This window comes from Anolis sagrei, chromosome X, assembly GCF_037176765.1.
Source record: "Anolis sagrei isolate rAnoSag1 chromosome X, rAnoSag1.mat, whole genome shotgun sequence".
Taxonomy (NCBI): domain Eukaryota; kingdom Metazoa; phylum Chordata; class Lepidosauria; order Squamata; family Dactyloidae; genus Anolis; species Anolis sagrei.
The window spans coordinates 1,733,363-1,805,451 of NC_090034.1; positions in this window are offsets into that span (position 1 = coordinate 1,733,363).

Genomic DNA, 72,089 nt, shown 5'->3' on the forward strand with positions numbered 1-72,089 from the left:
ACTGTATTTATTCTCAAAATCTTGCAAATTGCCTTTTGAGTATAACTTGCTAGAAGTGTGGTTTTAAAGCCCCTATTCATGCAGTTAATTTATTTAAACAGCAGGTCTTTCCTTTCTGGTTTCTTAGAAATAACTCAAATAGTCAAGTTTCCCAGCAAGCCAGGCGGCCATCTTACGTATTTCCGAAATGGATGGAAATACAAATTTTTTTGGCGCCTGGTGTTTCGATATTTAAAAACACTTCCAGGTTTAAAAATAAGTTTTGTAATCGTTTCGTAATTCAAAAATTAACGGATTTTTTAACGAATTACGAATTAACGAAACGAATTGACCAGCCCTACTGTTCTCCTGTGTTCAACAACAAGCCAAGTCTCTTGCATGCTTCTGAGAAGGTACCCAGAGTGGCCTATAGGTCCTCCCCTGAATGTGTACAGATGACGCCGTCATCAGCACAGGGCTTTTTAGGCTAAAGCCAGCACTTAGAATTGTGCTCGATAGCAGATTGGCAGCCAGTAGAGCTGATGCAACAGGGGAGTGATCAACCTGGCTCGTTGGACTAGCTGGAGCTTCCAAACAGTCTTCAAAGGCAACCCCTCATAGAGCACATTGCAGTAATCCATACGGGATCTTTAGCATTGCAAAGCAAACCTCATCTTTGTGGGGAAGGGAAGAGAAATCAGCCACAAACAAGAGGAGATGACGCCAGAATATTCAGCAGGACCGATGAAGCCAAAGTTCAATAGGATTCCCCCAAACTTAGTGACATATGGAGAGGGATTTGTCCCTATAAGAGTTGGTCATTTCTACCCAAAGCAATAAAAGCTGGGAAAGAATCACCATAGCTACACACTCGGTTGAAGTAGGATGCATATAGTCTTTCTGTCCCTGGATCAGATTTGAATCCAGCCCTTCGGCAGATGGAGAGCAGCTTGTTGCATTAACATATTAAGACCATGGGTCTGGTAATGACTTCAGTGAAAGTTCTGTGCTTTTTTGGCGCTGCTCAAGAGCTAGGCTCGCTGCATTCATGGATGCTGTTGTCTTGTCGGTTGCCAAAAAAGGAGCGCTGTGTGTCCGTATGGGCTGGTTCCCTTTCCCAGCAGGAGCCTGTGTAGCCAATACATCTGCACACAGATCCACGAGATGAAAGGCGTTCTCCATCAAATGGCATCCCAACAGACACGTTTATTAATGAGCAGGTGTGCACTCACCAACACAATAGGGCATTGGAATATGTCTGTGTGTGCGTATCCAGTTCACTTTCCTTACAACCAAGCCATCTGTTTCAAATAGGCATCCACAAAGAGAAAAATATATGCATGTTAGAAAGCGAATGCAATTAACACAAGAGAGGTTCTCACAACACTGGAGAATGGAGGTAACCGATCAACCAATGGGTTGAATTTAGTCCTTTCTGAAGCCATTTCCTTCCTTTCTGAAGCCATTTCCTTCCCCAACTCCATCTCCTCAAGGATCATAAAATCCTAGAATCCTAGAGTTGGAAGAGACCTCCTGGGCCATCCAGTCCAACCCCATTCTGCCAAGAAGCAGGAATATTGCATTCAAAGCACCCCTGACAGATGGCCATCCAGCCTCTGCTTAAAAGCTTCCAAAGAAGGAGCCTCCACCACACTCCGCGGCAGAGAGTTCCACTGCTGAACGGCTCTCACAGTCAGGAAGTTCTTCCTCATGTTCAGATGGAATCTCCTCTCTTGTAGTTTGAAGCCATTGTTCCGCGTCCTAGTCTCCAAGGAAGCAGAAAACAAGCTTGCTCCCTTCTCCTCCTCCCTGTGGCTTCCTCTCACATATTCATACATGGCTATCATATCTCCTCTCAACTTTCTCTTCTTCAGGCTAAACATGCCCAGTTCCCTAAGCCGCTCCTCATAGGGCTTGTTCTCCAGAATCTCCTTGAAGTTCCCAATTTTAGGACCTTTCACCTGATGTCTACTAGGCGTAGAGCATTCACGGTGGTGGCTCCTAACTGTGGAATGAGCCATGAGCCAACAATGTGATGTGGCGGCAAAAAAAGCCAATGGGATTTTGGCCTGCATCAATAGGAGCCTAGTGTCTAGATCTCCCCATGCTCTATTCCCCATTGATGCTCCCCAATGCTTCCTTTTCATCCTGGAAAGAAGTGACCAGTGGAGTGCCATCCTCAGGGTTCCGTCCTGGGCCCAGTCCTGTTCAACATCTTTATTAATGAGTTGGATGAAGGGCTAGAAGGCAGGAACATCAAGTTTGCAGATGGGACCAAATGGGGAGGGAGAGCCAAGACTCCAGAGGACAGGAGCAGGATTCAAAACGAACTTGACAGATGAGAGAGATGAACGGCCAAAACTTACAAAATGAAGTTCAACAGGGACAAATGCAAGATACTCCACTTAGGCAGAAAAAACAAAATGCAAAGATACAGAATGGGGGGTGGCATTTTTCTGCCTGGCTCGAGAGCAGGACATGTGGAAAATATCTTGGAGTCTTCGTGGACAGCAAGTTAAACATGAGCCAGGAATGTGATGTGGCGGCAAAAAAAGCCAATGGGATGTTGGCCTGCATCAATAGGAGCCTAGTGTCTAGATCTAGGGAAGTCATGCTCCCCATGCTCTATTCTGCTTTAGTTAGACCACACCTGGAATATTGTGTCCCATTCTGGGCACCACAATTCCAGAGAGATATTGACAAGCTGGAATGTGTCCAGAGGAGGGCGACTAAAATGATCAAGGGTCTGGAGAACAAGCCCTATGAGGAGCGGCTTAAGGAGCTGGGCATGTTTAGCCTGAAGAAGAGAAGGCTGAGAGGAGATATGTTAGCCATGTATAAATATGTGAGAGGAAGCCACAGGGAGGAGGAGGAAGCAAGCTTCCTTTCTGCTTCCCTGGAGACTAGGATGCAATGGAACAATGGCTTCAAACTACAAGAGAGGAGATTCCATCTGAACATGAGGAAGAACTTCCTGACTGTGAGAGCCGTTCAGCATTGGAACTCTCTGCCCCGGAGTGTGGTGGAGGCTCCTTCTTTGGAAGCTTTTAAGCAGAGGCTGGGTGGCCATCTGTCAGGGGTGATTTGAATGCAATATTCCTGCTTCTTGGCAGAATGGGGTTGGACTGGATGGCCCAGGAGGTCTCTTCCAACTCTTTGATTCTATGATTCTATGATTCTATGATTCTGATCATTTGAACGGAGTGATCTCGGAGGTTGGTAGGGGGTGAGGCGGTCCCCCAGGTCCTCCAGCCCCAGGCCATATGAGGCCTTAAAGTTAAAATCAGCACTTTGAAGGTAATCTGGTGCTCAATCGGCAACCAGTGCAGTTGCCACCAGATTGGAGTGATATGACACCTCGCTGGGACCCCTGCAAGAAGCCGGACAGCAGCATTTTGCACTAGTTTAAGTTTCCGGATCACCGATAAAGGCAGGCCTATGTAGAGGGCATTACAGTAGTCCAACCTTGAGATGGCCGTAGCCTGGATCACCGTAGCCAGGTCGTCCCTGGACATAAGGAACCAGATGCCTAGCCTGATACAGATGGAAAAATGCGACTGTGCTCGTGGCGGAGGGCTGGGCCTCCACCATCAGCAGAGGGTCTAAAAGGACTCCCAAACTATTTACCAAAGATGACGGGCATAATGTCACGCCATCCAGGATAGGCATTGAGAACATGAAAACATGGAAAACATGGGTTTATTTATTTGTCGTGTCAGAACAACCAGTCTAACAGAACAAAGCAAACAAACAAAAAAATACACAACTTGTGGGTTTGGTAGCTGGTTAAATGTCCTTTGACCAGTATCTGGCCACTTGGAGTGCTTCCGGTGTTGCTGCAAGAAGGTCCTCCCTTGTGCATGTGGCAGGGCTCAGGTTGCATTGCTGCAGGTGGTCAGTGGTTTGCTCTTCTCCACACTCGCATGTCGAGGATTCCACCTTGTAGCCCCATTTCTGAAGGTTGGCTCTGCATCTCGTGGTGCCAGAGCGCAGTCTGTTCAATGCCTTCCAAGTCGCCCAGTCCTCTGTGTGCCCAGGAGGGAGTCTCTCATTTGGTATCAGCCATTGGTTGAGGTTCTGGGTTTGAGCCTGCCACTTTTGGACTCTCGCTTGCTGAGGTGTTCCAGCGAGTGTCTCTGTAGATCTTAGAAAACTATGTCTGGGTGTAAGTCGTTGACGTGCTGGCTGATACCCAAACAGGGGATGAGCTGGAGATGTCTCTGCCTTGGTCCTTTAACTATTGGCTGCTACTTCCCGGCGGATGTCAGGTGGTGCAATACCGGCTAAGCAGTGTAATTTCTCCAGTGGTGTCGGGCGCAGACACCCCGTGATAATGCGGCATGTCTCATTAAGAGCCACATCCACTGTTTTAGTGTGGTGAGATGTGTTCCACACTGGGCATGCGTACTCAGCAGCAGAGTAGCACAGCGCAAGGGCAGATGTCTTCACTGTGTCTGGTTGTGATCCCCAGGTTGTGCCAGTCAGCTTTCGTATGATATTGTTTCTAGCACCCACTTTTTGCTTGATGTTCAGGCAGTGCTTCTTGTAGGTCAGAGCACGGTCCAGGTGACTCCCAGGTATGTGGCTGCCATGCTCCAGTGGGATTCCTTCCTTCCCAGGTAATAATCCTCAGAGCTCGGGATGCTTCTCTGTTCTTGAGATGAAAGGAACATGTCTGTGTTTTAGATGGATTAGGGATCAGCTGGTTTTCCCTGTCATAGGCAGTAAGAGCACCTAGAGCTTCGGAGAGCCTCTGTTCAACCATCTCAAAGCTCCCTGCTTGAGCGGTAATGGCACGATTATCAGCATAGATGAAACTCTCTGTCCCTTCTGGCAGATACATATACACAATGCCAACACTAGTAGAGGAAACATTGAAAACATGGGTGCAAACAGGCAAGGTGGATCCTTGCAAACGGTGCATGTGCCTTCTTCCCTTTCTGCCAAAATATGCAAGATAATAAGTTTGAAAGCCGCATCTCCTGCCAATGAGCCACTGAATGATAATATGACGGTGCTAATAAGATCCTCAAGTGGTTTTCTTATTAGTCACTCGTTGCTCAACTCAAGTGTGATGGTGGGGAGGGGGAGGCGAGGAAGGCTGGATTCATTATTTTTCAACAGCAACGCAGCTGTCTCCAGGTCCCCATGAATTCGAAACTGTGATCAAAACCATCATGTGTGTAGGACTGCCATCCTTGAGTACTTCCTGCTGGCTCTGAAAAGGCTAGATGCAAGAAATGATGGCTCTAAAGCAGCCATGGGAAAACTTCGCCACTCCAGGTGTTTTGGACTTCAACTTCAACTTGGGCTGTTCGTGCAATGCTTGCCAGGCACGGACCCTCCTTCTCCGCGGTCCTAGTCTAAATTCACCCTTCTATTAAACCAACACGTAGTACATATCTCAGGAAACTGAGATATGCCTATAGTGCAGGCATGGGCAAACTTGGGCCCTCTGGGTGTTTTGGACTTCAACTCCCATAATTCCTAAAAGCTGATAGGCTGTTGGAAATTGTGGGAATTGAAGTCCAAAAGACTTGGAGGGCCCAAGTTTCCCATGCCTGCTCTAAATCTTCTGGTGGAAATGTATTTTCAATTACTCTTTGGGTTTCCCAAAACTCTACTAATGGTTTCAGATTTGGGACAGAAAGAACTTGAGGCTAAGGGAGGAAGCAACCAAAACGCCACATAAATATGGTTTTCCATGCAGAAAATATGGTTTTCTGCTGTAATAATGCTTTTTTTTAGTGCAAAACCACCATGTGCAGACCTCACAACCTCTGAGGATGCCTGCCATAGATCTGTCAGGAAAGAATACTTCTGGAACATGGCCAGGCAGCCATGAAAGATAATAAGTTTGAAATCCGCACCTCCTGCCAATAAGCAACTCACAACAATCCAGTGATTCTGGCCATGAATTATTATTATTATTATTATTATTATTATTATTATTATTATTATTAGAAACACAACAAGATGAGTCCACAGAAGAGAAGATCACTCTTCTGGCTGTTATATTGGATCCCATGTCGGACCCTTCCCAAGTGTCTAGGACTGTGTGATGTATCGGCAAATAATGCGTGCAGATCCTACTAGGGTGGCCTTTTGCAGCTGGCAGATAGAATCATAGAATCCTAGAGTTGGAAGAGACCTCATGGGCCATCCAGTCCAACCCCCTGCAAAGAAAGCAGGAATATTGCATTCAAATCACCCCTGACAAATGGCCATCCAGCCTCTGTTTAAAAGCTTCCAAAGAAGGAGCCTCCACCACACTCTGAGGCAGAGAGTTCCACTGCTGAACGGCTCTCACAGTCAGGAAGTTCTTCCTCATGTTCAGGTGGAATCTCCTCTCTTGTTTTTTGAAGCCATTGTTTCGCATCCTAGTCTCCAAGGAACAAGCTTGTTCCCTCCTCCCTGTGGCTTCCTCTCACGTATTTATACATGTCCCTCATCATATCTCCTCTCAGCCTTCTCTTCTTCAGGCTAAACATGCCCAGCTCCTTAAGCCACTCCTCATAGGGCTTGTTCTCCAGATCCTTGATCATTTGAGTCGTCCTCCTCTGGACACATTCCAGCTTGTCAGTATCTCCCTTCAATTGTGGTGCCCAGAATTAGACACGAGATAATAATAATAATAATAATAATAATAATAATACCTTTATTTATACCCCACTACCATCTCCCAGAAGACTCGGTGCGGCTTACAAGAGGCGGAGCCCAAATACATCAGTAAAAACAACAACAACAACAACAACAACAGCAACAATGCAACAAAATGAACTCAAAACAAAGCAATTAACATTAACAACACACCACAACGCATTAAAATCTATGGCAGGGCCAAATGTAATGATTAAAATTAAAAATATGCTGGGCATGACCAGGTGACAAGGGTAGGTATTTGGAGGGGATGGGGCATGCAGATATCCTGGGTCTCTACTAAAGTGCATTTGAGGACATATTGCTGGGAGTTTCCTTATTCTGGGAAGGCAAACTGGAACAACCACGTTTTCAAGCTCCTCCTAAAAATTGCCAACATTGGGGCATGCCTGATGTCCTTAGGGAGAGAGTTCCAGAGTCAAGGGGCCGCCACTAAGAAGGCCCTGTCCCTCGTCCCCACCAATCACTCCTGTGATGCAGGTGGTATCACGAGCAAGGCCTCTCCAAATGGTAATCTTGTCAGCGCCGATTGTGTTTAAGTGCAGGCCAAGGTCTTGAGGCATTGCACCCAGTGTACCGATCCCTACTGGGACCACCTTGACTGTCTTGTGCTATTATTATAATATCCCTTTTGGAGGTGATGTTCCCATTCTCCACATACACTCTCCGTAACTGCCCCTCTACCCTTCCCATAGCTACAACCTGTCAAACTTCGGCACGTTTCAATCAATCAATCCAAACGTGATTTGCTGAAATTCGTAAAACTCAAGCTTTCCACTATAAGGCGTGATTCGAGGGGGAAAAAAAATTAAATGCTGATTCAAACACCTCGTGGAAAACCTGCTCTGTGGGCCAAACGGGGAGGAGGATCAATAAAGAGCCTTTGTCCTGAATATCAAGTGGTCCCCGCAGGGCCATCACGGCTTAAGCATCGTGAAGCATGAGCGCCGGCGAGTTCCGTCCCCATTTATTATGCTGATGGCGTATTATTTATTCCTCCGAGCAGCCTTCTCCTCAATGGACTCCCCTTTGAAACACAAATGGAGCTCTCCTTCGCCAACACAACTCCGAGCCAATCAAAGACAGATTTTTCTGAAATGAGACGCAACGGCATAATTGTTTTCCCCCCCTCTCAGCTTTTATCCTCCTTGCCCTGTAAATAAAAATTCATATAATTCCATCCAGATTCTATTTCCTCCTGATCAAAATATGATTATGGCTAATGCTAGCCTGTCTGGCATGTCGAAGAGAGCGGCTTATTGATGTATTCAATTACGAGATGCTGCTCCATTGTCTGGTGAGCACGCAACCTCGGCCATCCGTTCTTCCGCGCGGTACGTTTCGGGCTAACGAAGTCATAACTCCCACAATTACCTACTTGATGGATGGGGAACGGGGGGGGGGGGGGAGGAGAGATAGAAATCTCATGAGGCCAATGTTGTTATCAGCTCATCTCCATCTTGCAAAATTGCCGTTTATTTAATGAGATGATGACTGGAGGGGCCGGAGCGATAGAACGAGAGAGAGAGAGAAAAGAAGGGGGGAAATCACCCTAAAGTAATATTGAAATTATAGGTTTCCCTGTTCTCTCAGCTTTGCAAGCACAGCTGTGCTTTTGATCCAGCGCAAGGTTCTTCTGGGGCAAAATAATAATAATAAGATGCAGCATCGAGAAGAAAAGGCCCAGTTAAATCACGCTTCTAATGCGATTGCCAGCTGGGGAGTGAGTCCAAATAGATGTCATTGAAGTTCAGAAGAGCCTTTGAAGAACCAACATGTTCTGTCAATGTTCTGTCAATTCAACTATTGGGAAAACCAGCTGATCCCTAACCCATCTAAAACACAGACATGCGCCTTTCACCTTAAGAACAGACAAGCATCCCGAGCTCTGAGGAGGATTATCTGGGAAGGAATCCCACTGGAGCATTGCAGCACACCCAAATCCCTGGGAATCACTCTGGACCGTGCTCTGACCTACAAGAAGCACTGCCTGAACATCAAGCACAAAATGGGCGCTGGAAACAATATCATACGAAAGCTGACTGGCACAACCTGGGGATCACAACCAGACACAGTGAAGATATCTGCCCTTGCGCTGTGCTACTCTGCTGCTGAGTATGCATGCCCAGAGTGGAACACATCTCACCACACTAAAACAGTTGACGTGGCTCTTAATGAGACATGCCGCATTATCACGGGGTGTCTGCGCACCACAACACTGGAGAAATGACACTGCTTAGCCGGTATTGCACCACCTGACATCCGCCGGGAAGTAGCAGCCAATAGTGAAAGGACCAAGGCAGAGACATCTCCAGCTCCAGACATCTCCCTGTTTGGGTACCAGCCAGCATGTCAACGACTTAAATCAAGACATAGTTTTCTTAGATCTACAGAGACACTCGCTGGAACACCCCAGCAAGTGAGAGTCCAAAAGTGGCAGGCCCAAACCCAGCACCTCAATCCATGGGTGATACCAGATGAGAGACTCCCCCCTGGGCACACAGAAGACTGGGCGACTTGGAAGGCGCTGAACAGACTGCGCTCTGGCACCACGAGATGCAGAGCCAACCTTCAGAAATGGGGCCACAAAGTGGAATCCTCGACATGAGAGTGTGGAGAAGAGCCAACCACAGATCACCTGCTGCAATGCACCCTGAGCCCTGCCACATGCACAAGGGAGGACCTTCTTGCGGCCACACCAGAGGCACTCCAAGGGGCCAGAGACTGCTCAAAGGACATTTAACCAACTACCAAATTGGCAAAATCTGTGTGTGTTTTTTTCTTTCTCTTTTTAATCTGTGTGTTTGTTTTGCTCTGTTAGAACTGTAATACAATGGTATGGTTGCTGATGACATGATAAATAAACAAATAACTATTAATGGGAAGATATTGGAAATATAGATATTTATTTATGCTTATATTGTATGTACTTTACCTGTGCCATCGCGCTTGGGGGCTATTAGTCTTAATGAAGAAGTGATGGACGTGGCATCTTTCCCCCAAGGGATTGCTTCTTGCCCTCCTATAGGAAACTGGAACTCCCAAAAACCCAAAACGCTGTAAATAGCTCAAAATAAGTTTTATTTATCACAAAGTCATTTCTTCAAAGCAATGAGCTGGAAAACTTTAGAGGGGAGAAGGAAAACATACGTTACAGTCTCAATCAGTCCTGGGTCCAAGGGGTTTGAAGCTGAGAAGACTCATCAAGTTTCCTCTTTCCTCAATGGCTGTGAATGCCGGAGCAAACCACAACCCCAGTTCAGATGGCCTATTTTGAAGATTCAGGATCTTCCTTTGGTGCCAAAAGAACCAGCTTGAAGGCACCTGGGTCTCTTCGATAATTGTCCAGGACGATCTGGACATAAAGCACGAGTCCCAGAGGTAAAAAACCTCAGAACTGGTGCTAAGAGGTAACTTAAATCAGGGTCCTTTAGAATCAAGTCTTTTACTCACGTCCATCTGGTATGAACTCTGATGGCAGAATGAAGAGAAAAATGAAGTTCTCCCCTCTTGCAGGAAGAGGTGGATCCAAACAGTACTGATCGACAGCTACAAGCAACCAATCCATACAACTATACATAAGCAGTGTAAAAGGGGGCAGGATTAAGCATGATACAACAGTTTAAATCTTACAACTAACAGTTCTATACATAGGTGGCACCACTCGCGCCGTCACATTACCAGCACTGAAATGTAAGAAAAATCAGGTTCTCTCTGTGTTAGAAAGCCAGCAGGACAGATGTGCCGTCGCGCCTGGGGGCTATAACTCTTAGTGAAAGAGGCATGGACGTGATATCTTTCCCCAGGGGATTGTTTCTTGCCCTCCTTTAGGGAAACTGGAACTCCCAAGGACCAAAACAATGTAGATAACTCAAAATAGGTTTTATTGTTCACAAAGAGTTATCCCTTTAAGGCAATAAGCTGGAAGTTTCAAAAGGGTAAAGGAAAATATACATTACAGTCTCTGGTTGTCTTGGGTCCAAGGAGTTTTGCAGCTGAGAAGCTTTTCCAGGTCCCTCTTTCTCAATGGCTGTGAATGCCGGAGCAATCCACAACCCCAGTCCAAATGGCCTATGTTTGAAGACACAAAGTCTTCCTCTGGTGCCAAAGGACTGGTTTGAAGGTGCTTGAGACTTCCCAATGTCATCCAGGTTGATCTGAACATGAAGCATAAGTCTCAAGGGTAAGAACCTCAGAATTGGTGCTGAGAGGTAACTTAATCAAGGGCTTCAGAGCCAAGTCTCTCTCTCACGCCCATCTTGTTGAGATTAACTTCACAATTCAGCAGCAGATCAGTTGCACAACTTCAGCGCTTTCCAGTAGCTTCTTCCTGCATCGTATTTTCAGTCAACTGCTTCCACAGCCTGCAGTCACTCTGGAACCTTTTACATACACTTGAGCACATGCCCGGCCATTGTCAGTTTTACCATTGTCTTTCCCCCAGTCTAGATGATATTACAAACTTACCACAGCATACATTTATATCTTGTCTTAGCAGACAGGTTCTTTTAATTACATAGAGCCTTCGACAAACAACATCACAGCACAAGGAGAAATATACACTGTACATGACTTCCTTATATACAATTCTATACAATTACACATCGCAATCTCTGATTGGTTCCCAACTCATTAAATTAACTCAGACCCAGGATTACATCATTCACAATCACCTGGACTAGGCCACAACACATTCCCAAAATGATTCCCTATATATAGTTAATGCATTACTCAGCATTTCTAATAGAAGCCCATTAGCAGTGCATGACTCAGCTATATTACATTGCAATACATTGTAAAACCTGACACATCTGATAGAAAGTTTGATGGTGGAGTGGAAAAGGAAACACTGTCCTGCTCCAGAAAGAGGTGGAGCCAAACAATTGAGCTGAGGAAGCAATATAACTGGTGCAAACAACATTGATTGACAGCTATAAATAACCAATCAATCCAACTATACATTTACAGGGTAAAAAGGCAAAATCAGGCATGATACAACAGTTCAAATCTTGCAAGTTACAGTTCTACATATAGTTGGCGCCACTCGCGCCGTCACAACAGAGAAGGAATGTTGAAAGGGGGAAGAGAAGGGGGACCTGTTATCTATACATTCCAGAGAGACTAGTACAACATAGTCCAGTGTCTTCCTTCTAAGTAAGGAGCCTATCCCCCTCCCTCCTGACAGGTCAAAGTAGGCCCCTTGATTGATGAATGTAAGCTATAAGCTGTATGCTACTCTCAGAAAAAATATAGAGACATGCCTTTGTATGTTGGAAGATAGAATTTGATATTTCCATGATGCTAAAGTGACGTAGTGAATAATGTCAATGTATGTAGAAGCATGTTTCTTTGTTTGCCTGCATTTGTAGAGTTATAAAAGGCACAGACAACGCCTTTATTGGGCACTCTGTTTGCTTTTGGACACAGCTCCACTCCAGGGGCCCAGCTGGAAATAAAGCTGTACTTTTCTTTCTCCAAAAAGGATCTCTCTTGATATTATCTCTCCTATCATGCTGCTACACTAGGTTTTTGAGAATTGCAAATATTAAAAATGTAAAAGTTTTTTTTTAAAAAAAAAACTATTAAACTATGTTGTCCATGTGTTGAATGTATTACGTCATGTTCATTTAAGTTGCCATTTTAATAATTTTTATGGTGTTTGTTTTTGAAGGCGAAAGATCATCTTCACCCCCACCACCACCACCACTGAAACCAGAATCCTGCTTTTCTGATTCTTTTAGCACAAGATTTCTGTTGTTTTGCAATTAACGGGTGCTTGACACATCGTGTGCTTTGCAGCCTGACCTTTCTTGTGTAATGAACACTTGAAATTTGACTCAATATGAAAGCAGCGAGCAGCACCTGTAACCATCAGCAACAACTGTAACTGCCACCAAAAAAAAAAATTCCTAGCCTGAATATTTTTTGGTGAAGGATCTAAAAGACGTTATGGCTGTCTGCTTGCTCAGACTGAACGAAATCTGTCCCCAACGGTTCCGTTTCTCCACCTTCATGTTTAATCATAGGAGATCTTGACTTGGTCTACTAAGACACCAATGACCTGCTGGGAGCAATTAATTTTTTTTAACAATTTGTAGTTTTTTTTTTCTCAGCATTTCTCCCCTCTGCAGCCTCCATGCCTAGTGACATTTAGCTCATCACACTTCGCTCCCAGAGAGTAGCATGACAGAGTGCCGCAAGATGCAACGGGTGGACTAAAGAGTTATAGAATCCTAGAGTTTGAATAGACCTCGTTGACCATCCAGTCCAACCCCATTCTGCCAAGAAGCAGGAATATCACATTCAAAGCACCCCTGACAGATGGCCATCCAGCCTCTGTTTCAAAGCCTCCAAAGAAGGAGCTTCCACCACACTCCGAAGCAGAGAGTTCCACTGCTGAACATCTCTTACAGTCAGGGAGTTCTTCCTCATGTTCAAGTGGATTCTCCTTTCTTGTAGAATTATAGAATCCTAGAATTGGAATAGACCTTGTTGACCATCCAGTCCAACTCTATTCTGCCAAGACACAGGAATATGACATTCAAAGCACCCCTGACAGGTGGCCACCCAGCCTGTTTCAAAGCCTCCAAAGAAGGAGCCTCCACCACACTACGGGGCAGAGAGTTCCACTGCTGAACGGCTCTCATAGTCAGGGAGTTCTTCCTCATGTTCAGGTGGAATCTCCTTTCTTGTAGAATCCTCGAGTTGGAAGAGACCTCCTGGGCCATCCAGTCCAACCCCATTCTGCCAAGAAGCAGGAATATTGCATTCAAATTACCCCTGACAGATGGCCATCCAGCCTCTGTTTAAAAACTCCCAAATAAGGAGCCTCCACCACACTCTGGGGCAGAGAGTTCCACTGCTGAACGGCTCTCACAGTCAGGAAGTTCTTCCTCATGTTCAGGTGGGATCTCCTTTCTTGTAGTTTGAAGCCATTGTTCCATTGTGTCCTAGTCTCCAGGAAGCAGAAAAGAAGCCTTCTCACTCCTCCCTATGAGTTCCCCTCACATATTTATATATGGCTATCATGTCTCCTCTCAGCCTTCTCTTTCTCAGGCTAAATATGCCCAGCTCCATAAGCCACTCCTCATAGGGCTTGTTCTCCAGACCCTTGATCATTTGAGTCGCCCTCCTAGACACAGTATTCCAGCTTGTCACTATCTCTCTTCAATTGTGGTGCCCAGAATTGGACACAATATTCCACATGTTGTGGAATAGTTTGAAGCCATGGCTCCATTGCATCCAAGTCTCCAAGGCAGGAGGAAACTCCTCCTTAGGAGTTCCCCTCACCTCTTGATCCTTGGCCCTCAACCTGTCTCCTCTCTGCTTTCTCTTCTTCAGGTTCAACATGCCCAGCTCTTTGAGCCGCTCCTCATAGGGCTTGTTCTCCACACCCTTGATCCTTTGAGTCTCCCTCTTCCTCTGGACACATTCCACCTTAGAGTCAACCTCTCCCTTCAACTGCAGTCCCCAGGATTGGACACAGTATTCCAAGTGTGGTCTGACCAAGACAGAATATAGCATGGGGAGTATAATTTCCTTGGATCTAGGCACTAGACTCATATGACTCACCAGAGATGATCGTAATATTTGGTAAAATCAAGGCCAATAGGAAAAGAAGACAAGTGCAGGCCCCTTGGGGACGGGGTGACTTGGGTCCCATCTTCACTCACACACTTATTATATGATCAGTGAAGATCCACATCATGTAGTTCTTCTCCTTCTGGACACCTTCCTCTGGACACCTTCAGCTTAGAGTCAACCTCTCCCTTCCATTGCGATGCCCAGAATTGGACACAGAAGTGGCCTGACCAAAAGAATACTTACTTACTTACTTAGGCGATTCCTCGTAGTCCGAGTAGGATAAGCTTCCAGGATCAGTGTCCTGCCAGTGGGTCCATAGGTGACTGTGGACCCCTCTTCTTGACCCGCATGTTTTCCCACAGTGAGGACATCGGTTTCCAGGTGGAAAGCGGTCCCAGTTGAGGTTGGCTTGACACGCCTTCCTCTTGGCACATTTCTCTCTTTTGCCCTCCATTCGTGCCTCTTCAAATTCTACAGCACTGCTGGTCACAGCTGACCTCCAGCTGGAGTGCTCAAGGACCAGGGCTTCCCAGTTCTCCGTGTCTATGCCAGAGTTTTTGAGGTTGGCTTTGAGCCCATCTTTAAATCCTTTTTCCTGCCCACCAACATTCCGTTTTCTGTTCTTGAGTTCGGAGTAGAGCAACTGCTTTGAGAGACGGTGGTCGGGCATCTGGACAACATGGCCAGTCCAGTGGAGTTGATGGTGGAGGACCATCGCTTCAGTGCTGGTGGTCTTTGCTTCTTCTTCCAGCACGCTGATGTTTGTCCGCTTGTCTTCCCAAGAGATTTGCAGGATTTTTCAGAGGCAGTACTGATGGAATCGTTCCAGGAGTTGCGTGTGACATCTGTAGACAGTCCACATCTCGTGGACATAGAGCAGGGTTGGGAGGGGAATACCTTTATAAACAAGCCCCTTGGTCTCCCTACGGATGTCCCAGTGCTCAAACACTGTCTGCTTCATTCAGAAAAAAGCTGCACTCGCAGAGCTCAGGCGATGTTGAATTTCAGTGTTGATGTTGACTTTTGTGGAGAGGGGGCTGCCAAGGGAGTGGAAATGGTCAACATTTTCTAATATTACTCCATTAATCTGTGTCTCTGGCAGTGGAGAGGGGTTGGCTGGTCACTGCTGGAAGAGCACTTTGGTTTTCTCGATGTTCAATGACAGGCTCCGCTTCTCGTATGCTTCTGCGAAGGTGTTTAGAGTGGCTTGTAGATCTTCTCAATGCACACAGACAACGTTGTCATCAGCATATTACCTAGAAAAGAGAATAGAGAATAGATCCAGGCCCTGAAGTCGATAGGAACTTTAGAAGGGTCTACCCAAGGAGGAGAAACCCTGCGGCCCCACCAAAGAGGGATCATTACGTTGGTGAGCAAAGAGAAGCCTAATTTTAAGCAATTTATTTTCCCTAAGTTCCCAAAAGGAATCTCACCAAAGCTGAAGAAAGTGGCACCAAGATGATTTATTAGCGATTCAGCTGAAAAGGATGCAGAGCGGCAATCATTTGCCAAGCTAAGCATACATGTACACAAATAAATGCCATTTTTATAGAAAAAACAGAGTGTGTGGTTTGAATCTCCCACTCTCCCCCCCCCACCCCCCAGCCTGGCTTGAAGGTGATTGGCTGGTGCCTCAACAGCAGGGAGGAGTCTCATCTGCCCCTCAAGCGCCTGGGCCAATCACAGGGCTTCTGCCGCCTTGGTGCGTCAAGGAATCAGGAGGGAGGGAGGTGGGACAAGGGAATACAATGCATTCTTGAATGGATTATGGAACTCAGGAAATGTCCATGTGGCTCAGCGAGTCCTAAATGGCCTTCAAGCGAAACCTGTCTATTGTATCGTGGTTGATCTGACATAAGCATTGATTACTTAATCTGGGTTTTCCTCTTGCTGTCAATCAGGGGTACAAAGGGGGAAACTTTGGTAAATGTCTTCAATTGAAAGGCTTGAAAGGAAACAGGTCAGGGAGGGGGGAGGACTTTCCGAAGGCCCTCTTTCCTCCTATTGTAATGTGATTAAAAAGTCTGCCAAGCGATTACCCCCTTGATGGCCAGCCTCCGAAGTCAAGGAGATGTTTCTTTGTTATTTTTCCATGCAAGGGATGCTCTGAGATAAGGGTTTCCACAATCGCTAATTGCTTTTTTTCAGAGGCAAAGCAACTTCCTTATACATTTTTCCAACAAAGGGAATGGGTCAGGAGAAGGTTGCATACAGAGGAGAAAACATGAAAATATAGATATCATAATACAGAGAGTAAACCCAAGTACCCTCCCCCAGTGTCCATAGTTCATATTATTCATAGGAAGATCCATAAAGGGAAATATATCCATGAGGGGGAAAGTGAGTGCCTTGTTTGTGAGGTGGGGGACCCTCAGGAGCCCAGGTGTGCCTCAGGTGGGAAAAGTCAATGACTTTTGTGGCATGATTTTCATAGAATCATAGAATCATAGAATCATAGAATCACAGAATCATAGAATCATAGAATCATAGAATCAAAGAGTTGGAAGAGACCTCATGGGCCATCCAGTCCAACCCCATTCTGCCAAGAAGCAGGATATATTGCATTCAAATCACCCCTGACAAATGGCCATCCAGCCTCTGCTTCAAAGCTTCCAAAGAAGGAGCCTCCACCACGCTCTCGGGCAGAGAGTTCCACTGCTGATCGGCTCGCACAGTCAGGAAGTTCTTCCTAATGTTCAGATGGAATCTCCTCTCTTGTAGTTTGAAGCCATTGTTCCATTGCGTCCTAGTCTCCAAGGAAGCAGAAAACAAGCTTGCTCCCTCCTCCTCCCTGTGGCTTCCTCTCACATATTTATACATGGCTATCATATCTCCTCTCAGCCTTCTCTTCTTCAGGCTAAACATGCCCAGTTCCCTAAGCCGCTCCTCATAGGGCTTGTTCTCCAGACCCTTGATTATTTTAGTCGCCCTCCTCTGGACACATTCCAGCTTGTCAATATCTCTCTTGAATTGTGGTGCCCAGAATTGGACACAATATTCCATATGTGGTCTAACCAAAGCAGAATAGAGCATGGGGAGCATTACTTCCCTGGATCTAGACACTAGGCTCCTATTGATGCAGGCCAAAATCCCATTGGCTTTTTTTGCCGCCACAAGTAATAAATTGTCAGTAATAAATTGTTTACCTTCTGCTATAAACATGTACTGGTCCATTTAGTTCACTGGAGGGAAAGATACTAGAGACAAAGTTGAAGTACTTTGGCCACATCATGAGGAGACAGGAAAGCCTAGAGAAGACAATTATGCTGGGGAAAGTGGAAGGCAAAAGGAAGAGGGGCCGACCAAGGGCAAGATGGATGGATGGCATCCTTGAAGTGACTGGACTGACCTTGAGGGAGCTGGGGGTGGTGACGGCCGACAGGGAGCTCTGGCGTGGGCTGGTCCACGAGGTCACGAAGAGTCGGAGACGACTGAACGAATGAACAACAATAAACATGTAAAAATAGGGCATAAAGCCTTGATTAAATGATACACACCAAACTGACCAAGGCTTAACCCTTATTATCCAGCCAGGTGTCCTTGCCCTTAGCAAAACTATGAGTTACTATCTCTAATTGGGGGGGGGGGGGGTGGTTCATGTTCGACTTCAGCACTAGGCTCCTCTTGATACAGGCCAACCTCCAATTGTCTCTCCATGGAGAGAGTCAACCCTGTCCATGGTGAGACAATACATCTGAAGTCCTTTTGATGTCTCCTAACTCTCCAGTCTCATTGAAAACACTCTCCGTTCTTCCACTTCTATGTGTATTTTTCTCTCTCTGGAAAGCAAACCATTTCTGATTACCATAATGAACGTATCAGAGCTAAATCCCTAGATAGCATCGTGGGATTTCTGCATCCCCTGCCTTGTTCTTTTGCTGAAGAAAGGAAAAGTATATTTTAAAAAATTCTCAGTGTAACAACTATTAATCTCTCTTGACTTGCGCTAAAATGAACATCTCAATATCTGTTTCCCTTCTCGCGCCGGATGCTGTCATATCTCTCCCGAGGAACTCGGTTTCCAGAATTTTTCTTCTTCTTCTTCCGCTTTTAGTATTTACTCGGTAAGTGCAAGTTATTATGTGAAGTGGAATTACTTGTGACATTTTCCAAAGCTATGAATAATTACGCATCGCTGGAACGTGACTAAATTATTGCTTTACCGTGACATTTCAATCTGCGCAACAAATAAAGTCAGCCCGTCCCCTCACCTTGTCAACAGAAATCCTGAACAAGATGTAATTTCTTGCGCAGAAAGAGGAAGGGACACTCCGAGACCAAGACCTCAGGATCGCCTTCCGTTTCTACGGCTAGCACAAAAGGGACTTTGTTGTTGTGGTTGTTGCTGTTGTTGTTGTTGTTAAACTAGGCTATATACCTGGTGTTGCCTGGATGACTTTAGGACTGCTGGCCACCTGCTTTCTACCTTTTCTATGACAACAAAGTATTTCCTTTCTTCCTTCCTTCCTTCCTTCCTTCCTTCCTTCCTTCCTTCCTTCCTTCCACCCTTCTCTCTTTCATCCCCCTTCCATTCCTTCCTTCCACGCTTCTCTTCCTCCCTACCTTCCTTCTCTTTTTCCTTCCCCCTTCCTTCCTTCCTTCCTTCCTTCCTTCCTTCCTTCCTTCCTTCCTTCCTTCCACCCTTCTCTCTTTCATCCCCCTTCCATTCCTTCCTTCCACCCTTCTCTTCCTCCCTACCTTCCTTCTCTTTTTCCTTCCCCCTTCCTTCCTTCCTTCCTTCCTTCCTTCCTTCCTTCCTTCCACCCTTCTCTCTTTCATCCCCCTTCCATTCCTTCCTTCCACCCTTCTCTTCCTCCCTACCTTCCTTCTCTTTTTCCTTCCCCCTTCCTTCCTTCCTTCCTTCCTTCCTTCCTTCCTTCCTTCCACCCTTCTCTCTTTCATCCCCCTTCCATTCCTTCCTTCCACCCTTCTCTTCCTCCCTACCTTCCTTCTCTTTTTCCTTCCCCCTTCCTTCCTTCCTTCCTTCCTTCCTTCCTTCCTTCCTTCCTTCCTTCCTTCCACCCTTCTCTCTTTCATCCCCCTTCCATTCCTTCCTTCCACCCTTCTCTTCCTCCCTACCTTCCTTCTCTTTTTCCTTCCCCCTTCCTTCCTTCCTTCCTTCCTTCCTTCCTTCCTTCCTTCCTTCCTTCCTTCCTTCCACCCTTCTCTCTTTCATCCCCCTTCCATTCCTTCCTTCCACCCTTCTCTTCCTCCCTACCTTCCTTCTCTTTTTCCTTCCCCCTTCCTTCCTTCCTTCCTTCCTTCCTTCCTTCCTTCCACCCTTCTCTCTTTCATCCCCCTTCCATTCCTTCCTTCCACCCTTCTCTTCCTCCCTACCTTCCTTCTCTTTTTCCTTCCCCCTTCCTTCCTTCCTTCCTTCCTTCCTTCCTTCCTTCCTTCCTTCCTTCCTTCCTTCCTTCCACCCTTCTCTCTTTCATCCCCCTTCCATTCCTTCCTTCCACCCTTCTCTTCCTCCCTACCTTCCTTCTCTTTTTCCTTCCCCCTTCCTTCCTTCCTTCCTTCCTTCCTTCCTTCCTTCCACCCTTCTCTCTTTCATCCCCCTTCCATTCCTTCCTTCCACCCTTCTCTTCCTCCCTACCTTCCTTCTCTTTTTCCTTCCCCCTTCCTTCCTTCCTTCCTTCCTTCCTTCCTTCCTTCCTTCCTTCCTTCCTTCCTTCCTTCCACTCTTTCATCCTTCTTTCCCTCTTTCCCCTTCCCTTCCTTCCCTTCATCCTTTCTTCTTTCCCTCTTTCCTTCCTCCTTCACTCCCTCCATTCCATCCTTCTCTTCCTTCCTTCCTATGAACCCCATATCTCAGAACTGTAAAACAAAGGACCTGACGCCTTGGGGCCAGACAGAGATGATGATCCAACGGGTGGCAGCCAGGTTCCCCCACGACCTTCTGGCAAGGAAACTAGTCCAATGTGGGCGAGGCAAAACTACGGTGAGGTGGATCTGGAATTTGTTAAATGGACGAACCCAGAGGGTGATTCTCCCCAAGGCTTCCTCTTCATCCTGGAAAGAAGTGACAAGTGGAGTGCCATCCGCAGGGTTCCGTCCTGGGCCCGGTCCTGCTCAGGATCTTCATTCATGACTTGGATGAAGGGCTAGAAGGCAGGATCATCAAGTTTCCAGACAACACCAAATTGGGAGGAAGAGCCAAGACTCCAGAGGACAGGAGCAGGATTCAAAACAATCTTGACAGATTAGAGAGATGGGTGGTCGAAACTAACAAAATGAAGTTCAACAGTGACAAATGCAAGAGACTCCACTTAGGCAGGAAAAACAAAATGCAAAGAGACAGAATGGGGGACGATGAGGCCTGGCTCAAGAGCAGTACGTGTGAAAAAGATCTTGAAGTCCTCATGGACAACAAGTTAAACATGAGCCAGGAATGTGATGTGGTGGCAAAAAAAACCAATGGGATTTTGGCCTGCATCAAGAGGAGCCTAGTGTCTAGGTCCAGGGAATTCCTGCTCCCCATGCTCTTAATCTGCCTTGGTTAGACCATACCTGGAATATTCTGTCCAATTCTGGGCTCCACAATTCAAGAGAGATATTGACAAGCTGGAATGTGTCCAGAGAAAGAGGGTGACTAAAATGATTAAAAGTCTGGAGAACAAGCCCTATGAGGAGCGGCTTAAGGAGCTGGGCATGTTTAGCCTGAAGAAGAGAAGGCTGAGAGGAGATATGAGAGCCATGTATAAATATGTGAGAGGAAGCCACAGTGAGAGGAGGGAGCAGGCTTCCTTTCTGCTTCCCTGGAGACTAGGACGCAATGGAACCATGGCTTCAAACTACAAGAGAGGAGATTCCATCTGAACATAAGGAAGAACTTCCTGACTGTGAGAGCCATTCAGCAGTGGAACTCTCTGCCCCGGAGTGTAGTGGAGGCTCCTTCTTTGGAAGCTTTGAAACAGAGGCTGGATGGCCATCTGACAGGGATGATTTGAATGCAATATTCCTGCTTCTTGGCAGAACCGGGTTGGACTGGATGGCCCATGAGGTCTCTGAATGGCCCATGAGGTTTTTCAAGCTGTATGGACATATTTCAGAAGCATTCTCTCCTGACCTTTTGCCTGCATCTATGGCAGACATCCTCAGAGGTTGTGAAGACCATAGTTGGCCATGTTCTATGGCAGGCATCCTCAGAAGTTGTGAAGACCATAGTTGGCCATGTTCTATGGTAGGCATCCTCAGAAGTTGTGAAGACCATAGTTGGCCATGTTCTATGGCAGGCATCCTCAGAGGTTGTGAAGACCATCGTTGGCCATGTTCTATGGTAGGCATCCTCAGAGGTTGTGAAGACCATCGTTAGCCATGTTCTATGGCAGGCATCCTCAGAGGTTGTGAAGACCATAGTTGGCCATGTTCTATGGTAGGCATCCTCAGAAGTTGTGAAGACCATAGTTGGCCATGTTCTATGGCAGGCATCCTCAGAGGTTGTGAAGACCATAGTTGGCCATGTTCTATGGCAGGCATCCTCAGAGGTTATGAAGACCACAGTTGGCCATGTTCTATGGCAGGCATCCTCAGAGGTTGTGAAGACCATAGTTGGCCATGTTCTATGGCAGGCATCCTCAGAGGTTGTGAAGACCATAGTTGGCCATCTTCTATGGCAGGCATCCTTAGAGGTTGTGAGGACCATAGTTGGCCATCTTCTATGGCAGGCATCCTCAGAGGTTGTGAAGACCATAGTTGGCCATGTTCTATGACAGGCATCCTCAGAGGTTGTGAAGACCGTAGTTGGCCATGTTCTATGGCAGGCATCCTCAGAGGTTGTGAAGACCATAGTTGGCCATGTTCTGTGGCAGGCATCCTCAGAGGTTGTGAAGACCATACTTGGCCATGTTCTATGACAGGCATCCTCAGAGTTTGTGAAGACCACACAACCTCTGAGGACGCCTGCCATAGAACATGGCCATACAGCCTGAAAAACCTACAACAACCCAGAAAATGTGCTGCTGTTTCCAAATCCAAAAAGAACCCTACATGGTTCTTGAAGGACCTTGAAGGACCAGCATCCAAAATTGGACTCAGAAATTTGGTGGTATCTTCCATACCACCATGAGTGGTTCCAAAGCAACAGCAGGAAATATTTCTATGCAAAGAGTCAGCATGTCTCTGCTTCTCCTCGAGAACTTCCGATGTTCCCAACTCAGTATGGAAAAAGTTGACAGCCCTATCTGAAAAGTTTAATGTTGGAAGCCAGGTCCTTCTAGAGCCCCAATTTCCCCCCTGAAATGAGCAGTAATTCCATCTACTTTTAAAAAATGGAGCCGCGCTTGTTCAAAGGCACGGCAGTAAAACCCTCCGCTCAAAACCCATTTCTCCTTTATGAGAGCTCCCCGTCCTTGCAACCTGTATTGAGAAGGGAGTTCCAAATCTATCAACTCAGGTTACAAAATCCATTTGGAAAGAGATTAAAAAAATGAAAGCCAGTGTCAAAATATTCCCCATTGCTTCGAGTAAATATTTCTGGCATCACAGACTTCACCCTTGGCTTCAGCCATGAGATCACAGCTTATGGAAAATGGAAGCTGAGTAATACGTTTCACCTGCCTTGGGTGAACTTCCTCAGTTCTCAGACTTCAAATTGTTTGAACAGCTCATCCAACTTTCAAAGGTCAGGGGTGTGACGCACACATACATTCACATCCAAAGAAGACATTGCCTGCATAGATGCTGTTACAGTTTGGTTGATAGAAGAAAGTTCTTGCAGCTGATAGGACAAGAAACCCAATAGATTAGACTAAGGCATGGTTAGGTACCGTCAGAATCTTCATAACTCGGAATAAAGTCGGAAAAATTTCCTTTTTGAAGTTATTTTGAAGTTTTTAAGAAGTTGGCAGCAGAAGATCTCATAAACTCAAGTCTACATCAGATGCATACAAAGTGGAAGGAGAAAAGGATGACCAACATAACTACTAGGCTTGGTTGACCTCCAAAAAATGGTTCAAAACTCGTTTGGAAGTAGGGAGCACTGGTGGTTGAAGCAATTTTGAAGTTTTTAAGAAGTTGGCAGCAGAAGATCTCATAGACTCAAGTCTACATCAGATGCATATGAAGTGGAAGGAACAAAGGATGACCAACGTACCTAGTAGGCTTCGTTGATCCCAAAAAAATGGTGTTTTGGATGTAGGGGGCACTGGTGGTTGAAGCGATTTTGAAGTTTTTAAGACATTGGCAGCAGAAGATCTCATAGACTCATAGACAAAGAAGACATTGCCTTCATAGATGCTGTTATAGTTTGATAGATAGAAGAAAGTTCTTGCAGCTGATGGGACAAGAAACCCAATAGATTAGACTAGGTACTAGGCATGGTTGGGTACCTTCAGAACCTTCATAACTTGGAATAAGTTGGAAAAATTGCCTTTTTGAAGTTATTTTGAAGTTTTTAAGAAGTTGGCAGCAGAAGATCTCATAGACTCAAGTCTACATCAGATGCATATGAAGTGGAAGGAGAAAAGGATGACCAACGTACCTAGTAGGCTTGGTTAATCCCCAAAAAATGGTGTTTTGGATGTAGGGGGCACTGGTGGTTGAAGTGATTTTGGAGTTCTTAAGACGTTGGCAGCAGAAGATCTCATAGACAAAGAAAACATTGCCTTCATAGATGCTGTTATAGTTTGGTAGATAGAAGGAAGTTCTTGCACCTGACAGGACAAAAAACTCAATAGATTAACTACGTACTAGGCATGGTTGGGTACCGTCGCAATCTTCATAACTCGGAATAAAGTCGGAAAATTATCTTTTTGAAGCAATTTTGAAGTTTCTAAGAAGTTGGCAGCAGAAGATCTCATAGACTCAAGTCTACATCAGATGCATATGAAGTGGAAGGAGAAAAGGATGACCAATGTACCTAGTAGGCTTGGTTGACCTCCAAAAAATGGTTCAAAACTAGTTTTGGATGTAGGGGCCACTGGTGGTTGAAGTGATTTTGAAGTTTTTAAGAAGTTGGCAGCAGAAGATCTCATACACTCAAGTCTACATCAGATGAATATGAAGTGGAAGGAGAAAAGGATGACCAACATACCTAGTAGGCTTGGTTGATCCCCAAAGAATGGTTCAAAGCTAGTTTTGGATGTAGGAGGCACTGGTGGTTGAAGTCATTTTGGAGTTTTTAAGAAGTTGGCAGCAGAAGATCCCATAGACTCAAGTCTACATCAAATACATATGAAGTGGAAGGAGAAAAGGATGACCAATGTACCTAGTAAGCTTGGTTGATCCCCAAAAAATGGTTCAAAACTAGTTTTGGATGTAGGAGGCACTGGTGGTTGAAGTCATTTTGGAGTTTTTAAGAAGTTGGCAGCAGAAGATCTCATAGACTCAAGTCTACATCAGATACATATGAAGTGGAAGGAGAAAGGGATGACCAACGTACCTAGTAAGCTTGGTTGATCCCCCAAAAATGGTTCAAAACCCATTTTGGATGTAGGGGGCACTGGTGGTTGAAGCGATTTTGAAGTTCTTAAGACGTTGGCAGCAGAAGATCTCATAGACTCATAGACAAAGAAGGCATTGCCTTCATAGATGTTGATATAGTTTGGTAGATAGAAGGAAGTTCTTGCAGCTGATAGGACAAGAAACCCAATAGATTAGACTAGGTACTAGGCATGGTTGGGTACCTTCAGAACCTTCATAACTCGGAATAAAGTCGGAAAAATTACCTTTTTGAAGTTATTTTGAAGTTTTTAAGAAGTTGGCAGCAGAAGATCTCAAAGACTCAAGTCTACATCAGATGCATATGAGGTGGAAGGAGAAAAGGATGACCAACGTACCTAGTAGGCTTGGTTGATCCCCCAAAAATGGTTCAAAACTCATTTTGGATGTAGGGGGCACTGGTGGTTGAAGTGATTTTGAAGTTCTTAAGACGTTGGCAGCAGAAGATCTCATAGACAAAGAAGACATTGCCTTCATAGATGCTGTTATAGTTTGGTAGATAGAAGGAAGTTCTTGCAGCTGATAGGACAAGAAACCCAATAGATTAGACTAAGTACTAGGCATGGTTGGGTACCTTCAGAACCTTCATAACTTGGAATAAAGTTGGAAAAATTGCCTTTTTGAAGTTATTTTGAAGTTTTTAAGAAGTTGGCAGCAGAAGATCTCATAGACTCAAGTTTACATCAGATGCATATGAAGTGGAAGGAGAAAAGGATGACCAACGTAGCTAGTAGGCTTGGTTGACCTCCAAAAAATAGTTCAAAACTAGTTTTGGATGTAGGGGCCACTGGTGGTTGAAGTGATTTTGAAGTTTTTAAGAAATTGGCAGCAGACGATCTCATAGACTCAAGTCTACATTAGATGCATATGAAGTGGAAGGAGAAAAGGATGACCAACATAACTACTAGGCTTGGTTGACCTCCAAAAATGGTTCAAAACTTATTTTGGATGTAGGGGGCACTGGTGGTTGAAGTGATTTTGAAGTTTTTAAGAAGTTGGCATCAGAAGATCTCATAGACTCATAGACAAAGAAGACATTGCCTTCATATATGCTGTTATAGTTTGTTAGATAGAAGGAAGTTCTTGCAGCTGGTAGGACAAGAAACCCAATAGATTAGACTAAGTACTAGGCATGGTTGGGTACCTTCAGAACCTTCATAACTTGGAATAAAGTTGGAAAAATTGCCTTTTTGAAGTTATTTTGAAGTTTTTAAGAAGTTGGCAGCAGAAGATCTCATAGACTCAAGTTTACATCAGATGCATATGAAGTGGAAGGAGAAAAGGATGACCAACATAGCTAGTAGGCTTGGTTAACCTCCAAAAAATGGTTCAAAACTAGTTTTGGATGTAGGGGCCACTGGTGGTTGAAGTGATTTTGAAGTTTTTAAGAAGTTGGCAGCAGACGATCTCATAGACTCAAGTCTACATCAGATGCATATGAAGTGGAAGGAGAAAAGGATGACCAACGTACCTAGTAGGCTTGGTTAATCCCCAAAAAATGGTTCAAAACTCGTTTTGGATGTAGGGGGCACTGGTGGTTGAAGTGATTTTGAAGTTTTTAAGAAGTTGGCAGCAGACGATCTCATAGACTCAAGTCTACATCAGATGCATATGAAGTGGAAGGAGAAAAGGATGACCAACGTACCTAGTAGGCTTGGTTGATCCCCAAAAAATGGTTCAAAACTCGTTTTGGATGTAGGGGGCACTGGTGGTTGAAGTGATTTTGAAGTTTTTAAGAAGTTGGCAGCAGAAGATCTCATAGACTCATAGACAAAGAAGGCATTGCCTTCATAGATGCTGTTATAGTTTGTTAGATAGAAGGAAGTTCTTGCAGCTGGTAGGACAAGAAACCCAATAGATTAGACTAGGTACTAGGCATGGTTGGGTACCTTCAGAACCTTCATAACTCGGAATAAAGTTGGAAAAATTGCCTTTTTGAAGTTATTTTGAAGTTTTTAAGAAGTTGGCAGCAGAAGGTCTCATAGACTCAAGTCTACATCAGATGCATATGAAGTGGAAGGAGAAAAGGATGACCAACATAACTACTAGGCTTGGTTGACCTCCAAAAAATGGTTCAAAGCTAGTTTTGGATGTAGGGGGCACTGGTGGTTGAAGTGATTTTGGAGTTTTTAAGAAGTTGGCAGCAGAAGATCTCATAGACTCAAGTCTACATCAGATACATATGAAGTGGAAGGAGAAAGGGATGACCAACATACCTAGTAGGCTTGGTTGATCCCCCAAAAATGGTTCAAAACTCATTTTGGATGTAGGGGGCACTGGTGGTTGAAGTGATTTTGAAGTTTTTAAGAAGTTGGCAGCAGACGATCTCATAGACTCAAGTCTACATCAGATGCATATGAAGTGGAAGGAGAAAAGGATGACCAACGTACCTAGTAGGCTTGGTTGACCTCCAAAAAATGGTTCAAAACTCATTTTGGATGTAGGGGGCACTGGTGGTTGAAGCGATTTTGGAGTTTTTAAGTAGTTGGCAGCAGAAGATCTCATAGACTCATAGACAAAGATGACATTGCCTTCATAGATGCTGTTATAGTTTGGTAGATAGAATGAAGTTCTTGCAACTGATAGGACAAGAAACCCAATAGATTAGACTAGGTACTAGGCATGGTTGGGTACCTTCAGAACCTTCATAACTCGGAATAAAGTTGGAAAAATTGCCTTTTTGAAGTTATTTTGGAGTTTTTAAGAAGTTGGCAGCAGAAGATCTCATAGACCCAAGTCTACATCAGAGGCATATGAAGTGGAAGGAGAAAAGGATGACCAACGTACCTAGTAGGCTTGGTTGATCCCCAAAAAATGGTTCAAAACTCGTTTTGGATGTAGGGGGCACTGGTGGTTGAAGTGATTTTGAAGTTTTTAAGAAGTTGGCAGCAGAAGATCTCATAGACTCAAGTCTACATCAGATACATATGAAGTGGAAGGAGAAAGGGATGACCAACATACCTAGTAGGCTTGGTTGATCCCCAAAAAATGGTGTTTTGGATGTAGGGGGCACTGGTGGTTGAAGCGATTTTGAAGTTTTTAAGAAGTTGGCAGCAGAAGATCTCATAGACTCATAGACAAAGAAGACATTGCCTTCATAGATGCGGTTATAGTTTGATAGATAGAAGGAAGTTCTTGCAGCTGGTAGGACAAGAAACCCAATAGATTAGACTAGATACTAGGCATGGTTAGGTACCGTCGGAATCTTCATAACTCAGAATAAAGTTGGAAAAATTACCTTTTTGAAGCAATTTTGAAGTTTTAAAGAAGTTGGCAGCAGACGATCTCATAGACTCAAGTCTACATCAGATGCATATGAAGTGGAAGGAGAAAGGGATGACCAACGTACCTAGTAGGCTTGGTTGATCCCCCAAAAATGGTTCAAAACTAGTTTTGGATGTAGGGGTCACTGGTGGTTTTAATGATTTTGGAAACCCAATAGATTAGACTAGATCATAGAATCATAGAATCATAGAATCATAGAATCATAGAATCATAGAATCATAGAATCATAGAATCATAGAATCATAGAATCATAGAATCATAGAATCAAAGAGTTGGAAGAGACCTCCTGGGCCATCCAGTCCAACCCCATTCTGCCAAGAAGCAGGAATATTGCATTCAAATCATCCCTGACAGATGGCCATCCAGCCTCTGCTTAAAAGCTTCCAAAGAAGGAGCCTCCACCACACTCCGGGGCAGAGAGTTCCACTGCTGAACGGCTCTCACAGTCAGGAAGTTCTTCCTCATGTTCAGGTGGAATCTCCTCTCTTGTAGTTTGAAGCCATTGTTCCGCGTCCTAGTCTCCAAGATACTAGGCATGGTTAGGTACAGTTGGAATCTTCATAACTCGGAATAAAGTCGGAACAGTTTTTTAGTCATTGTATATGCTCAATGCTGCATCATATAAGTTGAGTCTATGAGACCTTCTGCTGCCGACTTCTTTCTCTCGTTTAGTCTCAGAGGTGTGACAAGATCCCTTTGCATACCGATCCAGACTAACATGGCATTGTCTTTGAATTGTGCTGTACAGACATTGTTGAAACTTGTTCAAATGGTGGAGTGGTGAACAAGTACTGACACAACAAACAAGGTTCTGGGAATAACGTGAGAAAAAAGTGCTCTTGAAGCATTGTTGTGTCGGGGTGAACAAAAAGCAACCCTAAACTGTTCCCATCTGAGCTGATGTTTGAAGAGAGACGCCTGCCATGCATTATTGATCAAGCGCCGTCCCTGAAGTCAAATCATTTTGGTAGCACTAAATACACTTTGGATCTGGGTGACAGCCATTCCAAATGCACCTCTGTTGCCTTGCAAAGTGGAGGGGATGAGATGAATGACAGGACAGGCAGCACACTTTGCAAACAACAAAAACTGCAGCATTTAGTTGGGATCAAGCCCAATACCCACGTAGATGATCCTGTATATTTGGTTGAACGTGTTTTTCTATATACAGTTTTGCAACTTTAGCAATAAATACAAATATTGCATGAAAACTTGTGCATGGATTTGTTTTCTTCCATTTCCTTCGGTACCTTCGGAACCTCTCGGAGCTTGTAACAGTACTTCACTTACTTACTTACTTAAGCGATCCCTTGTAGTCCGAGGATGATGGTCCTCCAAGTTTGGTGTCCTGGGGGTGGGTTCATAGGTGGCTGTGGAGCCCTATTCTTGCTCTGCATCTTCTTCTGCAGTGAGGGCATTAGTTTCCAGGTGGAAGGCGGTCTCGGTCAGGGATGGCTTGACGCGCCTTCCTCCTGGCACGTTTCTCTCTTTCACCCTCCATTCGTGCCTCCTCAAATTCTGCAGCACTGCTGGTCACAGCTGACCTCCAGCTGGAGCGCTCAAGGGCCAGGGCTTCCCAGTTCTCGGTGTCTATGCCAGAGTTTTTAAGGCTGACTTTGAGCCCATCTTTCAATCTCTTTTCCTGTCCACCAATATTCTGTTTTCTGTTCTTGCGTTCGGAGTAGAGCAACTGCTTTGGTCGGGCATTCAGACAACGTGGCCAGTTCAGCGGAGTTGATGGCGGAGGACCATCGCTTCAGTGCTGGTGGTCTTTGCTTCTTCCAGCATGCTGACATTTGTCTGCTTGTCTTCCCAAGAGATTTGCAGGATTTTCCGGAGGCAGCGCTGATGGAACCATTCCAGGAGTTGCATGTGATGTCTGTAGACAGTCCACGTCTCACAGGCGTAGAGCAGGGTTGGGAGGACGATAGCTTTATCAACAAGCATCTTGGTCTCTCTACGGATGTCTCAATCCTCAAACACTCTCTGCTTCATTCGGAAAAATGCTGCACTCACAGAGCACAGGCGGTGTTGTGTTTCAGTGTCAATGTTGACTTTGGTGGAGAAGTGGCTGCTAAGGGAGCAGAAATGGTCAACATGTTATAATGTTACACCCTTAAGCTGTATTTCGGGCATTGGAGAGGGATTGATTGGTGACTTCTGGAAGAGGACTTTATGTTTAATGACAGGCTGAGCTTCTCGTATGCTTCTGTGAAGGTCTTTAGAGTGGCTTGTAGGCCTTCTTCTGAATGTGCACAGATGACGTTGTCATCAGCATACTGGAGTTCTATAACAGATGTTGTTGTAACCTTGGTTTTGATTTCTAACCACACAAGCCCAATGTGGAATCTCTACCCTGGAGTGCCATGGTTGTCTACCAGTAGATTAGGACTGGCAACAAGCAACTAAGGCTGGATCTTCACTGCCATATAATCCAGTATTTGATCTCAGATTATCTGCATTGAACTGGATCCTATGAGTCAACACTGCCATAAAAATCAGTTCAAATAAGATAATCTAGGATCAGAAACTGGATTATTTGGCAGTGTAGATGGGGCCTTTGTCTCTGAACTGTTTGCTGCCCAAGTCTTGGGGAGTGGAAAGAATTGCAAACCAAAAAAGGTCTCTGAGGAAAGCATCCCCACAGGCATTAAGAACGGCACTCTTTACGGACAATAAAGCGGAGCGTTACCCGGCCACCCTCCTCTACGTTTCCTTCCCAGTTTCTTCCAGATCTTTCCCATCAAATTGCCTATAATTTAAACCTCTCTTGCGCTAAACCAGTGTGACTGTAATAGGAGGTGTTAAAATGCTGAGCACATTTTTGCGAGCGGGATTAAATAGCTCTCCGTGGTCTACAAGCAGCGGGGAGATTTAATTCTTCCCATCAGAGCGGCAAGCCTTTCTCCGCACCTTCTCTGCCTTTTATTTCATTTCCCTTTCTCCCGCAGAAACGTGCTCCGTAGTACCTGTTGTTTCCACCTGGAACCTGATTTTCCGGGGCTGCGATTTGTCTTAGGCAATTAAAAGCACCTGCAGCCACTTCCCATCCTTGGCCCAGGAAGGAAGCCAGGCTTGCGCCTTCGGAGCATTCGGCAGGCAAATTTTAATTAACCCCAAGGGTACCGCGGGTGCACCGGGCTTCGTCACCTGCCCTTTATCATTTGCAGACACACCTGAAGGTGAACCACCTGGCACTGCAGGCCATTTGGCAACTTGGTGTTTACTGAATTAGGTCAACATATATTTTTTTTCCATTTCAGGTCTTACCAAATTATGATCATCGAACTGGAGAACTAGAAGGGGCCATGAGGGCAGTGGGGTGTAGTGGTTTGAGTATTGGAAGACAATTCACCAGGCCAGGGTGGGATTCGATAGAGTTACAAGCTTTTTTCGATAGAGTTACAAGCTGGGTAGATGCGGGGAATGATGCCGTGGATGGAGCGTGTCTGGATTTCAGGAAGGCCTTCTTCGACGAGGTCCCCCACGACCTTCTGGCAAGGAAACTAGTCCAATGTGGGCGAGGCAAAACTACGGTGAGGTGGATCTGGAATTGGTTGAATGGACGAACCCAGAGGGTGATTTTCCCCAAGGCTTCCTCTTCATCCTGGAAAGAAGTGACAAGTGGAGTGCCATCCGCAGGGTTCCCCCTGGGCCCGGTCTTTATTAATGACTTGGATGAAGGGCTAGAAGGCAGGATCATCAAGTTTGCAGATGAGACCAAATTGGGAGGGAGAGCCAAGACTCCAGAGGACAGGAGCAGGATTCAAAACCATCTGAACAGATGAGAGAGATGATGGGCCAAAACTCACAAAATGAAGTTCAACAGGGACAAATACAAGATACTCCACTTAGGCAGAAAAAACGAAATGCAAAGAGACAGAATGGGGGACGATGAGGCCTGGCTCAAGAGCAGGACGTGTGAAAAAGATCTTGGAGTCCTCGTGGACAACAAGTTAAACATGAGCCAACAATGTGATGTGGCAGCAAAAAAAGCCAATGGGATTTTGGCCTGCATCAAGAGGAGCCTAGTGTCTAGGTCCAGGGAAGTCATGCTCCCCATGCTCTATTCTGCCTTGGTTAGACCACTTTACCTGGAATATTGTGTCCAATTCTGGGCACCACAATTCAAGAGAGATATTGACAAGCTGGAATGTGTCCAGAGGAGAGCGACTCAAATGATAAAAGGTCTGGAGAACAAGCCCTATGAGGAGTGGCTTAAGGAGCTGGGCATGTTTAGCCTGAAGAAGAGAAGGCTGAGAGGGGATATGATAGCCATGTAGAAATATGTGAGAGGAAGCCACAGGGAGGAGGAGGGAGCAAGCTTGTTTTCTGCTTCCTTGGAGACTAGGACGCAATGCAGCAATGGCTTCAAACTACAAGAGACGAGATTCCACGTGAACATGAGGAAGAACTTCCTGACTGTGAGAGCCGTTCAGCAGCGGAACTCTCTGCCCCAGAGTGTGGTGGAGGCTCCTTCTTTGGAGGCTTTTAAACAGAGGTTGGATGGTCATCTGTCAGGGGTGCTTTGAATGCAATATTCCTGCTCCTTGGCAGAATGGGGTTGGACTGGATGGCCCAGGAGGTCTCTTCCAACTCTTGGATTCTAGGATTCTATGAATCCCACAAGCTCCTAGCATATATAAGAAACTTCACACTAAGGATCACACCGCTGTGCCTCCAATTACCAAGAATATCACAGGAGGGAGATTGATAAAACAGGGAAAGATATAGTATAGATATATTTGAATGACATAATAATAATACTACTACTACTACTAATAATAACACCCATCCTTCTATTCTCCTCCTACCACTGCTCCAGGGAAGGCTTGCAAACAGGGCATGAATGTCATCGCGCTTTCTGATCCTATTCCTCAGCTACTTTGGGAAGTAATATATAGTGGATGTGAACAGTAGCCAGCCACAGAGAGCTTTATTCTCCATGAATTTCTTTGATCTTCCTTTCAAGCTGTCCAAGCTGGTGGACATCACTTCACCCCGTAGTAGCAACTCCTCTAATGTGACTGTCAAGATGATGAAGTCCTTCTCGGTATCCGTCCTGAATCTCACACCATTCGACTTCAATGAATGACTTTGTAGCATGACATTGGCTTCTTGTTTTATGAAAGAGAAAGGGGGGAATTCTCTTCGTGCCATGCGTGATTCCACGCACCACGTTCTCAGCCTTTTTCTTCTTCTTCTGGAATGTGGTTGTCCTCAGCTTCATCTTAATTAGATTACAATCCTAATTATGGTGTACCTCTGTTGGGGTCACTGCCCTTATGTACACATGGCGACATGTACGTCAGGTTACCAGCTATTATTAGTGAGACACCACAAGATTTATATACATGTCAGTTCACGTATGTAAAACACGTATGTAAAAGTTCACGTATGTAGAAAAAATGAGATTCCTGAAGTATCCCCCAACATATCTGCCCATTGTTGTTTATTCATTCAGTCATTTCCGACTCTTCGTGACCTCCTGGACGAGCCCAGGCCAGAGCTCTCTGTTGGCCGTCACCACCCCCAGCTCCTTCAGGGTCAATTCAGCCACCTTATGGATGCCATCCATCTATCTTGTCCTTGGTTGGCCCCTCTTCCTTTTTCCTTCCATTTTCCCCAGCATCATTGTCTTCTCTAGGTGACCTCATGGACCATCCCATGCCAGAGATCCCTGTCAGCCATCACCACCCCAGCTCCTTCAAGGTTAATCCAGTCACTTCAAGGATGCCATCCATCCACCTTGCCCTTGGTTGGCCCCTCTTCCTTTTTCCTTCCTTTTTCCCCAGCATCATTCTCTTCTCCAAGCTTTCCTGTCTCCTCATGATGTAGTCAAAGGACTTCAACTTGGCCTTTACTCTTCTTCCTTCCAATGAGCACTCGGGCCTTATTTCCTGGAGGATGGACTGGTTGGATCTTCTCATGGTCCAAGGCACTCTCAGAACTTTCCTCCAACACCCCAGTTCCAAAGCGTGTCTCTTCCTTCACTCAGCCTTCCGTCTGGTCCAGCCCTCACATCCATAGCTGACTATGGGGAATACAATTGCTTTAACTCTGTGGATCTTCGTTGCCAGTGAGATGCTCCTACTCTTCACTATTTTATCAAGAGTTGTCCTTGCTCTCCTCCCAAGAAGGAAAAGTCTTCTGATTTCCTGACTGCAGTCTGCGTCTGCACTCATCTTTGCACCTAGAAATACAAACCCAGTCACTGCCTCCACATTTTCTCCCTCTGTTGTACATTTGTTCAGTCGTTTCTGACTCTTCGTGACCTCCTGGACCATCCCACGCCAGAGCTCTCTGTTGGCTGTCACCACCCCCAGCTCCTTCAAGGTCAATCCAGTCACTTTAAGGATGCCATCCACCCACCTTGCCCTTGATCGGCCCCTCTTCCTTTTTCCTTCATTCTTCCCCAGCATCATTCTCTTCTCCAAGCTTTCCTGTCTTCTCATGAAATGGCCAAAGTACTTCATCTTGGCCTCTAGTCTCCTTCCTTCCAATGAGCAGTCGGGCCTTCTTTCCTGGAGGATGGACTGCTTGGATCTTCTGGCGCTCCAAGGCACTCTCAGAACATTCCTCCAGCACCACAGCTCAAAAGCATCTCTCTTCCTTCGCTCAGCTTTCCTTATGGTCCAGCTCTCACATCCGTAGGTGACTCCAGGGAAGACCATGGCTTGGACTATGCGGATCTTCGTTGCCAGTGTGATGTCTTTACTCTTCACTCTTTTATTGAAATTGGTCCTTGCTCTCCTCCCAAGAAGGAAGCGTCTCCTGATTTCCTGGCTGCAGTCTGCATCTGCAGTCATCTTTGCACCTAGAAATACAAACCCTGTCATGGCCTCCATGTTTTCTCCCTCTATTTGCCAGTTGTCAATCATTCTTGTTGCCATAATCTTGGTTTTTGAGATGTTTAACTGCAACTCAGGTTTTGTGCTTCCTTCTTTCACCTTGGTGAGAAGACTCCTCAGTTCCTCCTCACTTTCGGCCATCAAAGTGGTGTCATCTGCATATCTAAGGTTGTCAATGTTTCCTCCAGCAATTTTAACCCCAGCTTTGCACTCATCAAGCCCCGCACATCCTCGCATGATGTGTTCTGCATACAAGTTGAATAGGTTAGGTGAGAGTAGACAACCCTGCCGTACGCCTTTCCCAATCTGGAACCAGTCTGTTGTTCCGTGGTCAGTCCTTACTGTTGCTACTTGGTCCTGATACAGATTCCTCAGGAGAGAGGGAAGGTGATTTGGTCTCCACATCCCACCAAGACCTTGCCACAATTTATTATGTTCCATGCAGATAATATTTTTCTATCAGAAGTTAGGTTTTCCTGAAGGTTGCACTTTCCCACCAACTGCAGCCATAAACCCAGAACTTACAACCTCCGGTGCAAAATAGGCGCCAGATCAATTATGGTAACAACAAACGAGATCGATAGGAGTCTAGCAAGAATATATTAGGATATTAAACTCTGCAATGGAGAAAGCGGTGAGGAAATTCAGAATGGGTTACAGGACTGAGAGAAGAAGATCCCCACGCTTCCCTTTGTAGCAGGACATTGTTCAACCTCTGAAGTTCTTTATTTCATTTCATTTCATTTTATTTAGGAACCATAAATAATGTGGAAGGTCCCAGCATGAAATCACATTTAGCTACAGCAAAGACAAAATTCCCCTTGTCATGAATGACTTTTCAATAACTTTCAAGCATAGGTTCGTTTTATTGCAATTTCCAGCGTGAGAGGGAAAATATTTTTCTGATTGCAGAAAAATATTTAGACAAAGAATGACATTGGACAGACAGACACATACAGATTCTATGCATCTACTTTGGATTTACAGTTACATTGGTTAACAAACAAACAAAGGGGAGTTACATTTTCCATCACCATTCATACAGGAGCCCCCAGTGGTGCAGTGGGTTCAACCCCTGTGCCGGCAGGACTGAAGACCAACAGGTCACAGGTTCGAATCCGGGGAGAGGTGGATGAGCTCCCTCTATCAGCTCCAGCTCCTCATGCGCGGACATGAGAGAAGCCTCCCACAAGGATGATAAAAAAAACATCAAATCATCCAGGCGTCCCCTGGGCAATGTCCTTGCAGACAGCCAATTCTCTCACACCAGGAGTCACTCCTGACACGACAAAAAAACCCACAAAAAACCAACAGGACGGTAATTAAAAGTTGCTAATAAGAACTGAAAAGTAAACTCTGGTATGAACTGTGCAAGTATGAACTGTGACATGAACTGTGGTATGAACTGTGACAAAAAAACCCACAAAAAACCAACAGGACGGTAATTAAAAGTTGCTAATAAGAACTGAAAAGTAAACTCTGGTATGAACAAAAAACCAACAGGACGGTAATTAAAAGTTGCTAATAAGAACTGAAAAGTAAACTCTGGTATGAACTGTGCAAGTATGAACTGTGACATGAACTGTGGTATGAACTGTGACAAAAAAACCCCACAAAAAACCAACAGGATGGTAATTAAAAGTTGCTAATAAGAACTGAAAAGTAAACTCTGGTATGAACAAAAAACCAACAGGACGGTAATTAAAAGTTGCTAATAAGAACTGAAAAGTAAACTCTGGTATGAACTGTGCAAGTATGAACTGTGACATGAACTGTGGTATGAACTGTGACAAAAAAAACCCACAAAAAACCAACAGGATGGTAATTAAAAGTTGCTAATAAGAACTGAAAAGTAAACTCTGGTATGAACAAAAAACCAACAGGACGGTAATTAAAAGTTGCTAATAAGAACTGAAAAGTAAACTCTGGTATGAACTGTGACAGTGATAACAGAAATGTTTACAGTCTTAAGAAGGAAGTCCAGTATTATTTACTTATTTATTTAGAGCTTTTATAACCCGGTCTTCTCGACCTCCGAAGAGGGACTCAGGCCGGCTAACAGCAGAAAATTCAACACAAATATAGTAAACATAATAGCATCATAATACATTAATACAAAATACATTAAAATACAGATCATACAATATCATACAATTACAAAAGCCAGGTTGTCATAATAAAATCACAAGTTCATCATCATCTGCCGGTGTGGTCAGCCGTTATTGACTCAATCATCATTCTGCAAATGCTATATTCCAAAGCCAGGTTTTTTCCAGCTTTCTGAAAGTCAGGAGGGAAGAAGCAGATCTAATCTCCAATAGGAGAGAGTTCCAGAGCCGAGGGGCCACCACCGAGAAGAGCCTGAAACTGAGATGGAGCCAGGATGGAAGATGTCTATCATTCATTTACAACTTTGGGATGACATCAGCAGAATATTCCTATAAAAGACTCAGTCTAATAATGCTCAAAGTGTGGCAGACCTGAGGAGTCTGGTTCACCCATCCTGCTCTGCTCCATGGGAAGAACAGAGATGGTGTATTTGGAGAGTGTCAGATCTGCAAGGGAGCAGTCTGGTCACTTTGGGGCTTCTTTCTCAAGGGAAGCGGAAGAAGTGCGCTTTTGGAGTCTTAGATTTTGTGCAGGGAGTCAGGTTCGGCTGTATGGAAAACAGAGATCTGGTCCTTGGCATTGTGCTTAGGGAAAGAAGTTTTAGCATTTCAGCGTTATGAAGTTTTGGCATTATGGAAGTTTTGGAACTATGCGTTGGCAGGCTGCAGGAAAGCAGGGTTTGGCCTAACAGGTGCTTCTCCAAGGATATGGTAATATTTGGATGCATGGGGATGGATGTGTGTGAATGGTTTTTTTTGGGTTTTTTTGTCGTGTCAGGAGTGACTCCTGGTGTGAGACTTGGTGACTTGCACATATGTAAATAGAAGCATGTGAACCTTTTTGCAGGATGTCCACATTCAGTTCAAGGCTGTGGAAAGGAAACATGAGCATGTGGTGCCACAAGACATATGGATATGAACATGGGATGCACATTTGAATGAATGTACATGGCATGCCTACATGTGTTTGCCCATCCAGTAGCGCATTTTGGTATCTTTACTGACTGGTGCTGTATTGCCATTCAATGCACAGTTTGAATAACAAAAGTGGTCCATAACTCAGTATGCGAGGACTGACACTAGGCATTCTTGATATACAATCCCCGCAATAACGTTTCCCCGTTGGGCAAAGTAACACGTTTTATGTAATGAGTGGCATCTAAGCTCCGTCAAAGGCACACGAGGCATGCAGGAGGGGACATCTTCTCCTGACCTCTTTACACACCTTTGTTGATAACGGTGCTAATACCGCTGGTGCCAGGATATCGTCTTGTAATATCAGGGGCGCTTGGTCGCTTTAAAGCACGCTGCTTTTAATAGCAAATTCAGATTGGATTTGGAATGCCAGGGGATCTCAGTGCAAATTGGCAGCAATACGCTGGAAGGAAGCGGCATGTCTGCAAAGACCAGGCGAGGGTTGGCTCTGGGGAGCCGCGCAAGCCTTGTGGAAATCCACCTCCATGACCCTGATATGGATGGAAACCCCAAAAGCGCTGCTGCGGGAGCTCTGGCACAAGCTGACCTCTCAAGAGCAGAAAGCCCTGCCAGCAAAGCGGAAGCCAGTTCACGCAATGAGCGATGGAGCAAAGAGATAGAAGGGCATCGGAAGGGAAGCCGGGCTAGTTTGGAATCTTTGCTTGTACTGACATTGAGAAATTGGACCTCAAAATTATGAAATGTAAAGGGACATGGCTCTACTAGGACATACAGCAAAAGCACACACCTAGCATAGGATTTCCCTTGGAATCCTGTCTGAGAACAGCCAACCCCCTTCCTTTCATTCCCGCAATCCCCTCACAATGAGAGACGTGAAGGGAGCAATCCATGGTTCTAAATGGTTCTGTGCTGGTACAGCTGTACCAGGAGCTCCAATTCTGTTTGCTTTGCATTAAATGTTTGTTTGCAATCCCAGGCTTGGGATTTTGCAGCAGGGTGGCTTCCTGTTATAGTTTGCAATCATAGGGCAAGCCACCTGTCAATTATCGTTAGGTTCCCTGGTCCCGCCCTTTTTGAGCTTTAGTGGGAATAGGAGCCATTTTGTGTTCAGTCCACACAGAGAAGCCTTTCGCACAGGACATAAAACGAAGAGCTCCTGTAGAAAGCTTCATCTTCTACGGCTTGGCCGGGGAGATATATAGCCTACAGCTTGGTTGCGGTTATATAGCCCCACAGCTTGGCCGAGGTTATACAGCCCTACAGCTTGGCCGGGGAGAAAAGGCCCACAGCTTGGCTGAGGATTTTGCAGACTTGCAGCTCCTTTGCTGAGGGACTTCAACCGGCCATCACAGCAACCTGAACTCCTTCTTTTCCCCTGGAAGTCTACAAACCTCTGCTTGGTAAGGGTCGCTCGCGGAAGCCAGACACAGTTGGTACCGGGCGTAGGGGCTCCACGCCAACAGAGGCAAAGACAGACTGCCCAGATTAGAAGTTAAGGATTTCCCCATTAGTTAGTATACAGTTATGAAGATAGTGCCTGTTTCCTGTGGACAAGACTGAGAGAGAGCCAATAGACTGTTAAGAAAGCCTTAAAGTACCTGTTTGTTTTCAACAATAAAGAACTTTGTTGAACCTTTAAGTATTCTAGAGACTGTGTTTTAAGGAAATCCAAGGGCCTTTAATCTGAGGCAGCCCCAGCATCCCGTTGGGCACACAGAATTTATGTCCTGTCTACAGTCTAATGCACAGGCCCAGCGTGCGACAGCACAGGTTCTAAAGTACTTACAATACTAGAGGGCACTGGTGCTTTGCTTCTAAAGTGTTGCTAAAGTTATGGTGGTGAAAATTTCAAAATTTCATTATTATTTCATTTTTGATGATTTTTATGACAGAACCAATTAGAAACTTCCATTTACAACGAAATTTTGAAAGTTTTGTTAGAGTTCTGAAATTTTCACCACCACAATTTTAGTAACACTTTAGAAGCCAAGCACCAGCGCACCCTAGTCCTGTAAGTACTTTAGAACCATTTAGGACCATGGATTGCCCATGCCTAATGGCTATACAACCCGAAAAACCTACAACAACCCAATGATTCTGGCCATGAAAGCTTTCAACAATACATCTGCATGAATTATTCGCCGATACATTACACAGTCCTAGACACTCGGGAAGTATCCAACGTGTGATCCAATACAACAGCTAGCAGAGTGATCTTGTTTGCTGTGGACTCATCTTGTTGTGTTTCAAATTATTATTATTATTATTATTATTATTATTATTATTATTATTATTTGAAACACAACAAGATGAATCCACAGCAGACACTCTTCTGGCTGTTGAATTGGATCACACATCGAACCCTTCCCAAGTGTCTAGGACTGTGTGATGTATCGGTGAATAATGTGTGCAGATCCCAATAAGGTGGCCTTCTGCAGCTGGCAGGTGGTAATTTTGTCAGTGCTGATTGTGTTTAAGTGCAGGCCAAGGTCTTTAGGCACTGCACCCAGTGTGCCCATCACCACTGGGACCACCTTGACTGGCTTGTGCCAGTCTTTGCAGCTCAATCTTTAAATCCTCATATCATGTCAGCCAAGCGTACCTGTCCGAATGTCTCTCCTTCTACATCCCATCTCGGAGTTTAAGATCTTCTGGGGAGGCCCTGCTCTCAACCCCACCTTTATCACAAGTGAGACTGGCGGGGACGAGGGACAGGGCCTTCTCGGTGGTGGCCCCTCGCCTGTGGAATGCGCTCCCTGGGGAAATTAGGTCATCAACATCCCTCCTCTCTTTCAGAAGGAAGCTAAAGACCTGGATATGGGACCAGGCCTTTGGGTAAGCTGGCAGATGGATAAAAGACAATGGTGACCAGAGTAGGAAAGGACAATGACAATGCTGGATGGATTATGGATTTATGAATTGGTGAACGTTGACCACAAGATGATTTTATTGCTGCTGTTGTTTTAATTTGACTGTTTTAATTAGTTATAACTGTCGTCGTTATATTGTAAATTGTATATTGTATTTTGTGAATTGTTGGGCATCGAACTGTGCCTTTTGTAAGCTGCCCTGAGTCCCCCCGAGGGGGTTGAGAAGGGTGGGGTAGAAGCACCCCAAATAAATAAATAAATAAATAAATAAATAAATAAATAAATAAAATTTCCAGCTGTTTCTCTGCAATCCTGCTGTCACCTGGGATTGCAACATCGACGATCCATACTTTGTTTCTTGCCATGATTGTGAGGTCAGGAGTGTTGTGCTCCAGAACTCTGTCTGTCTGAATCTGGAAGTCCCAGAGGAGTTTGGCGTGTTCATTCTCTGTAACGTTTTCCAGCTTGTGATCCCACCAGTTCTTTGTCACAGGCAGATGGTGTTTTGGCACAAGTTCCAATGAATTATCTGAGCAAGGGTGTTGTGCCTCTACTTGGAGTCTGTCTGCCAATCTTCTTGCAGCAGCTGAGGATGGGATCTCTTGTTTCATCTGCTTCCTTGCAGACTCTACACTTGGGATCTGTTGTTGACTTTTCAATTCTGGCTTGGATGTCCTTGGTTTGAATGGCTTGTTCTTGGGCTGCCAGAATCAGGTCCTCCTTTGTCTCCTTTTTCAGAGTTCCATTTTTGAGCCACAGCCATGTATTTTTCTTTGTCAATTTGGCTCTCCATTTTTCCCAGGAACTGTCCACAGAGAGCCTTCTTTTCATAGAATCATAGAATCAAAGAGTTGGAAGAGACCTCCTGGGCCATCCATTCCAACCCCATTCTGCCAAGAAGCAGGAATATTGCATTCAAATCACCCCTGACAGATGGCCATCCAGCCTCTGTTTAAAATCCTCCAAAGAAGGAGCCTCCACCACACTTCCTCCGGGGCAGAGAGTTCCACTGCTGAACAGCTCTCACAGTCAGGAAGTTCTTCCTAATGTTCAGATGGAATCTCCTCTCTTGTAGTTTGAAGCCATTGTTCCATTGCATCCTAGTCTCCAGGGAAGCAGAAAACAAGTGTGCTCCCTCCTCCTCCCCGTGGCTTCCTCTCACATATTTATACATGGCTATCATATCCCCTCTCAGCCTTCTCTTCTTCAGGCTAAACATGCCCAGTTCCCTAAGCCGCTCCTCATAGGGCTTGTTCTCCAGACCCTTGATCATTTTAGTCGCCCTCCTCTGGACACATTCCAGCTTGTCAATATCTCTCTTGAATTGTGGTGCCCAGAGTTGGACACAATATTCCAGGTGTGGTCTAACCAAAGCAGAATAGAGGGGTAGAATTACTTCCCTAGATCTAGACACTATGCTCCTCTTGATGCAGGCCAAAATCCCATTGGCTTTTTTTGCCGCCACATCACATTGTTGGCTCATGTTTAACTTGTTGTCCACGAGGACTCCAAGATCTTTTTCACACGTACTGCTCTCAAGCCAGGCACTGTCCCCCATTCTATATCTTTGCATTTCATTTTTTCTGCCAAAGTGGAGTATCTTGCATTTGTCACTGTTGAACTTCATTTTGTTAGTTTTGGCCCATCTCTCTAATCTGTCAAGATTGTTTTGAATTCTGCTCCTGTCCTCTGGACTATTGGCTATCCCTCCCAATTTGGTGTCGTCTGCCAGTTTTCTCTTCTGCTCTGGATTGGTTTTTACAATATTGTTGTTGTTGTTGTTGTTGTTGTTGTTGTTGTTGTTGTTGTTGTTGTTATTCTTTTGTTATTTCTCCACAAAGGGCATGAAAGCAGAGGGTGGGGATGCATTGAACTATGTCCATTGAGCAGCCCCCCCCCCCCCCCCTTTGCATTTCACATGGAAGAATAATCTCAGCAAGAATAACAATAATGTCTGCCCATGTTGTTTCTATGGATAGGTACATTTTTTGTGTAGATATCCCCTTATATTTTTGCATGATTTTATTAGATCACTCTAGTGCAAATCCAGTATAAATATCAAGATGACAATCTATATATATAAAATTGCTCTGTGCATAATGAGTACCTTAAAGACAAAAGAACCAATGAACAAAATCACATCAAATTTGGCAACAAAATGTCTCACTACACAAGGAGTGACCATCACTCAAAAAATGATGATTTTGTCATTTGGAATATATAGTTCACCTATAATCAAAGAGCATTCTGAACTCCACCAACAACAGAATTGAACCAAACTTGGCACACAGGCCTCCCATGACCAACGAAAAATACTAGTGGTGTTTGGTGGGCATTGACATTGATTTTGGGAGTTGTAGTTCACCTATATCCAGAGAGCACTGTGGACTCAAACAATGACGGATCTGGACCAAACTTGGCACGAATATTCCATATGCCCAAATATGAACACAGATGGAGGTTGGGGGAAATAGACCTTGGTATTTGGTAGTTATAGTTACCGGGATTAATAGTTCACCTACAATAAAGGACCATTCTAAATGAACCCCACGAATGACAGAACTGGGGCAAACTTCCCACACAGAACCCCCATGACCAATAGAAAATACTCGAGGCCATCCAGTCCAACTCCCTTCACCAGGGCAAGAAAACGTAATCAAAGCCCTCCTGACAAAGAGCCATCCAGCCATAGATATAGGTAAATATATATGATTCACACACAGAGAGATAAAGTATTATAGGTTTGAAAGGGACTCCTAAAGAAGGACAATTATATGTTGCATGTTCCAGAGAAGGCAAACTAGACAATCTCCACATCAACACTGACAAAGCATAAAGGCATTACATATATTAGAAACCAGCACTTTCTCATTACTTTATTTTCCAGATCACCAGACTGGGCCACAGCAACACATACATATTAAGAACCCTGTATCCACAGGAGATCATGTATGTTCCTGGCAAGAATGCAAGTGCACGAAACCTCAGATTTGACTGAACGCCAGCCCAATCTTCTCCTTTCTAAATGGATACACCTGGAAAAAAGTCATTAGAAATTCATCTGCAGATAAACTTCCTCGAGAAGGAAGAAACTTTGGGCTGTGTTTTGTTTGGTTCTCAAAAGGAAAGATCTCCCTTCCTTGTTGTAACTGTAATGACAGATTCCATTTCACAGGCACTTTGCGACTGAGAGTAATGAAAGGTGCGCAGCCCAACTCACGGTGAGTTCATTGCGCACAGTTTCCAAGTGTCAAAACACCCAAGTTTTATTTGAAGATCAGTGCGTTTCACAAAGGGAGGCAAACCTGGCCACGTCCTTCATGTGGCAGATGAAGTGCGCTGGTTTAACTAGGGAACATCTGCATCTTCAAAGCGGGGAAATGATGTGTGCCTTGACCCCAAGGCAGGGGAAAGGCTTTCGGTGGCATCAAAGCGAAGAGGAGAGCAGACTCCACTTTCCCTTCCAATTATGTCTTTTGAGAAAGCCAAAAGGAAAAGGAAAAGGCAGCAGGATCTTGACCAAAAGTTTGGTGGGAAGGGACACTCATTTATTTATTTATTTATTTATTTATTTATTTAATGCATTCGTTAACCGCCGCTCTCAGCCCTAGAGCGACTCGCGGCGGTGTACAACATATAAAAGCAATTTACAATAAGCTACAACAACCAAAACCAACATATCACTAATATACAATCATCTAATTACACTAAGATAATCCGCTCCGTCTTATCATAGAATCATAACCAGTCTCGTAGTCCATATTCCGTTCCAGTTGTCATTTCCAGTTACTGTAGCAATTACTATAGCACTCATCTGTCACCAAGGAGGAGCCAGGTCCATCGCTACTTGTTTATCTGCACGCATTTTGTCCTGGAGTCACAGAATCTTAAAATCCTAGAGTTGGAAGAGACTTGGTGGGCCATCCAGTCCAACTCCTTATGCATATCAGATATTTACATTACGATTCATAACAGTAGCAAAATAAGACATGTGCAGTGTGCATCGAATTTGGTCATTGTTTTTTTTAAAAAAAAAAACTATAGTCCGGCCCTCCAACAGTTGTCCAGAGGAGGGCAACTCAAATGATCAAGGGTCTGGAGAACAAGCCCTATGAGGAGCGGCTTAAGGAGCTGGGCATGTTTAGCCTGAAGAAGAGAAGGCTGAGAGGAGACATGATAGCCATGTATAAATATGTGAGAGGAAGTCACAGGGAGGAGGGAGCAGATCAAGGGTCTGGAGAACAAGCCCTATGAGGAGCGGCTTAAAGAGCTGGGCATGTTTAGCCTGAAGAAGAGAAGGCTGAGAGGAGACATGATAGCCAGGTGTAAAATATGTGAGAGGAAGTCACAGGGAGGAGGGAGCAGATCAAGGGTCTAGAGAAAAAGCCCTATGAGGAGCGGCTTAAGGAGCTGGGCATGTTTAGCCTGAAGAAGAGAAGGCTGAGAGGAGACATGATAGCCAGGTGTAAAATATGTGAGAGGAAGTCACAGGGAGGAGGGAGCAGATCAAGGGTCTGGAGAACAAGCCCTATGGGCATGTTTAGCCCAGCTCCTTCTCTTCAAGGATGAGAGGAGACATGATGAGGGCCACGTATAAATATGTGAGAGGAAGCCACAGGGAGGAGGAGGGAGCAAGCTTCCTTTCTGCTTCCCTGGAGACGAGGACGCAATGGAACAAGGGCTTCAAACTACAAGAGAGGAGATTCCATCTGAACATGAGGAAGAACTTCCTGACTGTGAGAGCCGTTCAGCAGTGGAACTCTCTGCCCCGGTGTGTGGTGGAGGTTCCTTCTTTGGAAGCTTTGAAACAGAGGCAGGATGGCCATCTGTCAGGGGTGATTTGAATGCAATATTCCTGCTTCTTGGCAGAATGGGGTTGGACTGGATGATGGCCCAGGAGGTCTCTTCCAACTCTAGGATTCTATGATTCTATGACTGTGAGAGCCGTTCAGCAGTGGAACTCTCTGCCCCAGAGTGTGGTGGAGGCTCCTTCTTTGGAAGCTTTGAAACAGAGGCTGGATGGCCATCTGTCAGGGGTGCTTTGAATGTGATTTTCCTGCTTCTTGGCAGAATGGGGGTGGACTGGATGATGGCCCAGGAGGTCTCTTCCAACTCTTGGATTCTATGATTCTATGACTGTGAGAGCTGTTCAGCAGTGGAACTCTCTGCCCCGGAGTGTGGTGGGGGCTCCTTCTTTGGAAGCTTTGAAACAGAGGCTGGATGGCCATCTGTCAGGGGTGATTTGAATGCAACATTCCTGCTTCTTGGCAGAATGGGGGTGGACTGGATGATGGCCCAGGAGGTCTCTTCCAACCCTTTGGTTCTAGGATTCTATGATCCTCCAACCTGCTGGGAGTTGTCCCGTTCTCCATTTTTGTCCTTTGCATAAGAGTGCTAAAAAGGTTGAAATAAAGAGTATTCTTTCTTGTCATTCAGAACCACATTGGGTTGTTTCCGTAGACATCCAGTGGCCTTCTCTTCCCAAGGCGTTAGACGGTTCGTGGCAGCGATGTTGTCTTTGCCCTCCCTGCCCTTCATCCCGTTGGCCCATATTGACATTCAATTTGACCAGCTCTGTCAGGTTGTGTGGTTTTGTTGATTGGTGTCAAGCACTTTTGAAACATATATATATATGTATATAATATCTATAGACTATGATGACCTTGTGGATGGCCAGCAACAAAATCCTCACAGCTGCCGCCGCAACCAATTGAACTGAAGGACAGCGAGAGCAAATGAGGCCTTGAGAAACTATGAGAGGCATGTGAATAAAAGAATAGCAAATTGGACTCAACATGTCATGAATAGGTTCTTGTGGGGATTTTCGGGCTATATGGCCATGTTCTAGAGGCATTCTCTCCTGACATTTCGCCTGCATCTATGGCAAGCATCCTCAGAGGTAGTGAGGTCTGTTGGAAGTAGGAAAAAGGGTTTCTATATCTGTGGAATGACCAGGGTGGGACAAAGGACTCTTGTCTGCTGGAGCTAGGTGTGAATGTTTCAACTGATCACCTTGATTAGCATTTGATGGCCTGGCAGTGCCTGGAGCAATCTTTTGTTGAGAGGTGATTAGATGTCCCTGATTGGGTTGTTGTAGGTTTTTTCAGGCTATATGGCCATGGCCTAGAGGCATTTTCTCCTGACTTTTCACCTGCATCTATGGCGAGCGAGAGGGGCGAGCGAGCGGCGAGCGAGCGGGGCGAGCGAGAGGGGATAGCGAGCGGCGAGCGAGAGGGGCGAGCGAGGCATTCTCTCCTGACGTTTTGCCTGCATCTATGGCAAGCATCCTCAGAGATAGTGAGATCTGTTGGAACTAGGAAAAAGGGTTTATATATCTGTGGAATGACCAGGGTGGGACAAAGGACTCTTGTCTGCTGGAGCTAGGTGTGAATGTTTCAACTGATCACCTTGATTAGCATTTGATGGCCTGGCAGAGCCTGGAGCAAACTTTTGTTGAGAGGTGATTAGATGTCCTTGTTTGTTTCCTCTCTGTTGTTGTGCTGTTGCAGAGCACCTGATGAACCAACCTGAACACAGCATATTATTTGAGAACACAGAAATGCTGGACCACTCTCGCAACCACCATGTCAGACTACACAGAGAAGCCACTGAAATACACAAGCATGTGGACAATTTCAACAGAAAGGAGGAAACCATAAAAAAATCTGGCTACCAGTATTAAAAAACTCTAAAATTACAACAGCAAAACAGCAGAGAGGAAACAACCAGGCACATCTTAACACCTCTCAACAAAAGATTTTCCCAGGCTCAACCAGGCCTTCAAATGCTAATGAAGGTGGTCAGTTGAAACATTCACACCTAGCTCCAGCAGAGAAGAGCTCTTAGCCCCACCCCAGCCATTCCACAGATATATAAACCCTTTTTCCTACTTCCAACAGACCTCACTCCCTCTGAGGATGCTTGCCATAGATGCAGGCGAAACGTCAGGAGAGAATGCATCTAGAACATGACCCTATAGCCCAAAAAACCCCACAAGAACCTAGTGATTCCAGCCATGAAAGCCTTCGACAATAGATGTTATGAATGTCCAGCCATGAGATAAATTGGAATGAGTTTGGTTGCATCTATTAATCGAATATCCCAGCCAGATCTCTTGTCAATTTGTTGAGTCTCTTGAGTTTCTTGTCTTGGATGAAGAGCTGTTGTTTTCACCTGAGTGTATCATACTTAAGTTGCCAAATGTATTAATTACTTATTTGTTGTTGTTTATTCATTCAGTCGCTTCCGGCTCTTTGTGGTCTTCTGGACCAGCCCACGCCAGAGCTCCCTGTTGGCCGTCACCACCCCCAGCTCCTTCAAGGTCAAGCCGGTCACTTCAAGGATACCATCATAAACAAATCACCAAAAATGAAATAATAATCCCAGAGGAAGTGTGGTGAAGGCTCCTTCTTTGGGGCTGGATGGCCATCTGTCCAGGGGGGTGGGGGTGGGGTGGGGCTTTGAATGCTATTTTCCTGCTTCTTGGCAGAATGTGATTGGACTGGATGGTCTCTTCCAGTTGAAATTGTCCACATGAAAGGAGGAAACCATGAAGATGAACAAAATCTGGCTCCCAGTATTAAAAAACTCTAAAATTAAAACAGCAAAACAGCAGAGGGAAAACAATCAGGGACATCTAATCACCTCTCAACAAAAGATTGCTCCAGGCACTGCCAGGCCATCAAATGCTCATCAAGGTGGTCAGTTGAAACATTCACACCTAGCTCTGGCAGACAAGAGTCCTTTGTCCCACCCAGCCCAGATATATAAACTAGGGCTGGGCGGTTTCGTTTCGTTAATTCGTAATTCATTAATAATTCGTTAATTTTGTTGATTACGAAGCGATAACGAACCATTCTGGAGCAATTTTTTAAAAAAACGAATTTTTAAAGACGTTTTCTAAATGCTTCATATTTCGTTATTGTATTCGTTTCGTTATTGTTCTGAGGTCGTTTCGTTATTATTTCCGCATGTCTGGGCCAGTTTTATGGTTTAATTAGTGAAAAAAAATTATAATATCACACCAACAGTCAACAACAGAGGGAGAGGGAAGCTTCAGAAGTTTTTGGAGGTTTTTTAGCGTATTTCGCGGTCGCGTCTGCCATTAACGAATCGATTCGTTATTGTTTCGGAAATCGATTCGTTAATGTTTTGTATTTTTTTTCACATTTACGAAATTTCGTAAATATCGAACTTTTTAAAAGGAAAATTTTGTAATTATTTTAAATATCGAAACGCAAAAACCCCCAAAAAACGAATCGATTTTAGAAACAAATTTTTCCGTTGTTACCCAGGCCTAATATAAACCCTTTTTCCTAGTTCCAACAGACCTCACTACCTCTGAGGATGCTTGCCATAGATGCAGGCGAAACATCAGGAGAAAATGCTTCTAGAACATGGCCATATCGTCCAAAAAAACCCGACAACAACCCAGTGATTCCGGCCATCAAATCCTTCGACAATACATATTTCAAGTTTGTTTGCATTTGCTTCTAGATAGGAAAGAATGTGCTTGCAATGTTGAGGAAGAAGAGAAAAAGAGACGTTGGTTCTCATTTTGTTTTTAAGACGAGCGGGGGATGGAATCCGGTGGAAAATGGCTCCTCGCCCGTGGCCAAGGCGGCCCTGAACGGAGACGTGGCTTCCCTAACTCAGAGCCGTTCCACATGGCTGCCCCCTCAACACCTGCAATTCATCACAGGAATCCCTGGCCTGTTTGCTCATTGTCATGTCCCAGCAATGGATTGCATTTAATTTAAAATGTTATTTAAATGTCTACCGGCAGCATTTAAAATGAACCACGGAGGGAGCGGGTGGGGAGGGGAAGGGAAGGGAAGGACAGGAGTGTTGGCAATGGAAAAGCAATTAATACTCCATATGCCCGTTTAATCCAAAAGGCCGAATTCGCAGGCAACACCTGAGGTTCATTCAGCATCAATTTGTATCTGTGCTGGCGTCGCATCACCAAGACAAGGATTGGGAAAGAGCAAAGCCGGAATCGGCCTTGGATACGACTCCATAAGATGATCGAGAGAAGAGTCAATGACATTTGAGAGCCTTTCACACTACAGAGTTGCAGAATGTTGATTCCAGTTTGGTCAACCAGGACCGTATCTTGACTTTACTGGTAAGTGAAGTGATTTATAGTTTCCAAATTTATAGACTTTAGCCTATAAAGCCCTAAACAGTTCCGGACCAGCTTACCTGTCCAAATGTATCTCTCCTTATGAACCATCTAGAACATGGTGTCCAGGCATGTAGCCGGGGGGGGGGGGGGCTTGGGGGGCTTCAGCCCCCCCCCCGAAATTCTCATGGTGGTGCGCGAAAAGGCCTTACTGGTGCATTACTTAAACTCAGGCTTTGTGCTCTGAGGTAACACTGAAGAGATTACTTTTTAAAATATATGCCGCCACCGTTAGACCTTAGGATTTCTTCCGTAAACTGCTTTAAAACTTTAAAACTCACACAGAGGCACATGTGAGGCAGATGTTGTGAACAAATAACAATGTTGTTTATTTGATAGAACTTGAATAAAACAGGCATTAAGCTTAGCTTTTAAAATATTGAATAAAGTGTGTGGTTACATACACAGGCATGTAGCCGGGGGGGGGGGGAGGCTTGGGAGGCTTCACCCCCCCCCCCATCCGAAATTCTGATGGTGGTCCACGAGAAGGCCTTACTGGTGCATTATTTAAACTGCTATGTTTATTCATATCATGATCTGATCACTATACTCAATATATCCCATATGCATTGGGGTAACGATACAAAAAGTTTGCTAGGGTAGACCCTCTTTCACTCAGACTCAGCCCCCCCCCCCGAACCAAACTCACCCCCACCCCCCAAAACAAAATCCTGGCTATGGGCCTGTTTAAACAGTTCAAAACTCAGTTGCCCATAACTCACCTCTCTCCCTCCAGTAATTACTGACAAGATTCCTCTCTGCCCAGCAATCCCAAACTCCACACATACAGTCTTTTTTTCTCTGGATCTGTCACTCCACTTCCCAGCTATCCTTCCCAATAGCTGTAAATCTTCTCACTAACTTACTCTACTGACTACCTGACCAATTTCAGGCATCCCTTACTCTTCTCTTCTTCACACCAATCCCTAATCTTCCTTCTTCTTTGACACCCAGACCCAATCTGAGCTGTCAGGGTTTAAAATGTCCTCTTAAAGACATTTTTTTCTTTTCTCAAGTTAAGCTCCGCCCACTCTCTCCCAGCCAATCACTAACTCCCCTCATTTCCCTCTAAGCTGCTCCTAAGCACGCCCCCTTCAGGAAATGGGTATCTAAGATGGATGTCCCCAGGCACCCTTCCAAAATGGCTGTTGAACTTTTCTGGGCCTACTTTTGTGAGCTTTTCCTAGCCTAACAGGTAGGGAATTCATCACACATGACAACCAACTGCCATTGGTTGACTCAATAATTTAACATTCAACCATTCATCCTTTAAAATCAGAATGCAATCAAAATTAGATCTTTAAATTCCTAGTGTACAATTTAATGGAATTTGAAACCACTTTGTGTCTAACTGTAAGAGACAGGCAATGTGCAAATACCCTAAGTAAACAAATAAGTAAAGGCTCCTGGGTCGCACATCTGCTACGTGAAGTGCCGCAGGGTTCCGTCCTGGGCCCGGTCCTGTTCAACATCTTTATTAATGACTGAGATGAAGGGCTAGAAGGCAGGATCATCAAGTTTGCAGACGGGACCAAATTGGAAGGGAGAGCCAAGACTCCAGAGGACAGGAGCAGGATTCAAAACGATCTTGACAGATTAGAGAGATGATGGGCCATAACTAACAAAATGAAGTTCAACAGTGACAAATGCAAGATACTCCACTTTGGGAGGAAAAACGAAATGCAAAGATACAGAATGGGGGATGTCTGGCTTGAGAGCAGTACATGGGGAAAAGATCCTGGAGTCCTCGTGGACAGGAAGTTAAACATGAGCTCAGAATGTGATGTGGCGGCAAAAAAAGGCATGGCTCGAGAGCAGTACATGTGAAAAAGATCTTGGAGTCCTCGTGGACAACAAGTTAAACATGAGCCAGGAATGTGATGTGGTGGCAAAAAAAGGCAATGGGATTTTGGCCTGCATCAAGAGGAGCCTAGTGTCTAGATCTAGGGAAGTCATGCTCCCCATGCTCTATTTGGTTAGACCACTTTACCTGGAATATTGAGTCCAGTTCTGGGCACCACAATTCAAGAGAGAGATTGACTCTAAGCTGGAATGTGTCCAGAGGAGGGCGACTAAAATGATCAAGGGTCTGGAGAACAAGCCCTATGAGGAGCGGCTTAAGGAGCTGGGCATGTTTAGCCTGAAGAAGAGAAGGCTGAGAGGAGATATGATGAGAGCCATGTATAAATATGTGAGAGGAAGCCACAGGGAGGAGGAGGGAGCAAGCTTCTTTTCTGCTTCCCTGGAGACTAGGACGCAATGGAGCCATGGCTTCATACTACAAACTACTTCAAACTACAGAAGATGCTTCCTTCTTGGGAGGAGAGCAATGTCCAATCTCGATAAAATAGTCAAGAGTAGAGACATCAGACTGGCAACCAAGATCCATTGCCTAGTCAAAGCCATGGTCTTCCCTGTAGTCACCTACGGAGGTGAGAGCTGGACCTTAGGGAAGGCTGAGTGAAGGAAGAGAGATGCTTTTGAGCTGTGGTGTTGGAGGAAAGTGCTGAGAGTGCCTTGGACTGCGAGAAGAACTAACCAGTCCATCCTCCAGGAAATCAAGCCCGACTGCTCATTGGAGGGAAGGAGACGAGAGGGAAGTCCTTTGAATGCCACATCATGAGGAGACAGCAAAGCCTGGAGAAGGGAATGATGCTGGGGAAAGTGGAAGGCAAAAGGAAGAGGGGCCGACCAAGGGCAAGATGGATGGACGGCATCCTTGAAGTGACTGGACTGACCTTGAAAGAGCTGGGGGTGGTGACGGCCGACAGGGAGCTCTGGCGTGGGCTGGTCCATGAGGTCACGAAGAGTCGGAGACGACTGAACGAATGAGCGACAACAACAACACAAGAGAGGAGATTCCATCTGAACATGAGGAAAAACTTCCTGACTGTGAGAGCCGTTCAGCAGTGGAACTCTCTGCCCCGGAGTGTGGTGGAGGCTCCTTCTTTGGAAGCTTTTAAGCAGAGGCTGGATGGCCATTTGTCAGGGATGATTTGAATGCAATATTCCTGCTCCTTGGCAGAATGGGGGTGGACTGGATGGCTCATGAGGTCTCTTCCAACTCTTTGATTCTATGATTCTAAGAACTTCCTGACTGTGAGAGCCGTTCAGCAGTGGAACTCTCTGCCCCAGAGGGAGTGTGGTGGAGGCTCCTTCTTTGGAAGCTTTTAAGCAGAGGCTGGATGGCCATCTGTCAGGGGTGCTTTGAATGCAATATTCCTGCTTCTTGGCAGAATGGGGTTGGACTGGATGGCCCAGGAGGTCTCTTCCAACTCTAGGATTCTATGATTCTATGTGAATGAATCCATCAGTTTTGGTGTCTTTCAGATCAGAGTTTTTACATCTCGAGTCACTTCTATCTCAGCTATGAGGAGCTTTGCTGTTTCTGGAGGGAAGGAAATTCTGACCCATCCCCTGATGGAACCCAGATACAGATGATTCCCTATCTTCTCAAATAAAGACGTTTTCCATTCCGGCACCCACCATGTCTTTCCATTGTGCAGCTGTTCCTCCCATGTTCCTAACCCAGCAATCACATTTAACACCGGCCTCGTCGCATTGTGACTGCGCTCGCCTCAGCATTTTCCATTACATTAACACATCAGGGAAAGGTCAGATATGAAACAATATTCAAGTTAAAAAGTCCACGAGGTTAGGAAAAAAATTACATTCAAGTGAAAGCAGGGTGGAGGAAAGCGATCTAAGATATTACCTGAAAGGCCAACAGTGCGAATTAGAATTCTGAGTGCTCTTTTTAATGCTCTCTGAAAGTCAGTTGAAAAACTAAAGATACACAGAGGTGGCTGCTGAGTCTCAGCTCAGCTCAGTCTCGATCAAGGGAAGTCAGGGTGCCTCTCCATTCTGCTTAGGTTAGACCTCAGCTGGAAGAACGTGTCCAGTTCTGGGACCCATAATTCAAGAGAGATATTTGCAAGCTGGAGTATGTCTAGAGAAGTGTTACTCAACCTGGGGGTCGGGACCCCTGAGAGGGTTGCAAAGGGGTGTCAGAGGGGTCACCAAAGACCATCAGAAAGCACAGTATTTTCTGTTGGTCGTGGGGGTTCTGTGTGGGAAGTTTGGCCCAATTCTATCATTGGTGGGGTTCAGAATGCTCCTTGATTGTAGGTGAACTATAAATCCCAGTATCTATAACTCCCAAATGTCAAAGTCTATTTTCCCCAAACCCCATCAAGTGTTCACATTTGGGCATATTGAGTATCCGTGCCAAGTTTGGTCCAGATCCATCATTGTTTGAGCCCACTGTGCTCACTGGATCTAGGCAAACTATAACTCCCAAAGTCAAGGTCAATGCCCACCAAACCCTTCCAGTATTTTCCGTTGATCATCAGAATTCTCTGTGCCAATTTTGGTTCAATTCCATTGTTGGTGGGGTTCAGAATGCTCTTTGTTTACATGTTAACTATAAATCCCAGCAACTACAACTCCCAAATAACAAAATCAATCCCCCCGCCAACTCCACCAGTATTCAGATTTGGGCATATTGGGTATTTGTGCCAAATTTGCTCTAGTAAATGAAAATACATCCTGCAGATCATTATTTACATGGCGATTCATAATGTTAGGGTTATGGTTGGGGGTCACCACAACATGAGGAACTGTATTAAGGGGTCGCGGCATTAGGAAGGTTGAGAACCACTGGTCTAGAGGAAGAGGGCCCAGAGGAGCACCAGAAAAAGTTATGGAAAATCAAGCTATTCTGGGACTTAAACAACAGATCCCAAGTGTAGATGCTGCAAGGAAGCAGAAAAACGATAGATCCCATCCTGAGCTGGTGCAAGAAGATTGTGAACAGACTCCAAGCAGAGGCACAACACCCTTGCTCAGATGATTCATTGGAAGTTGTGCCACAAATACCATCTGCCTGCAACAAAGAACTGGTGGGATCACAAGCCTGGAAAAAGTTACTAAACATGAATACGTCAAACTATTCTAGGACTTCCGGATTCAGACAGACAAGAGTTTTGAAGCACAATACTCCTGACCTTCTAGAAATACAATGTCTGTAATAATAATATGCAAAAAAAAAAAGTATGTAAACTGCTTAAACCATCTGAGAAAATTGCTTGAGTAAAATAATGAAGATTTTAAATATTTCAAATGGTGTGAGTTGGGGGCACTTTTTTCACCCAAAACCCACACAAAAGCCCCCATCGTGCATGGAAACATGTGAAAATCCTCCTATCCAGAGACATAGACACTAGGGCTGGGCGGTTTCGTTTCGTTAATTCGTAATTCGTTAATAATTCGTTAATTTTTTCAATTACAAAACGATAACGAACCATTCTGGAGCAATTTTTTAAAAAAACGAATTTTTAAACGCGTTTTGTAAATGCTTCGTATTTCGTTATTGTATTCGTTTCGTTATTGTTCTGAGGTCGTTTCGTTATTATTTCCGCATGTCTGGGGCAAGTTTTTTGTTTAATTAGTGAAAAAAAATTATAATATCACACCAACAGTCAACAACAGAGGGAGAGGGAAGCTTCAGAAGTTTTTGGAGGTTTTTTAGCGTATTTCGCGGTCGCGTCCGCCATTAACGAATCGATTCATTATTGTTTCGGAAATCGATTTATTAATGTTTTGTAATTTTTTTCACATTTACGAAATTTCGTAAATATCGAACTTTTTAAAAGGAAAATTTTGTAATTATTTTAAATATCGAAACGCAAAAAAACCCCAAATACAAATCGATTTTAGAAACAAATTTTTGCGTTGTTACCCAGGCCTAATAGACACCCCAGGATGTCACCACTACTTTACCTGTGAATTCTTCTTCAAAATGATTGTTTTTTTATTTATCGTGTCATCAGCAACCATTGTATTACAATTCTAACAGAGCAAAACAAACACACAGATTAAAAAGAAAAAGGGGGAAAAAACACACACAGATTTTGCAAATTTGGTATTTGGTTAAATGTCCTTTGACCAGTCTCTGTCCCCTTGGAGTGCCTCTGGGGTTGCCGCAAGAAGGTCCTCCCTTGTGCATGTGGCAGGGCTCAGGGTGCATTGCAGCAGGTAGTCAGTGGTTTGCTCTTCTCCACACTCGCATGTCGAGGATTCCACCATGTAGCACCATTTCTTGAGGTTGGCTCTGCATCTCGTAGTGCCAGAGCGCAGTCTGTTCAGCGCCTTCCAAGTCGCCCAGTCCTCTGTGTGCCCAGGGGGGAGTCTCTCATCTGGTATCACCCATGGATTGAGGTGCTGGGTTTGGGCCTGCCACTTTTGGACTCTTGCTTGCTGGAGTGTTCCAGCGAGTGTCTCTGTAGATCTTAGAAAACTATGTCTTGATTTAAGTCATTGACGTGCTGGCTGATACCCAAACAGGGGATGAGCTGGAGATGTCTCTGCCTTGGTCCTTTCACTATTGGCTGCTTCTTCCCAGCGGATGCCAGGTGGTGCAATACCGGCTAAGCAGTGTGATTTCTCCAGTGGTGTGGGGCGCAGGCACCCTGTGATAATGCGGCATGTCTCATTAAGAGCCACATCCACTGTTTTAGTGTGGTGAGATGTGTTCCACACTGGGCATGCATACTCAGCAGCAGAGTTGCATAGCGCAAGGGCAGATGTCTTCACTGTGTCTGGTTGTGATCCCCAGGTTGTGCCAGTCAGCTTTCGTATGATGTTGTTTCTAGCGCCCACTTTTTGCTTGATGTTCAGGCAGTGCTTCTTGTAGGTAAGAGCATGGTCCAAAGTGACTCCCAGGTATTTGGGTGCGCTGCAATGCTCCAGTGGGATTCCTTCCCAGGTAATAATCCTCAGAGCTCAGGATGCTTGTCTGTTCTTGAGGTGAAAGGCACATGTCTGTGTTTTAGATGGAATAGGGATCAGCTTGTTTTCCCTCTAATAGGCAGTAAGAGCACCTAGAGCTTCGGAGAGCTTCTGTTCCACCATCTCAAAGCTCCCTGCTTGAGCAGTAATGGCATGATCATCAGCATAGATGAAGCTCTCTGTCCCTTCTGGCAGTGGCTGGTCATTTGTGTAGATGTTGAACATGGATGGAGCACGCACGCTCCCCTGAGGCAGGCCGTTCTTCTGTTTCCGCCATCTGCTTCTCTGGCCCTGGAACTCAACAGTTCCTGAGTTGAGTTCAAAATGGTGACAGGAAGGGATATGCTTTTGGGAAGGATTGCAGAGGAAAGCAGATGCATTTGCAGTGGGGAACGTGGCCCATGGGGAGATCTGGGGAGGAAACTGGCTCCTAGTCCCATGTTGTTGAGCCCCTCCTGGGTGACCTTGGACAAAGCTCTATGGAGGCAATGGCATGTCTCTCTCTGAAGCGATGTCACCAAGAAAAGCCCAGGAGAGCGTTGCCTTTGAGCAACCATAAATCAGAGACAATCGGAAGGCCCACGCCTGACGTAAAAGCAGATTGTGAGCTGATCCTCTCCCTTTCTTTGCAGCGCCCACTTTTCTACTTTTCTCAGCGTTAACAGGTCAAGAAACTTCCGAGGCAAGTGATGAATCCCATTAATGCGGCCTGATTTCAAGGTGCCTCCTAATGTACAGCACGTGCATATTCCTCAAATGGAATCTGATGTTTCCTAATAGATTACGATGGGAGTTAATAGGATCAAATTATGTCTGATCATACTAGATTAGGACATGTCACGTCAAATTAGTCATTGGGGGAGTTGTGGCCAGGCATGGAGAACAACTCCAAATAACTTTCCTAAAGCAAATAAGCAGAAAGTAAAGGGGAAAGTTTTGAGCAATATGCTCCTGTGCCTCTCTCTCTCTCTACCTTTTGGAAGCTGATCGTTCTTCTTCATTCCTATCTCTCACAGAAGCCAGCCTGGAAGTTGAGATCTTTAGTGTGAAGGTCAACAGCTTATCCCTCCATCTTTGCTCTGAAGAAGGGTGTTAAACTCATTTCCATTGAGGGCACATCAGCCTTATGGAGGCCTTCAAGGGATCATTGAAACTATGGAAGTTGAGATCTTCAGTGGAAGGTCAACAGCTTATGCCTCCATCTTTGCTCAGAAGAAGGGCATCAAATGCATTTTCATTGAGGGCACAGCAGCCTTATGGAGGCCTTCAAGGGATCATTGAATCCATGGAAGCTGAGATCTTTAGTGGAAGGTCAACAGTTTATCCCTCCATCTTTGCTCTAAAGAAGGGTGTTAAACTCATTTCCATTGAGGGCACACCAACCTTATAGAGGCCTTCAAGGAATCATTGAATCCATGGAAGTTGAGATCTTTGGTGGAAGGTCAACAGCTTATGCCTCCACCTTTGCTCTGAAGAAGGGCATCAAACACATTTCCATTAAGGGGACATCAGCCTTATGGAGGCCTTCAAGGGATCATTGAATCTATGGAAGTTGAGATCTTCAGTGGAAGGTCAACAGCTTATCCCCCCATCTTTGCTCTGAAGAAGGGCGTGAAATGCATTTCCATTGAGGGCACATCAGCCTTATGGAGGCCTTCAAGGGATCATTGAATCCATGGATGGGAAATCCATTGATACAGAGGGCCAACAACATCTTTTCCCCATAGTACCTGATGCTCTTTACTCAATTCGGATGTTACTAAATGACACCTCCCATCACTTCCGATTCTCCCCCATATGGACTGGGGATAATGGGAAGTACAACCCAGCAACACTTATGGCTCTGAGCTTGGGGAAAGGTTAAAGGGCATTGTAAAGTCAGACAGGATATGTTAGCATAAGGAGATAGACAAATGTAGTTTACCTATAGAGAGACATGGGCAAATTTTGGCCCTCCAGGTGTTTAGGGCTGCAACTCCCACAATTCCTAACAGTCACTAGGCTTATTTGCTTTGGGAAAGCTAGGGAGACGTAGTTGGTGTACAGATGTAGGTGATCCCCATGCTCATGCTTGAATGTCTTCCTTCCTTCAGAAGCTGTCAGTCACCTGCAGACAGCCAATGAGTGAGCGACATCTCATTTTCATTTTTGACAAAGCAATGGCAAAGCAACTGATAAAGGAGTGGTACAATTGGTTCAAAGATGCCCACACATCAGTGGAGATGTGTGGGCCAACAGCCACTCTGTCCTTATAGGGCTTGTTCTCCAGACCCTTGATCCTTTGAGCCCCCCTCTTCCTCTGGACACAGTATTCCAGCTTAGAGTCAACACCTCTCTTCAATTGTGGTGCCCAGAATTGGACACAGTGGGATTCCAGGTAACGTGGTCTAACCAAGGCATAATAGAGCATGGGGAGCAGGACTTCCCTGGATCTAGGCACTAGAAGAAGACCTACAAGCCACAGAAGCATATGAAAAGCTTGGCCTGTCATTGAACATCGAGAAAACCAAAGCGCTCTTCCAGCAGTCACCAGCCATCCCCTCTCCAATGCCAGAAATACAGCTTAATGGTGTAACATTAGAGATTGTTGACCATTTCTGTTCCCTTGGCAGCCACCTCTCCACAAAAGTCAACATTGACACTGAAATACAACACCGCCTGAGCTCTGCAAGTGCAGCATTTTTTTTATTGAAGCAGAGAGTGTTTGAGGACCAGGACATCCGTAGGGAGACCAAAGGGCTTGTTTATAAAACTATTGTCCTCCCAACCCTACTATATGCCTGCGAGACTGTCTACAGATGCCACATGCAACTCCTGGAATGATTCCATCAGCGCTGCCTCCGGAAAATCCTGCAAATCTCTTGGGAAGACAAGTGGACAAAGGTCAGTGTGCTGGAAGAAGCAAAGACCACCAGCATTGAAGCGATGGTTCTCCACCATCAACTCCACTGGACCGGCCACGTTATCCGGATGCCCGACCACTGTCTCCCAAAGCAGTTGCTCTACTCCGAACTCAAGAATGGAAAACAGAATGTTGGAGGCAGGAAAAGATGTTTAAAGACAGGCTCAAAGCCAACCTTACAAACTCTGGCATAGACACTGAGAACTGGGAAGCCCTGGCCCTTGAGCACTCCAGTTGGAGGTCAGCTGTGACCAGCAGTGCTGTAGACTTTGAAGAGGCATGAATGGAGGGCGAAAGAGAGAAGCGTGCCAAGAGGAAGGCGCGTCAAGCCAACCCTGACCGGGACCGCCTTCCACCTGGAAACCAATGCCCTCACTGTGGGAGACGATGCAGATCAAGAAGAGGGCTCCCCAGTCACCTACGAACCCACCCCCAGGACACCGAATTTGGAGGACTGTCATCCTCGGACTACGAGGGATCACCTAAGTAAGTAAGTAAGAATTTGAAAAGGCACGAATGGAGGGCGAAAGAAAAAAACATGCCAAGAGGAAGGCACATCAAGCCAACCCCGACCGGGACCGCCTTCCACCTGGAACCAGATGCCCTCACTGCGGGAGAACATGCGGGTCAAGAATAGGGCTCCACAGTCACCTACGGACCCACCGCCAGGACATTACACTTGGAGGACCATCATCCTCAGACTAAGAGGGATCACCTAAGTCTAAGTAAATGTAAGAAAAAAGTCTCCAGACCCTTGATCCTTTGAGTCCCCCTCTTCCTCTGGACACATTCCAGCTTAGAGTCAACATCTCCCTTCAATGGTGGTGCCCAGAATAGGACACAGTGGGATTTAGGCTGGATGGCCATCTGTCAGGGGTGATTTGAATGCAATATTCCTGCTTTTTGGCAGAATGAGGTTGGATTGGATGGCCCATGAGGTCTCATCCAACTCTTTGATTCTAGGATTCTAGGATTCCAGGTAACGTGGTCTGACCAAGGCAGAATAGAGCATGGGAGCAGGAGTTCCCTGGATCTAGGCACGAGGCTCCTATGGATCCAGGCCAAAATCCCATTGGCTTTTTAAGCTGCTGCATGATGTTCAATGGCTACTGTTCCCCTTCCTCCCCACAAGGACTCCAAGACCTTTTTCACACGTCAAGCCCGGCATCATCCTCCCTCTTTTCTGTCTCTTTGCCTTTCCTTTTTTCTGCCTAAGTGGAGTCTCTTGCATTTGTCTCTCGTTCTCTGCTGAAAGAACTAGAAACATTTCAGCTCCAGTACCATTTCCATTCTACCCATCCTGGAGCAATGTTTGGTGGGAATGATTAAATTATAGTCCATTTTATTTGTATATTCCCAGGTTGGGGAAGACTTCCTAATGTGATTGCCGTAACAGCCCCAACGCACAGATCTTTGGAAGGTTTCCCTTAAAGCGAAATGTGCAAGGCATTCTTCTTCTGCCCAAAACTCACACATGATTTCATTCCATTTTCCCCTTTGCCTTTCCCCAGAGTGTAACATTAAATGTATAAACAGGTTAAGCTCCTCCATCCCTTTATTCCCACGCCAGCTCCATCTGTCTCATGGTTACACATCTTCGTTTGTCATTTTCCTTCACAAAATTGAAGAATGCACATTTCATAGAATCATAGAATCCTAGAATCAAAGAGTTGGAAGAGACCTCCTGGGCCATCATCCAGTCCAACCCCATTCTGCCAAGAAGCAGGAATATTGCATTCAAACCACCCCTGACAAATGGCCATCCAGCCTCTGTTTAAAAGCTTCCAAAGAAGGAGCCTCCACCACACTCCCTCCGGGGCAGAGAGTTCCACTGCTGAACGGCTCTCACAGTCAGGAAGTTCTTCCTCATGTTCAGGTGGAATCTCCTCTCTTGTAGTTTGAAGCCATTGATTGTTCCATTACGTCCTAGTCTCCAGGGAAGCAGAAAGGAAGCCTGCTCCCTCCTCCTCCCTGTGGCTTCCTCTCACATATTTATACATGGCTATCATGTCTCAGCCTTCTCTTCTTCAGGATAAACATGCCCAGCTCCTTAAGCTGCTCCTCATAGGGCTTGTTTTCCAGATCCTTTATCATTTTAGTCGCCCTCCTCTGGACACTTTCCAGCTTGTCAACATCTCTCTTGAATTATGGTGCCCAGAATTGGACACAATATTCCAGGTGTGGTCTGACCAAGGCAGAATAGAGCATGGGGAGCAGGACTTCCCTAGACCTAGACACTAGGCTCCTCTTGATGCAGGCCAAAATCCCATTGGAAGTTTTTGCCGCCACATCACATTCCTGGCTCAAGTTCCCCTTCCTCCCCACGAAGACTCCAAGATCTTTTTCACACGTCCTGCTCTCGAGCCAGACCTCATTGTCCCCCATTCTGTCTCTTTGCATTTCGTTTTTCCTGCCAAAGTGGAGTCTCTTGCATTTCTCCCTGTTGAACTTCATTGTGTTTTGGGCCTTCATCTCTGTCAAGATCCCTTTGAATCCTGCTCCTGTCCTCTGGAGTCTTGGCTCTCCCTCCCAATTTGGTGTCGTCTGCAAACTTGATGATCCTGCCTTCTAGCCCTTCATCTAAGAAGTGATTGATGAAGATCCTGATGAGGACCGGGCTCAGGACGGAACCCTCCCGATGGCACTCTGCTCGTCACTTCTTTCCAGGATGAAGAGGAGGAAGCCTTGGGGAGAATCACCCTCTGGGTTCGTCCCCTTAAGCAATTCCAGATCCACCTCACCATAGTTTTGCCTCGCCCACATTGGACTAGTTTCCTTGCCAGAAGGTCGTGGGGGACCTTGTCAAAGAAGACCTTCCTGAAATCCAGGTACGCTCCATCCACGGCAACATTCCCCGCATCTACCCAGCTTGTAACTCTCTCGAAAAAAGAGATCAGATGAGTCTGGCATGACTTGTTTTTGATCAATCCATGTTGACTCATAGCGATGACCGCATTTGTTTCTAAGTGTTTGCAGACCACTTCCTTCACAATCTCTTCCAGAATCTTGTCTGGTATCGACGTGAGGCTGACCGGACATTGGTCATTGTTTGGGTCGTCCTTTTTTCCCTTCTTGAAGATTGGGACCACATTGGCCCTCCTCCAATCTGCTGGAACTTCTCCCATTCTCCAAGAACTCTCAAAGATTATTGCCAATGGTTCCGAAATGACTTCTGCTAATTCCTTCAGTACTCTTGGGTGTAGTTGATCTGGCCCTGAAAGGGGACTTGAACTCCTTTAGAGCGGCCAGGTATTCCTGGACAACTTGTTTCCCAATTTGGGGTTGGATGTCCTCTAATCCCTCATCCACTCCATCTTGCTGAGGTTGAAGATGACCTTTCTGTGAGAAGACTGAGGCAAAGAAGGCATTAAATAGTTCTGCCTTTTCCCTATCATCCCCTGTCAGCATTGCCCCATCTTCTCCTCGAAGAGGTCCTATCGCCTCCTTGTTTTTCCTTTTTCTACTGACATAAGAAAATAAGCCCTTTTATATTGTTTTTAATGTCCCTGGCAAGTCTGAGCTCGTTTTTTGCTTTAGCCTTGCGGACCTTTTCCCTACAGGAGTTGGCTATTTGTTTGAATTCTTCTTTGGTGATTTCTCCCTTTTTCCACTTCTTGTGCATGTCTCTTTTGTGTCTTAGCACAGTTAGAGGTTCTTTGGACATCCATTCTGGCTTCTTTGCACTTGTCCTATTTTTTCTCTTTGTTGGCACAGTTTGCAATTGGGCCTTGAGTATTTCACTCTTGAGAAATTCCCATCCATCCGTAACTCTCTTATCTTTTAGTAGCTGTGTCCACAGAATGCTGCTCAGCGTTTCCTTCATTTTTTGGAAATTGGAAATTGGCTCTCCTAAAGTCCAAAATAAATACAGGTTTGGCTTGTCTTAGTTTCGGCCTTCCTTTGTACCTCAAATTGCAGGAGCACATGGTCACTTGCCCCTAAGGATCCAACCACTAATAATAACCTCAAGTTAACCTATTACAGGGTTTTCTGGGCCTAAGAGTATATGGGTTTCCATTGCTGAGCAAGGGATCAAATACTAGTCTCCAGAATCCCTAGTTCAATGCTCAAACCACTGTACCACACTATCTCATCATTTGAGCCTGGTATCGACATGAGGCTGACCGGATGGTAGTTGTTTGGGTCATCCTTTGTTCCCTTCTTGAAGATTGGGACCACATTGGCCCTCCTCACATCTGCTGGAACTTCTCCCGTTCTCCCAAGTCCCCCCAAAACTCTTGGAATCTCATCTCAACTATATATTTTTCCCAAGTGGAGACTTGTTCCGGGTGTCCCAAACATGACCCTAAGCTGACTGGACATTGGGAAATGTTTGGATTTTTCAGCACTCCAGAACGAAAATAGATACCTGCCCTTCTGAATTCAGGAGGCTCCCAAAAAATGGATTGGGGCCCCTACTGAAAGCCAGGACATGAAACGGTCAAGGTTTACCCAGATTGCCGAAGCCTATGGGTCTAGCAAGGCTTTTCTTCAAGAAGTTCCTCGTTCTTTCAACTCAATCACCTAGCCTTGGTCTTAATTATAAATTAGACGTGGGGGGAGTGGGGGGGGGGATGCTGAGATTTCATTGCTCCTTGAAGCCTTTGTTCTTTTAATTCATAGAGGATTCTTCCCAAATTAAATTACTGGCGGTGGGAACTCCCCTAGCTCAGAAGCGCGCTTGGAAACCGCTTCCCTGTGTTTCAGAGGTGGCTCTTTAATCAAAAAAAATATGAGCGCCGCTCCCTTAATTCTAGGATGTCTTTCAGGTTTGTTCAAACATTCATGGCGATATTTTAATTAACAACCCCGGAGGACAGATTTCCAAAGAAAACTGACATTTGCAACAAGGTAGTATTTGATGCTTAGGAAGAAATCATTCCAAGACGACAATAAAGGAGACATGGCGAGAGAGAGAGATGGAGAGAGGGAGAAGAAAGAGGAAGGAAATTGTGCCACAGGGAAATGCAGGTCTGGGTTTTGTTTTGTTGTTTTTTTTTAAAAAAAAAGCAAGACATCATGGTGAGTAGAACCAGGAAAACACAGACTGGATTTAACATGGGTCAGATGACACGCTACAGCATTGGCATTTATTTATTTATTTATTTAGAGCTTTTATAACCCGGTCTTCTCGACCTCCGAAGAGGGACTCAGGCCAGCTAACAGCAGAAAATTCATACACACATAGAATAAACATAATAGCATCATAATACATTAATACAAAAATACATTAAAATACAGATCATACAATTACAAAAGCCAGGTTGGCAGAGCAAAATCACAAATTCATCACCATCTGCCGGTGTGGTCAGGCGTTATTTACTCAATCATCATTCAGCAAATGCTATATTCCAAAGCCAAGATTTTACCAGCTTTCTGAAAGTCAGGAGGGAAGGGGCAGATCTAATCTCCAACGGGAGAGAGTTCCAGAGCCGAGGGGCCACCACCGAGAAGGCCCTGTCCCTCATCCCCTCCAGACGCGATTGCAAGGGTGGTGGGACCAAGAGCAGGGCCCCTCCAGAAGATCTTAATACCTTTGATGGTTCATAGGGGAGAATCCGTTCGGACAGGTAAACTGGGCCAGGGTCGTTTAGGGAACACCAGCACTTTGAATTGTGCTCGGAAGCTGATTGGCAGCCAGTGGAGCTGGCGCAACAGAGGAGTCATATGCTCCCTGTACCCCACTACTGTTAGTAATCTTGCTGCCACTCGTTGGACTAGTTGGAGCTTCTGGGCAGTCTTCAGAGGCAACCCCACGTAGAGAGCATTGCAGTAGTCTATACAGGATGTAACCAGAGCGTGGACTACTGTGGCCAAGTCTGACTTCCCAAGGTACGGGCGCAGCTGGCGCACGAGTTTTAATTGTGCCAAAGCTCCCCTGACCACCGCCAAGACCTGGGGTTCCAGGCTCAGCAATGAGTCCAGGATCACTCCCAAGCTGCGAACCTGCATCTTCAGGGGGAGTGCCACCCTGTCGAGTTTCAATCTGTTAACCCTATGCCCTGTTCGGCCTTTCGACTGACCAGGAGGACCTCTGTCTTGTCTGGATTTAGTTTCAATCTGTTGTCCCTCATCCAGTCCATTACAGTGGCCAAGCACCGGTTCAGGACTTGAACAGCCTCCTTAGTAGCAGGTGGGAAGAAGTATCAGTAGCAGGTGGGAAGGAGCAACATTTGGCCTGTAGCATGGAAGGCTTCCAGAAGTAACACAAATAGCTGAACATGTATAAATTAGGCATGGTTAGGTATGGTTGGAATTTTCGTAATTCGGAATAAAGTCGGAAAAATTACCTTTTTGAAGCAATTTTGAAGTTTTTAAGGAAACCGGAAGTGCCTTTGCCCTTCCGAAGCTTGTCTCGCCATTTTTTCTTCTGATTCAGGAAGAAAGTCGGAAGTGACTCAGCATTTGGATGCTTGCCTCCCAGCCAATGAGAGGAGAAGTTTTGGGGAGGGGAGGGGTGAGGTTTTGGCATGGCAGCCATTGCGCTATATAAAGGGAAGCTGTTCTGTCATACGCTGGGCCTGTAACCGCTGTCTTTTCTATAGGACGTATACTTTAAGCTCAGCGGGAAGCCAGGGGCGCCTCAAAGAGAGGTTCTCAGGAATTTTTCTGAAGTGATGGTCTTTAGAGTCTTTAATGATACAACAAAGGATTATGGAACAAACAACAAATCTTCAATGGTTCGAACAACATTTCAAGGCTTTCTTGGACTGGCATCTGATTTTGATTAACTGTACTTTCTCTGTAAGAAAACACCCTTTTTAACCTCTCCCAGGCTGTTTACTATGTATGCCTCATTGGTGTTGGTCCTACTACCGATTCCAAATGCGTCTGGGTATTGAGTAGACCTACCAGCCGAGGCTTGAAGATATTTCAGCTGGAGTTCCGTGGATCTGTAATGCTGTCCTCCCTCCGAGAATTCTTTGAAACGTCAAGGCTGTTTCCCCCCTGATTGCTGTGAGGCTGAGAGGCTGTGAGCTCTCAGCCAGAGCCTTGGGACCTTTCTCCTGGAATTTCTGTTTCTGTTTTCCCCGGATGTTTTTGAGAAAAGAAGCTTTTCTATGGGACGAGCTGGTCTACGTCCTATAGTTTAGCTTCCTTATGTGAGACTGCCCCCCAAAAATGGCTCCTTTCCCTCCCAGAGCCCTGAACAAGGGGCGGAGCCAAAGCTTAATTATGATGGACAGGTGGCCTGTCCTATGACTGCAAAACAGATAACAGAAAGAAAATAAAGTTGAAGCTCCTGGTACAGCCGTACCGGCACAGCAGCACATGGCTCAGAGGCTCATTGTGAGCCCAGGAAGGGAAGGGGAAAGAGAAAGGGAAGGGAGGTTGTGAAGGGAGGTTGGAAGAAGAGCGGTTGGAAGAGTAGGGCAAGCGGAGAAGGGCTGGGAGCAGGGCTGTTGCCTGCCTGCCTTGCAGCCGCTTGTGTGTTGTGCGATGTCATCTGTACGCAGATGATGTCCAACTCTGTCACTCCTTCCCACCTGCTGCTAAGGAGGCTGTCGAGGTCCTGAACCGGTGCCTGGCCGCTGTGACGGTCTGGATGAGGACGAACAAATTGAAATTGAATCCAGACAAGACAGAGGTACTCCTGGTCAGTCGCAAGGCCGAACAGGGCATAGGGTTACAGCCTGTGTTGGACGGGGTCGCACTCCCCCTGAAGACGCAGGTTCGCAGCTTGGGTGTGACCCTGGACTCATCGCTGAGCCTGGAACCCCAGGTTTCGGCGGTGACCAGGGGAGCATTCGCACAGTTAAAACTCGTGCGCCAACTGCGCCCGTACCTTGGGAAGTCTGACTTGGCCACGGTAGTCCACGCTCTGGTTACATCCCGTTTAGACTACTGCAATGCTCTCTACGTGGGGTTGCCCTTGAAGACGGCCCGGAAGCTCCAACTGGTCCAACGCTCGGCAGCCATGATACTAACAGGAGCGGGGCGCAGGGAGCATACAACCCCCCTGCTGCACCAGCTCCACTGGCTGCCGATCTGCTACCGGGCTCAATTCAAAGTGCTGGCGCTGGCCTTTAAAGCCCTAAACGGTTCTGGCCCAAGATAACTATCCGAACGTATCTCGGCCTATCAGCCCGCCAGGACCCTAAGATCTTCTGGGGAGGCCCTGCTCTCGATCCCGCCTGCTTCACAGGTGCGGCTGGCGGGGACGAGAGACAGGGCCTTTTCTGTGGTGGCCCCTCGGCTGTGGAACGCCCTCCCCATGGAGGTAAGATCAGCCCCCTCGCTGATGGTGTTCCGAAGAAGATTAAAAACCTGGATGTTCGGACAGGCATTTGGTTAATTCGGTGCAATGAATGTGATGACTAAAGGATTGGTAATATGGACGACGAAACTGGATCACGATTTTAGTCAGGAGATGCATTGGACTGTTATTGATGTACCAATATTGTGTATTATGTTTTTGTGGTTTTAAATTGTATACTGTTGACTATTGTATTTGGTATTTTGTTGTAAACCGCGTTGAGTCGCCAGCTAGGCTGAGAAACAGCGGTATACAAGTATAGTAAATAAATAAATAAATAAATTGTTGTTGTTGGGGGGTGGATGGGAGAGAAGAGCAGGGCAGGGCAGCAGAGAACCAGTAGAGACCAAAATCCACTGATTCTGGTAATGCGAATGTAACTAAATTAACTCAAAGTATACTAACAAATACATATATCAACAAAACCCAAAGCTGCCACATTCACATTAAGCAGAAACAATTGTTCCTTCTCTTGAAGTATGAAACAAAATCTTCATGTGAGTAAGAATAGTGCTTGAATGTCAATAAATGTCCTATTTTTTGTATTGTCGAAGGCTTTCATGGCCGGAATCACTGGGTTGTTGGAGGTTTTTCAGGCTATGTGGCCATGGTCTAGAGGCATTCTCTCCTGACATTTTGCCTGCATCTATGCAAGCATCCTCAGAGGGTGAGGAACAAAATGAACAAAATCTGGCTATCAGTATTAAAAAAAACTCTAAAATTACAACAGCACAACAGCAGAGAGGAAACAAACAAGGACATCTAATCACCTCTCAACAAAAGTTTGCTCTAGGCACTGCCAGGACATTATATTCTAATCAAGGTGGTCAGTTGAAACATTCACACCTAGCTCCAGCAGACAAGAGTCCTTTGTCCCACCCTGGTCATTCCACAGATATATAAACCCCTTTTCCTACTTCCAACAGACTTCACAACTTCTGAGGATGCTTGCCATAGATGCAGGCGAAACGTTAGGAGAGAATGCCTCTAGAACATGGCCATATAGCCCGAAAAAACCTACAACAACCCAGTCCTATTCTTTATTGCATACAAGTAGACTCCAGTAATCACAATAGGTGTCCTATTTCCTTCATTACACACGAGTCGACTCCAACCTGCAACCGGTTTCGACTCATCAGGCGGTTGGGTTCATTTAACAACACAAGGCTCATTTATCAAAAAAGGCTCAACTTTTGAGGCAAGTGATTCACCAACAATGTTCTTGAGAAGTGGATCAACTAGTCTTTGTTGATAAGTCTTCTCTGCAAAGCGTTTTATTCTGTAGCAGAGAACCAAGGCAGGGAGAACGGCTGTTGCCTGCCTGGACCACACCTGGAATATTGTGTCCAATTCTGGGCACCACAATTCAAGAGAGATATTGACAAGCTGGAATGGGTCCAGAGAAAGAGGGCGACTAAAATGATCAAGGGTCTGGAGAACAAGCCCTATGAGGAGCGGTTTAAGGAGCTGGGCATGTTCAGCCTGAAGAAGAGAAGGCTGAGAGGAGACATGATGAGGGCCATGTATAAATATGTGAGAGGAAGCCACAGGGAGGAGGAAGCAGATCAGGGGTCTGGAGAACAAGCCCTATGAAGAGCGGCTTAAGGAGCTGGGCATGTTTAGCCCGAAGAAGAGAAGGCTGAGGGGAGACATGATGAGAGCCATGTATAAATATGTGAGAGGAAGCCACAGGGAGGAGGAGGGAGCAAGCTTGTTTTCTGCTTCCCTGGAGACGAGGACGCGGAACAATGGCTTCAAACTATAAGAGAGGCGATTCCATCTGAACATAAGGAAGAACTGCCTGACTGTGAGAGCCGTTCAGCAGTGGAACTCTCTGCCATGGAGTGTGGTGGAGGCTCCTTCTTTGGAAGCTTTGAAACAGAGGCTGGATGGCCATCTGTCAGGGGTGCTTTGAATGTGATTTTCCTGCTTCTTGGAACAATGGGGTTGGACTGGATGATGGCCCAGGAGGTCTCTTCCAACTCTAGGATTCTATGATTCCTTGCAGATGCCTGTGTGTGTTTGCTGTTGGGGTTTGGGACAGGTGGGCGACGTGTGGGTGGGTAATATTGGGGTGTGAGGGTGCCTCAGTTTGGTTCCTCAGTTTGCCTTGCATTCCCAAATAGTCTAAATATTGTCCAGCATTGCAGACTACTTCAACCAGAGAAGTCAACCATAGCAGAGCACCTGATGAACCAGCCTGGACACAGCGTATTATTTGAGAACACAGAAATGCTGGACCACACCAACAACCACCATGTCAGACTACACAGAGAAGCCATTGAAATCCACAAGCATGTGGACAATTTCAACAGAAAGGAAGAGACCATGAAAATGAACAAAATCTGGCTACCAGTATTAAAAAACTCTAAAATTATAACAGCTAAACAACAGAGAGGAAAAAACCAGGCACAGATTAACACCTCCCAGCAACAGATTTTCCCAGGCTCAGCCAGGCCTTTAAATGCTAATGAAGGTGATCAGCTGAAACATTCACACCTAGCTCCAGCAGGGAAGAGCTCCTTGCCCCACCCCAGCCATTCCACAGATATATAAACCCATTTTTCCTACTTCCAACAGACCTCACAACCTCTGAGGATGCTTGCCATAGATGCAGGCGAAACGTCAGGAGAAATGCCTCTAGAACATGGCTCTATAGCTCTATAGCCCGAAAAAACCCACAAGAACCTAATAATAATACTTTATTTATACTCCGCTCCATCTCGCCCAAGGGGACTCGGTGCGGCTTACATGAGGCCACGTCCATCAGTACAATACACAACAATATAACTCAAGAACATAATAAAACCAAATAAATAAAATACATGTAATGCAAAACAATATAATAAGCAACACAACAATATAGAATCAGACATTAACACAAAAGATTTCGCTGGGCAGGGCCAAATTCAGGATAATGTCAAACATCGGGAGGGGGATCTGGGGATGAGGAAGGATTTAATTGCACGAACTATAAGATAAAGTGCTACTGAGGTCATTTTGTGCAAAGCTTTTGGTCAGGGAGTATCTTACGTCCAATCACTGAAGGCACATTGGAATAACCAGGTTTTCATATTCCTCCTGAAGATTGCCAGCGTGGGAGCTTGCCTAATGTCTCTGGGGCGTGAGTTCCAGAGCTGAGGAGCCACCACAGAGAAGGCCCTCTCTCTCGTCCCCGCAAGTCACACTTATTATGCGGGCCGGAGTGAGAGAAGAGCCTCTCCGGAAGATCAAAGAAATTGTGTGGGTTCATAAATGGAAATGTGGTCGCGAAGGTAGACGGATCCCAAACCATTCAGGGCGATGTAGGTCAAAACCTGCACCTCGATGGGGTCTATGGACAACACCGGCTCTTCGCTTTAGAGTGAACTGGACTGGATGACCCTTGGGGTCTCTTCCAACTCTAGGGTTCTATTATATATGTTTGGATGACCACCCATTTTTGGAAGGCATACAAGAACGGATCCGCCAAAATCCAAATCCCCGAGATCCAGATAGTATGAATGGCTTGAGGTCCAGCCAAAATGGACAATCCTGTTGCTTTATTTATTTGCATTGAGCTTTTCTGCGTCCATCATCCCTTAAAACTTTAATCAAGCGGCGTGCTTTGCTTCCACCGCTTTGGATCAGCGAGGCATGTTTGGACGGCTTTCTGCCGGGACTGGCTTCCTGTACCAAATGTTGCCTCTGGATTTGTGAGGCTCATCCTTTCCTCCTCCTCCTCCTCCTTCTCCACCACCACCACTGATACCGAGTGCAGCTCAGACCTCTGCTTCTAAATTAATTTGACCTGCAGCAGGGAGTTCCGCAGTTCCTGGAAGCAAGGATTGGGCCAAACTGATGAAATGTGCCCCAACAGCGAGCTCAACCAGGGACTCAAAACAGCCCTATGCTTTCTCTTCAAACTTTCCTACCCAGCCCCTACTTTGTAACAAAACCCCAAATAAACAAAACCCTCTAGCTTCATACTTTGTGTCTTTCCTTGCCTGAACTATCTAAATGCTTGAAAATAACCTTTCCCAGGCCGCAGGAGACTGCAGGCCTGCCCAGAATGCTTTCCTGGTGTTCCGGGGAGGCCGAATCTGCGCTTTTCTAACCGCGGATACGGAGTCTCCCGCTTTGGGCCCCAGTATCCGCGAGATGGCCAATCGCCCCCATTTCGGTGGCATATTTTCCCTAGCCTAATTCTAACCCTGTCTGCTAGGGCTGGGCGGTTTCGTTTCGTTAATTTGTAATTCGTT